This window comes from Sminthopsis crassicaudata, chromosome 5 (genome assembly GCF_048593235.1).
Source record: "Sminthopsis crassicaudata isolate SCR6 chromosome 5, ASM4859323v1, whole genome shotgun sequence".
Taxonomy (NCBI): Eukaryota; Metazoa; Chordata; class Mammalia; order Dasyuromorphia; family Dasyuridae; genus Sminthopsis; species Sminthopsis crassicaudata.
This window is the reverse complement of record NC_133621.1, coordinates 287,476,296-287,537,825: the sequence shown is the minus strand read 5'-3', so window position 1 is coordinate 287,537,825 and position 61,530 is coordinate 287,476,296. Positions and strand designations below refer to the sequence as shown.

The 61,530-nt window shown below is 35.8% G+C and overlaps 1 protein-coding gene and 1 long non-coding RNA gene across 3 annotated transcripts; both read right to left on the bottom strand.

Moving 5' to 3' along the window:
- Positions 1–3,279: 3,279 nt before the first annotated feature.
- LOC141544800 (uncharacterized) lies at positions 3,280–7,658 on the bottom strand. The gene is made up of 2 exons (XR_012482812.1): positions 7,467–7,658; positions 3,280–4,048 (listed from the first exon to the last, which is right to left on the bottom strand). It is a non-coding gene; the product is annotated as an uncharacterized LOC141544800 (long non-coding RNA).
- An 822-nt stretch (positions 7,659–8,480) lies between these two features.
- NR1H4 (nuclear receptor subfamily 1 group H member 4) lies at positions 8,481–59,300 on the bottom strand. 2 transcript variants are annotated; one of them, XM_074271344.1, is made up of 9 exons: positions 59,163–59,300; positions 52,920–53,282; positions 41,193–41,345; positions 28,657–28,790; positions 25,987–26,085; positions 25,578–25,677; positions 21,334–21,480; positions 10,224–10,337; positions 8,481–9,102 (listed from the first exon to the last, which is right to left on the bottom strand). In XM_074271344.1, exons 1-9 carry the CDS (start codon positions 59,263–59,265, stop codon positions 8,861–8,863), a joined length of 1,455 nt encoding a protein of 484 aa, XP_074127445.1. In that variant the 5' UTR covers positions 59,266–59,300; the 3' UTR covers positions 8,481–8,860. The 2 variants fall into 2 exon arrangements, with proteins under 2 accessions (XP_074127445.1, XP_074127446.1); XM_074271345.1 differs by having other exon boundaries at positions 41,205–41,345.
- Positions 59,301–61,530: the final 2,230 nt, after the last annotated feature.

Genomic DNA, 61,530 nt, shown 5'->3' with positions numbered 1-61,530 from the left:
CTGATGTTTTATTTTGTCTTTTTTGGGGGGGAGGGGTAACCACAAAGATCAGAGAATGGGGACTTGGGATAAGATATAAGGAACTGAAAAAACATCCAAATGAATCCCATATTTTATACATTAATATCCAAAAGATACTGGCATAAATTATCTCCTCAATTATGAAAGAGACACAATTCTGTTAAGGCAAATGCTATCCTTAAAGACTCCCCCAGATCCACAATTTTGGAGTCATTTTCAACTCTTCATTCTCCTTGATTTTTTACCTCCACATGTTATGGGCCAGAACTCTGTATTTGAAACAAGAATTCTTTCTTACAAGGTGCTAACTCAGTGGAACTGATAAGACAATGGTTATCTAGTTTAGCATGGTGATTAATAGTTCTCCAGTTCAGTATATGTACTTAGTACTTAATATAGTTCCACAAGATTCATACTTCCAGGCTCAGGTAAGGAAACAAGATTGTAAAGCAGAGATTTTGACTTTAACACCTGGGTATTCTTGTGGTGATTATTCTGCTGAAAGGAAGGCTGGTCCAGAGACCTCCAGAAAACCTACAAGAACACTACATCTCCACCCAAATATAATGATTTGCCAGGACTTGCGATTCAGTCTCTGAAGCATCTCTCTTATATCACCTCCATTTACCTTACTTAGCTCAAGCCCTCATCATGCCTTACTCAGAGGCAGCTGGTGATACAACAGATGGACCTCTGGATTTGGAAGACGGGAAGCCTAAGTTCAAACCCAGCCTCAGATACTACCTTAGTGGTATAACTTGGGCAAGTCACTAAAATTTTGCTTGCCAACATAATCAGGCTAACAGAGCACCAACATCCCAAGGTTTTTGTGAGGAAGAAATGAAGTAATCTTTGTAAAAATGCTTAGCACAGTGCCTGTATAGGGTAGGCAAATGCATGTTTCTTTTCTTTTCCAAATCATTTTAATAGCCTTCTCATTAGTCTTCTATTTTCTAGTTTCTGCTCTCTCTATTCTATCTTCTACCTAGTTCCCCAAATGAAATTCCTAAAATAGAGATCTAGACATGCTACTTTACTCCCCAACTCAAGAACCTTGTGACTCCCTCTGATCACTAAGAAAAATACAAATTCTTTCATTTGGCATTTGAAATAGTAGTAGAACTTAAACATTTTGAGGACCATAACTATTTTCTTACTGTATCTACAGAATCTATCATCCAATAAATTCATGTAGAATGGAATGAAATAGGATAAGATGAGATGGATTGGATTGGAACAGAATATATACACATGTAACTCCTATTTCTCCACTAATGAGAAGAGTATCCAATGCCAATTGTCCTTGGGATGGGAGTTACCCACTTATATATTAAATACTATATGCCCCCTACTACCATGCCTTTTTCCATTGACTAATAAAACTCTGGATTTTTCAAGCTAAATTCATGCTTTTAAATATATTTTACTTAGATAGCAAAATCTTCTTTGACTTGCTTTAGGCTAGAATGAGTTAATTCTCTTACTTCTCAAGGTTTCTTGCCACATTCATCAAAGGAAGTCTAGCAGAGGAAAGCTTGAAATGTCAGCACTACAATTAAAAGGCAGTTTCCTAATTTTTAGGCTGGGCCAATCTAGAAAATCTTCCCATACAGGTGTGGGCAAGTTTGCCCCCAAATCTTTGATGCAGAAAGCATCATAAATCATAAAGTATCAATGCTAATTGGTTTTAAGAGTCTGGTCTAATGGCAAGGGATAATGAAGCCTTCCTGACATTGAGTCATGTGCACGAGAAAAACTAAAAAGTCTCAGTCATGGGTTTAATTAAAAACCAACAATAGGAAGTGAAAGTGAAGGTTTGAGGAAATGGATGGTACAGGAATTCTTGATGTTGGTTCCCTATATAATTCTTTGGACTCCAGAGAAAGTGGAAATGATCAGGGGAAGTCAGAATAGGCTGACTATCTATTGGGGTTTCATTGGACCAAAGGAAGTGACAAAATGTGGCATTCATATTTTAAGCATTTCAAATAATCAGTCAACAAACATCTATTAAGTACTGACTGGGAGCCAGCAATAAGGATATTCAAAGACTAAAATGAATCAACACCTGCCTTTAAAGAGCTTCTGTTTTAAGAAGGGATTAGAAATACCCTTCAATACCATTTAATCCAATCCCCTAATTTTACAGTTAAGGACACTGAGGATCAAGGAAGTTCTATAAATTGCTAAAGGTCTTGTAGGTAGCAAGCATCAGCGGCAATATTTGAATCCAGGATACCTGGTTCTAGGGTTCCAATGCTCTATCAACTATTGGATACTCCCTACCTATTATCCATCCAAAACCCAGATACCTACACACATGCTTCCCTTCCTCTTGACTTCCCTCTTACCCCATCTTCCTCAGTCCCCGGCTCACAACCTTTATTCTTCACTCATACTTCCATCACATACTCAAACTTTGCCAAATCTTGTGATTTTTACCTTCACAATAGTTCCCAAATTCATCCCCTTCATTTCCCTCACACAGTCACTATCCTAGTACGAACCCATCACCTCACAGTTGGACTGCTACAATAACTTTTTGGTTGATCTCCCTGACTCAAAGTCTCTCCTCTCTCCAATCCATTCTCTACTCAACTACCAAAATGCTTTTCCTAAAACATTCCCATTACTTAATTGTGAAGTCCGGGTTAGCATCCTGGATGCCTTAGAATTGGCTGGAGTCAGGATAAGCAAAAGTCCTTGGTCTTTATTCTTGTTCTTTGTGGAAGTCAAGAGGATGGACGCAGGGTCTTTTCAACCTCACCTCTTCCTCTCCCACTCAGAAGTGACTCTGGCTAATCTTATTGCACCCCCTAGTCCCTCCTATAATTCTCTGTATACACCAAACGATTGGGTTAGCACAGGATAGTGGGAAGGGCCATTTTCTGAGCATATTCTTATAGAATATTGTCCAATCGGTAATTAGCCTTAAGTGCTCAATTGTCATTGACCTAAGAGTTTCAGCCCTTTACATCTGCTTTCTTTTGATTTAGATCACAGTTGGTCACACCATCCCTGACTTCTTAGGAAAGGAGGTGAAAACACTAAAAAGGAGATAATTATGCCCTCCCTGACATCTCAGGAAGGGAGATGAAAAGCATCAAAGGGAAGTGGGGATTGCTGGTGGGTTTCTGGGCTGAAGGGTCTTATTAGAAACAGGTATGCACAAACCCATCAGCATGGGAGGTATTACACAAGCACATAACAATAACACATAGACTAATGTGGTCTCTCCCAACAGCTGTGCAGGCTCAATGTGGTGTAACAAACATGAATTCTACATGCAAGTAGTAATATAACAAACAATATAAATCAACATGGTGTTGTAAAAGATTTCCAGAAGTCCTAAAAAGAGGGTATGTAAACAACAGTCACACATATGCCTCCTTCAGAAGCCAAGAAATAGTCCAAAACCAATCTATTGTCCATTGCTTCACGTATCAGGAAATCCAATGATTCCTGGAAGTTTTTGAAGTCCTGTAACAGTCTTTTTATGTATTAGGGAATCCAATGATTCCTGCAGATTTTGAAATCCTATAACAATCTTATCATGTCTCAGAGAATCCAATGATTCCTGAGAGTTTTCAAGTCCTACAAAAGTCTTATCATGTCTCAGAAAATCCAATGATTCCTGAGGGTTTTCAAGTCTTACAGCAATCTTATCATGTCTCAGAGAATCCAACAATTCCTGAAGGTTTTCAGGTCCTACAACAGTCTTATTATGTCTCAGAAAAATCCAATGATTCCTGAGGGTTTCAAGTCCTACAACAATCTTTTCATGTCTCAGGGATTCCAATGATTCCTGAGGGTTTTGAAGTCCAACAATTTTTGATGTCCATGAGTCAAACACCATAACTGCCAGGCTCTTTTAGTGGTGGGCACAGTCAGCGATGGAACCACATGATGTTTCTTGGATTTCCTTCATTTTAAGGGTCTGCTCCCGTCTCTCTCCAATGGACAAGGCAAATACGGCTCATTGGCACCCATCTGATTCCTTCTCCATCTGTAGAAATACAAGCAAACCCTCTCCCCCAAGCAGTTAATCTTTCTGGTCCCTTCCATTCACCACTTTCTGGGTCTCTCCACATCACCTGGCAATTATCTAAAGATAGTGGAGCTGCTCGAACTGGACACTGCCCTTCCAGTGGGTTATAAAACCTGTCTGCCGGAGCCAGTGCATCTTTGTCAAAAATTTAAAAATTAATGGTATAGAGAACTAAATTTAGAAGTTCTCTAGGGTTACTGATGGCTCCCCCTTTCTTTGTTTTTGGAGGAGTGTCTTAATGTCTCTGTTTCTTCTCTATACTATTGCCTGACCTTGAGGATTAAAAGGTATGTCAATGGTGTGTAAAATCTTATACTGTGCACAAAATGTTTAGAAGTATATGCATTATCTGTTTTTATTGCTAGTGGCACACCCATAATTGCAAATACTTGTATAAGGAATTCAATGACCACTCGAGCTGTCTCTTTTGCTGCTGGTATTGCAAAGGTGAATCCTGAAAAGGTGTCTACCACAACAGGGATAAAATACAGATGACCAAAAGATTTATCATGGGTCACATCCATTTGCCAAATTTCATTGGGTCTCAAACCATGAGGGTTCTTCCCTGGAGGGAGTGTAGAAGAGTGGAAAGGAAGGTAAGCTGGACAGGCTTTTACTATGCTCCTAGCTTCCTCTCTTGTTATTCCAAATCGTAAACATAAAGTTCAAGCAGCCTGATGATATTTAGAATGAGATTCTTGGGCTTCTTGAAATAAAGGAATATTGGCCAACATAGTTAGAAGGCTATCTGCCTTTGAATTACCATCAAAAATAGGACCTGGAAGTCCACTATGAGAGTGGACATGCAAAATATAAATCTTACCTGGATGCTTTCTCACTTGCTCTTGAAGTTCCTTAAAAAGCTAATATATATTAGAGGCTATGATTTTTATTTAGGCTGTGGCAATTCTTTGTACCACAGCTACTGAATAGGCTGAATCAGATATTATATTTATATCTCCTGGATAATAAGTACGAGCTAGAATGATTGCATGCAAGTCATTCTGTTGAGTGGACTGAAAAGGAGTTCTGACTACTCTCTTTATGGTTAAGTCACAAGAGTATACAATGCAAATATTATGTTTGGATGCCTCTGTAAAGATAGTTGGTCCTTTAAGAAGAACTTTAGAAACCTTTTCTTCAAGAATCCATCGTCAATTATGTAATAGTCTGGTTATCTTTAATGGAGACTTGTGTATAAGATTTGGAGCTGTGGCCAATAAAATTTGCTATTCTGGGATGGTTTCACAATATACATTAATTTGTGCATTAGTATAAAAGGTGTATATCTTGTCAGGTCTTATCCCAGATAATTGTACCGCTTGCTTAATGGCCTTTAATAAAATTCTAGCCACAAGCATTGGGTAAGGAGTAAGGCTTTATTCTGGTTGTGCTGGGAGGTTCACCTACTCTATCGCACTTGATGAAGGACTGCTGGGGGTGCCTCTTGTGTAGCAAAAACTGATATTTCCAAGGGTTTTTGAGTGACTCTTTCAACCACATTGGATAAAGCCAGTTCAACTTCTCTCAAAGCCTCTTGAACTTCTTTTGAAAGCTGGTGTGGTGAATTTAAAGCACTGTCTCCCCTTAAAATGTCACATAATGGTTGCAATTGATAGGTAGTCAAGCCTACCACATACCACATATCTCCTATCAATTTCTGGAAGTCATTTAAGGTGTTTAGCTTCTCTGTTCTTAAGGAGAGTTTCTGTACTGTAAGCACCTTAGGATATACTTCATATCCTAAATATTGAAAAGGAGCATGTCTTTGAATTTTTTCTGGAGCTATGTGCAATTTGTAGTTCCTTAGTGTTTCTATGGTCTTTTGTAGACATGCATCTAACATTTGTTCCTCAGGTGCACATCCCAATATATCATCTATGTAATGTAATAACATTACTTTTGGAAATGCTTTTCTTACTGGCGTAAGAGCAGAAGCAACATACATTTGACACATAGTAGGGTTGTTTTTCATTCCCTGTGGCAAAACTGTCCATTCATATCTTTTATAAGGCTCGGCTAAGTTAACGATGGGCACTGAAAAGGCAAATCTTTTCATATCCTCCTTATCTTGAGGGATAAAATAGAAACAATCCTTAATGTCTATAACCCAAAGAGGCCATTCTTTAGGCAATTGAGTTGGAGATGGAAGTCCAGGCTGAAGAGTTCCTATAGTTTCCATCTGTTCATTTACCTTTCTTAAATCAGTCAACATCTTCTATTTTCCATATTTCTTTCTTACAACAAATACTGGGGAATTCCAAGGACTTAGAGAAGGTTGTAAGTGTCCTTGGTCAAGTTGCTCCTGTACTACATCTAATAAGGCCTGAATTTTATTGCTACCTAAGGGCCACTTTTCTATCCAGACTGGTGTATCAGTTTTCCATTGGATAGGAACAGGTGAAAGTGGTGGCAGGCCTTCAACAGCAGCCCTACCTAAAAAATCCAAGTATTCATTTGTAATCCTAGTTGTTGTAAAATCTCTCTTCCCCACAGATTGATGGGGATTTTTTCAACTATAAAAGGAGTAAAAACTCCTGTTTTGCCTTCAAAAGTCCATCTCAAAGGTGTAGCACTAACTTTAGCTGCCATTGATCCTCCTACGCCACAGATGTAGGTGTCTGCCTTAATCTTTGGCCAGTGACTGGGCCAGTTGGCACCTCTTATGACTGTTGAATCATAGGATACATTTGTATTCTCAAATCAGCTGTATTCTGCCCTTCTTCTGTGGCTTTAAGTAGTGTCTTTTGTAATCTAGTCATTGGAGGGGGTGCTGGTGGTATCACTGCCCCTCCCACTACTTCTCTTCCCTCCATCCTGGAAGGTGAAGGACTTGCTCCATAGGCAGAGTTGAAGCTGCCTTGTGAGATGGAGAATCACCACACCTTTCAACATCACTTAAGTCCTCATGCCCTGTGGTGATATTGCCATTAATCTGACCTTTGTCTTCCTTTTTCCTCATACTACCTCATCTGACTCTTTCTAAAACTTTTTCTTTTTTTTTAATAACTTGCAGGATTCTTTAAGGCTAATTGTATTATGTTGTATGTATAGAATGTTTCCTTGGAAATTGAATCAGGACCTTTATCATTGTAGCATTCACATAACTGATCTCCTACTAGTTTCCAATTATCTGCCCCTATATCTTCTTCCTTTAAGAACCAAGGGGACATGCATTCTAATGTACCCAAGAGTCCAGTGATCTGCTCCCAAGTTACAAGTAAGCCTTGTCCCTTGATCAACTTAAGTATGCTTTCTATAGTGCCTCTTCGGGGTGGGAGTGGGAGTGGGGGTGGGGTGGAGGAAAATCTTTTCCTAATATCTGCCCCATTTCAACTAGAAAAAGTTACTAGCCCTTAACAAAGTAAGTTCCCTGTTTGTCTATTAAAATACTCACCCTATTTCCTGGTCAATGGGGACTTCTTCAGTGAAATTAGGGTCCTTGTTCCACACGCTGGGCACCAAATGTGAAGTCTGGGTTAGCACCTTGGATACCTTTGTATCAGCCAGAGTCAGGATAAGCAAAAGTCCTTGGTCTTTATACTTGGTCTTTAGGGGGAGAAGTGAAGGGTTTGGACACACACCTCCCTTCTCCTCGTCCACTGCTAAAGTGACTCTGGCTAGTCTTACTCCACCCCCTAGTCCCTCCTACAATTATCTATATACAACAAAAGATCGAGCCAACACAGAATAGTGAGGAGGGACATTTTCCAAGTATAAGAGTATTGACCAATAGGTAATTAGCCTTAAGTATTAGGTTGTCTGATTCCAGTGCATCTATTCAGAGTTTTAGCCCTTTACACTTAATGAACTGTAATGGCTCCCTATTACCTCTAGGTATAATATAAAATCTTTTTTCTGATTTCACAACTTGACTTCTTTCTACCTTTTTAGTCTTCTTATACTTTATTACCCTTCATATACTTGATAATATAGTAACAATGACCTTGCTTAGACATGGCATTCCATTCCCTGATATTTTACTATCTATCTATAATGTTTTCTTTCCTAACTTTTACCTTTAGACTTTCCTTTCAGATTCAATTCAAATCCCACCTTCTCCAAGGGACCTTTCCTGGTAGTCTTGCAATTCATTTCTTGCCCTTGCCCCATAGTGCCATCTTTTAAAATAATCCTTTTTTTTTTTTTTTTTTACATTGTATATATCTTAAATATATGTTGTTATTTATATGTTGTCTCTTCCATTAGATTGTAAGCTCCCTAGGGGAGGATTGCTTTTGCTTTTCTTTATACAATGCTTGACAGACTGTGGACAAATACTCACTGATTAACTAGCTTTCCCTCTTCATTATCCATAGGCACACCCACACATAAAACAACTTTTCACCATCCAAGAAAGAGTGTGTTTAGTGTTTTGGAATCCCAAGAAAAGCTCATGTTGACATTGTTCATTAGATGATTACAGTGTGTTTGGTCATATACCTTTAATAAAAATCTATGTAGTACAGGGAAGTGAAGGTACAAAACAAATGCTTTTCCCATTGCAACAAATAAAATTGAAACAACAATTATGTGAAATTTCCCAAACTGGACAAACTTGTCTCAAAAAATGAGTCTCTCTTATAAGTGGACCATCATCCCCAAAGAGCGTTTTTACGAGGAGATCTTCTCCTATGAATGGTTAATTACTCCATAAATACTGAACAAAATGGCAGTGTGAAATCTAAGTACAAATGCAATAAAGAAGTCATAAAACTAATTTATATTCCTATGAAAATAAATTGTGATCCACTCCCTACCATCAGACTCCCCTCCACCCCACCATGAAGTTTAACATTGAACATCCCAGATTTCACAGAGGAGTGGAGTAAACTTGTGATCATTTACTCTCCAGGACATCAGCATCTCAGCATGATGATGATTAAATGTTCTTAGCTCTGTGAGACGTCCCAGAAGGCAGGCAAAGTGCTGGGGGTTTTCAGGCTGATACATCTTGCACAATTTTTGTAGGACTTCCAACAATGGTTCTTGAAGTCTCTCCACAGAGTCTCTGTCCTTTATGTATTGTCTGTCTAGTATGAGATGGGAAATAAAGAAAGTTGGTGAGATAGAAGTAATCATTTGGACAGAAGCAGGAAGGTATCTACTTTTTGAAAATGGAACATGGAGCAGCTGTAATGGAAAACTCATTATCACAACTAAAATACTCATAAGATGAATAAGAAGGACTAGTTCAGAGTGGTTAAGGTAATAAATAAGAGAGGGGTTTGATACCAAGGCTTCCTGATTCCAACTGTAACACTATGTACTCCACCATCTTGATTCTCCTGGCTAATTGACATCTTCTGGATTCTTATTCTAAAATGTATTTGAATAATATCACTTTCTACATTCATTATTTCAAGGATTTGAAAAAGATAGTAGAGAATAAATTATTAACTTTTCCTTCACAAAACTATAGAATCAGAAGAAATCTTAGAAATCAGCCAGTCTTTGGGGCAGCTAGGTGGCACAGTGGATATAATATTGGCCCTGAAGTTAGGAGGATCTCAGTTGAAATCCAGCCTCATACACTTAACTCTTAGGAGCTATATTTGCACACTGACAGAGAAATGAGGAAGAATGAAATATATACATTTGAACTCATCACATCTAGATATTCTTCACAACTAAATTCAGACAATTCTAATAGTTGGTAACTTTCTTCTCTAATATTAAGTCCAAAATTTCCACTTTAAAACTTCTACCCATTGTTATTCACTCTACTCTTGAAAGGTGAACAGAATTAGTTTTATCACTGTTATAATACCTGATAGGTCTTCAAAACAGCCTTCATGTCCCCTTTGATCTTAACTTCTCCCAAAGTAGCATCCCCATTTCCTTTGATTATTCTCAAGACCCTGCTCCCCTACTCAGGACTCTTTTCAACTTATCAAAATCCTTTTTAAACTGTGATACCCTGGGGCAGCTAGGTGGTGCAGTGGATAGAGCACCAGCCTTGAATTCAGGAGGACCCAAGTTCAGATCTGGTCTCAGACACTTAACACTTCCTAGCTGTGTGACCCTGGGCAAGTCACTTAACCCCAGCCTCAGGGAAAAAAAAATAAAAATAAAAGATAAACTGTGGTACCCTACAATGAACACGCCCTTGGTCCAAAGCTAATTAAGATATGGAATGTCATTTTGTTATTACCTGGTGATAAAATGACAATTGCTGTGAGCAAAGCATATTCTTCTTGGGTCATTTTCAATTCTCCGATGCTTTTATAAAAATTAAACATAGGAGTTATATATTCATCTGATATGCCTGTGTGGAAAGAAAGTCATATCTTTAAAAAATACATATTGAAAGATCTGAACACCTCAAAAGGCATAACTGCGTACGTATATACAGAGAAGCGTATCTATCCATTGTCCCCGAGGCAGACAAAAGGCAATCTAAGATAAGGAAAGTCAGCCAGCAGACTCATTGATTTGCTTCATTATTATATAGTCTAGTCATTTATATAACTTTGCCTTCATTTCAGGCATGCTGGATAATGAATTTTAATCAGTTGCATTTCCACAAGAACTATGAAATTCTCTCATTTTATAGCTGGAATTCCCTGAATGTTTTCATATACTTATTATCTTTAATAACAACATACCATTTATACTTTAAGGTTTGCAAAGTTGCATATATATATACATATATGTATGTATATATATATATATATATATATACATATATATATATATATATATATATGTCATCTTTCTGGACATTTCTGGGTTCAGTTACCCTGTGAAATAAGTACCATAAAAAATTTTTTTTGACCTAAGATTCATGGGCATAGGGAAATCTTGACCATGGCAGATCAATACCTTCTCTGTGCCTTAGGACAATTATATCAAAAGGAGCTATTACACCATACATAACAATTCCCAAGATTATACATTGACTCTGTAAATCTCACTTTAACACTATGTATGCTCTAATGTATTTTATATATTTCTTAAATAATTTCTAATTACACTTTAATGCAGTTCTGTCCTAATCAGGAACATCATGTGTGAGGTGTGACACCTGACTTGCAGTCTTAAGGGACTAGCCTGATCTAGAAAAAACCAAAGTCTGCCTCATACTGAGTCAATACCAATCAGGAAGTCAGTTCTATGTTTTTATTCACTTCTTCATTCAACAGATATTTTACTATTTGTAGACAAAGGAAAGCAGCCTAATGTCATGGCTTAAAAATAATATCTTAATAATAATTTAAATCTTAATAATACAGCACCTACTTGCCACTATATAAAGTGCTTTAAAAATTTCATTTAAATTTCACAACTCTGGGAGGTAGGTACTCTTCTTATCCTTATTTTTACATTTGAGTAAAGTGAGGCAAAGAGAGATTAAGGAGTTTTCCCAAGGTGACACAGCTAGTAAATGTCTGGGGTTGAATATGAACTCATTGTCCTGATTCTAGGCTCGGCATTCTATCTACGATGTCAACTAACTACCAGGGAATTCATTAATGTTTGTGGAACTGAATTAAGTTTAGAATCATGTTTTGTACATTGTTATAATAATAACAGTTATTCATATGTTACCTTAGATTTTTTTTAAAGCACTTGATATATATTAACTTATTTGAGCTTTACAACAAACTCTGTGAGGTAAATAGATTATTTCTCCTTATCCTATTGCCCAAAATCAGTGTGTGACTTGTAGTAGGTGTTGTTGAATGAATGAATAAATAAACAAGATTGCAATCCATATCTTCTGGATTTTTAAGTTCACTATTCTGTCTCACTGCCTCTTCTAGTAAATTAATTCATTTATTGATTTTTAAATACTTTCATTAGATTGACTAATTGACTAATATATTTCCTTATATAATTCTCCACAATAAATGAAGAACCCCTCTCTGCCAGAATATAAGCACTGAAACAATCATGGCTAAATCAAAAAGGGCTGTGATAGCCAACATCCTCTATTGTCTGTAGTTTAATGATGTTTCTAGGCAATGTATATGCTGGTTGAAACGATGTATGCAGGGATACCGCTTCTGCTGCCCATGGGCTGCTAAGTAAGTTGTGGTAAACAACATCAAATCATTCATTTGTCTATATCCCATGGAAATTAGATGAATATCACATGCTTTGTCTTTTACAAAGATGAATGGCTTGCTATCGATCACCCCGAGATTTGCTAGGGACTGACAAATGGGTTGATAATTGATTCCACTACATTTTTCAGGTACCAAGATAAAGGATTTGCAATTTTCTGGTAAAGTGATTCTTTTTTTTTTTTTTTTTTTTTAATGTCAGAATTGTTTAGACTCCCCTATTCTTTTGCAAAGTCTTTGAAGATGACAACTGCCAACTGGTTCTAAAATAAAAATGTCTTCTAACCAATGACCCAAGAGGAGAGCCAAGTATCTTGGGACATCATTAAGGCCTACTGGTCTGAAATGAACCACTTTTAAAGACTTAAATCTTTCTAATTTTACCTTGGCCTTTTTCTTCAGAGATGGCATCTGACCTGAGTGTTTGATTATAGTTACTTTCAAACTTACATTGGGGAAATGATTATTATTATCAGTTATGATCTCTGTTAAATTTTAAAGGCATACATTGTTGTTAAATCATTTTAGCTGTGTCGAACTCTCTGTGATCCCACCTAGGGTTTTCTTGCCAAGGATATTGGAGAGGGCTGCCATTTCCTTCTCTAGTTCATTATATAGATGTGGAACTGAGGCAAACAAGCTTAAGTGACATGCTCAGGGTCCCACAGCTAGTAAGTGTCTGAGGCTGGATTTGAACTCATGTTCTCCTAATTCCGGGACTGAGACATTTAGCAGTCCCTAAAAATGCACACACAGAATGGTAAAATACAAATCAACAAAGTAAACTCCTTGAGGGCAGATAGCCTGTTTCCTTTTCATCTGTGTATCATCAGCACCTAGTACAGTGTTTGGCATATAGCAGGTAAGTAGTAAATATTCATCGGCTGAATTTTTATGTAAAAGTAAAAGGCCTTTGTTTTTTTGTTTTGTTTTGTTTTAAGCTTGTAAAATGTTATAGGGGTTAGAAAAATAGGTCTGATTTTGAAAAGGTGATCAGCAGAAATAACTTAGAAATTACTTGTAGTCACAATGTCCAAACTAGGATTTTTAAACATTCAAGAATAAAATGAAACCAAAACTTTTACGGGATGTAAAAATCCTGTCACCCCAAAGGGGTCGTGACCACCTTTTTCATATTCTCTAGCTTCTTTCCCTTTCATTTTATGATCTTTTACAGTTTTGCTGTTCTGGTCAACTAGCAGTTTGATCACGAGAGGGCACCATTCTCTAACAAAACAACCAAGAACCTGCTCTAGTTGGGCTAGTATGAATCATTTGTGTGTTCTACTTGTCTGGGAAGCTTTGTTTACTGATTCACAAAAGATTCTTGTTTCTTCAATGGTTTAATCATTAAAAAATCAGAGAACAGATTGTAATTCCTTTGTTTTCTAAAATCAATCTGTTTTAAAGTCGTAAGCTGATTTGGTAAATATGTTTGGGGATTGATCTAAATAGCTTCTCAGTTTAATTAATGATAGAAGAATCAAGCATGCTTTTATTCCTTTTTTAAAAGTGAGACTAAGGCTAAGAAGTGGAGCAGATATTTACAGCTCTAATCGATTTATTTTTTCAACCTGGTCTTATTTGTCCCTTTTTAGGCTCATCACATCAGGGACAGATTTATCACATGAACACCCCAGTGAGTGTCCTTTAGTCAGCCCCACTATAGCTTAGAACTCCGGACCCCAAGTGATCCACCACCACCTGCCTCCACACCAACATGCCTTGCCCGATAGACTTTAAACATCAATATCTATTTTCTGATCTCCTCAAATGACTTAAGAAGTACAAGATTCCTGAGAGGCCACAGGGCACAGTGGATAGAGAGCTAAGCTCTTAGGAAGACCCAGCTTCCAATACAATCCCTGACACTGTTTGAGGGAGGAATTTAACCCTTTAATGCTCCAAAAAACTTTCAAATCTGGATTCAATAACTTTTTTTTTAATATCTAGATAATTACATTTTCATATAATTATATATTCCTTATGTAACTGTAGAATATATATGAATATATAAATTTCTTTTGATATCCTATGCATTTTTAAACATTGTTCCAAGGAGTCCATAGGCTTCATCAGACTTCCAAAAGGAGTTCATGATATAAAAAAGATTAAGAGTCCCTGTTATAAAACCATAAAGTTGCAGAACAGATGCTGATTAGCACTGGTATTCACTGGGAATTTCTTATACAAGTGAAATTACAGATCTACTCCAAACTTAATAACTCAGAGTCTCCTTCCTTACCTGTGGGAAAGGGTGGAGGAAGAGAGGAGTAATGATAATAGTAGCACTTATCTCCTTACTTAGGATTGTTATGAAGGAGGTTAGAGAGTTACATTTGGAATCATTCAACTTGAGTTTGAATCTTGACTCTGCCATTTATCATCTGTGTGACCCTGAAGCATTTGAACAAGATGGTGCTAAGTTCTCTTCTAGCTTTTAGTCTATGATTTCAGAATATACATTTGTGATCTTGAGTAAACTACTTAACCTTTGGGTCTCAGTTTCCTCATTTATAAGAAGAGAGGGACTGGACGAGCGCAGTAAACTGTGGGTCATGACCCCACATGAGGTCACATAGCTGAATGTGGGACTTGTGCAATTAGATTTATTATCAGTAAATGTTTGATTTATATACCTATTGTATAAACCTATATATCTGAAGCCGCATAAAAAATTTTCAGGTGAAAAGAGGTCACAAGTGGAAAGTTGTGGTATTTTATGTGGTTAAATAAGGAAAAAAGCCACATGCAATCTTAAAACCAAAATCTTCATTTTCCATCAGCTGCTCTGCTTGGAACATCCTGCTTCCCCTAGGATAAGATCATCACTTGAAATCTCATCATCTTGGTGAATGAGTCAGCTTTGATTCCTATTTTCTCCTTAGCATTCTCTTACTGGAAGACTGGAGGGCAGAGCATTGTACCTTTCTAAACCCTCCCTTTATAGATGGGTCAGACTAATTTCTAGCTAATTTCATTTACCATTAGTAGTTCTGCTTGGTTCTCACTCTGCAACCTTCATGCTTCCTGCCAAGTGTCTTCAAGTAACATCCCCTCTGACTTCTTCCCCTTTCTCTTTGTATTCTTTGCCCATTAAACTGTAAGCCCCTTGAGGGCAAGAACTTTCTTTTTCTTATTTGTAGCCCTAATTCTTAGCCAAGTGCCTGACACATAGTAGATATTTAATAAATTTTATTGACAAATATTGTTTAAAAAGTAGAACTTCCAAGCACTAGTAAGACTGATTAGATGCAGATGTCTTTCGTGTCTGAAAAACTGAACAAAACCAAGCAGGTATGTATATATTTGTCTATGTATACATGCATGTATAGAACATAGACAGATGTGTAAAAGCATGTAGTGAATAGTTGTTTGTGTGTTGTTTCCTTTTTTTCCATAAGAAAGTGAGATCAGGGGCAGCTGGGTGGTGCAGTGGATAGAGCACCAGCCCTGAATTCAGGAGGACCTGAATTCAGGAGTTCAAATTTGATCTCAGACACTTAACACTTCCTAGCTGTGTGACCCTGGGCAAGTCACTTAACCCCAGCCGCAGGGGGGGGGGGGAAAGTGAGATCTTTGAGGGATGTGACTGATTTTGCCTTACTTTGTATCCCTAGGGCTTAGTAAGTGCCTGACACATAGTAACCACTTAATAATTACTTGTTGACTAACTTACTCTACTATCCCATGATCCAAGGACACACAGGTTGAGAACTACAGAACTAGAAAGGATTCAAATCAGGTCCGCTACCTCCAAATCAACTTCTCTTTCTACTTAATTGCATTCTGATATAATGTTATTAACCTAGTAGCATTTATTTTATCTGGATATCATGATGTAAAGAGAGATGACAAAATCAGGCACTTGTCAAACTCTTAGTTGCATTCTGACTACATTAAAATATAATTCAGAAGTGTGTAACAAAATAAATGAAAATGTAATACAGCAGAGATAATGTTCATTTGTGGTTTTCTAAGTCAATATGCAGCCTTTTCCACTTTATATGAAGCTGATAACACTGATGTAGAGCAAACTGTAGGTTGCACCCCCATATGGGGTCACATAACTGAATATGTCATAAAATTATTGTATTATTATTATCAGTAAATGTTTGATTTGTACACCTATTTTATATACCTGTGTACAGAGGATCACATAAAAATTTCTTGGCTGAAAAGCATCTTGAGTAGAAAAAGTTTAAGAAGCCCTGAAGTAGAGGATTTCCTGTGGAGAAGGACCCTCACCAACTGTGTTTTATAGGGTTAGAGTGTTGCTGATTCCAGGGTTAGTCTTTGACCCATTCTGAGGGTCCTTTCAGATCCAGATCCATTATCTCATGTTCAGTAGATGCACATAATATTAAATATACTTAAATATGTATTAACATGTAATGTAAAGTAAGTTTTACATAGCCTACATACTACATTAAACACTTTCCCTTGGAATTCTATATAACTTCACCTGTACTATTACTTGGGTATTCATCTAGTTACATTGTTAACTATATTGCTTCTATATTCCAAGCTCTATGAAGATAGGGACTATCCCTCCATAATATTTCTCCATCTCAAGGCATTCTTCTTTGTTCCCCCCATACCTGTGCTCACCCCCCTCATCTCTGTCTCCTGTTTTTCTGGTTTGCTTCAAATCCCAACTAAAATCCTATTTTTTACAAGATGCCTCTTAATGCGACTGCCTTCTCCCTTGTGACAATTTCCAGTTTTATCCTGTTTGTATATGGTTTGTTCATAGATGGTTACATCGTTACCTCCATCCATCAGCCTGTGAGCTCCTCGGGAGCAAGCATTGATCTCTGCCTTTCTTTGTAACTCTTAGTTACTTAGCACTTAGTACTTACTGTGCCTCACACACAGTAGGCACTTAATGTTTGTTGCCTGATTATTTCTATTTTTGCATTGCTGACAGAACTGTGCTTTGTGCAATGTAGGTGAGTGTTTGTTGACTAAATATCTTTCCCCATTACTCTCTAGATTATTGAGTTTGTAGTTTCCTTAAAGGAAAAAAAAATCTTTTATTTTTTCCATTTATTAATCTTCCCAGCAATGAATTATTGTACTCTTAGTAAACATTTAGTGTTAAATTGACTTGTTCATTAGGAAGATAAAATTAGGGGAGAATGGATTAGAAGAATAAGAGAATACCCATACTGGGATGTTCAAGAAAGTATTCAACTGATCACTGAATAAATAATATATTTGGATATAACCTAAATATTTAACTATAACAAATATTTCTATGTAAATGAAGTATTTATATATAAATACAAAACTGGAAGATCCCTTTAAAGGTCATGCAGTACAGCCTTTAACTTTTAAAGAGGAGACCCAGAGAGGGAAAGTACCAGTAGAATTTGTCTGTGAAAGTAGCCAGCAGGAAGAATATAATAATTTACCTCACAACATTTCAGGTGACTCTTCTTGATTTTGATTCCATGCATATAAGCCATGCATCCCCCAAGATAAATTCTTCATCAGAAATCTTGGATCTAGAATTATATCCAAGGACCGTCTGTTTTAATTCTCATATCCCTTACAATATCCTGCACTGGTGGAGATCTAACCTCCACTCACTCCTAGACTTCCAGTCATGGAATTTATTTCCCAAGCTATCCCCTTCCATTTTTTCCCCTTTTTAGACACCTTTCTTTTCCTACCTTTAGGAAGTGTTTTCTTTCATCAAAGTACCAAATCTGTCTCTCTGAAACTTCCCCCCTTTATTCCCATTTCTCACCCTGTGGGGCCAAGAAACTCCAAATATCAGCCCTTCAAAAACATGAGGAGAGTTAACATCACTGATCTGCTTCCTCATTACTTACTCTCTCATATTCTTTTACTTAGTCTTAGTATCATTTTTAAATTGCTGAGTGTTAGTAATCTTTTCTGTTCGATTTTTCTTGATCAATAGTCAATGAACATTTATCAAGTGCTAATAATGTGCCAGACACTGCCCTAACCATTGGAGCTATGAGTAAGAAAAAAGAAAGTTATTCCCTGCCCTAAGGAGCTTATAATCTAATAGCAGAAGAAAAGGAAGTTGAAAAGATGAGGATAGAGCTATAATGTTCATGGATGAAACCAAGCAGAGCAGCTGGTGGAAAGTGAAGAGGTGGCTAGAAATTCTGAGCCCCTTATAAAGGAAACCTTTGGGAGTTCATTGCTCTGCTTTCCAGCCTTCAATCAAAGCAAGAGAGGCAACTGAGGGTACTGAAGATATATGGAGTACCAAAACTGAAGGACTCCCTGTGATGATGAGATTTCTGGTGAAGAACTTATCTTGGGGGATAATTTTTATTCATGGAGTCAAAACCAAGAAGAGTTAATTGAAATATTGTAAGGTAAACTATTATATTTTTAGAAGTCCATTTGAAAATCCTTTGCAACCTAACTATTATATTTCTTTCATCTTTTTAACCATCCAAAGAAAGATTGACCAGTAATTGGAGTTCCAGACTTAGAATCAGAAAGACATAGATTCAACTCTTCTCTCAGACATTTCTCAGCTAAATGACAACAATTGAGTTTTGATCCTCAGTTTTCTTATTTGTAAAATTGGAATAATAATAGCATATACCTCATAGAGCAGGGTAATTGTGAAGATCAAAAGAGGTAGCATATGTAAAGTGTGCTTTGCAAACCACATATATCATAAACTATTATTCTTTGTAAATTAGCCTTATTATATACACCAAACTCTTATATGAATATCTCTATTTTCATTTGAAAGTAAGCGGTTGTTTTAAAATTCTCTTAGAATTATTGTAATTAAAAATTGTGGACACCTTACAATTCATGCAATATAAGTTCTAAAGCACAATTAACATAAAATCTGGGCTCCCCATTAATTAAATGTGAGGCTGTAGACAATCTTTGTATCCGTAATTGTTTTGTGGTTTTTTTGTGGGGTTTTTGGTCATAAAAAGTGTATGAAAGGATATGAACACAGAAAGAAATTTCATATTACTTTATATAAAGAGTCCTGTGGGCGTAAACAAGGCAGCTATGAGCCATGATGCTACTCAAGCTGAAATGAACAATGGAAAATAAAAATGAGGTGCATTAACATATGAATCAAGTGATTTTGAAAGGTCATCTTCCCGGATCTGGGTTAGGTTTTGTTTTGGTTTTCATTGTTAGTGTTCTAAAATTTCAACTTAGAAAATAAAATCCATAAATATTAATAAATGGAAGTGAGCATCATGACAGATAAAATAACAAAGCACCATGGGCTTCTTTTTGTCCTTGTATATGACTGGGATTTGGACAATATATCTTATCACGAGCTGGTAGCAGGTTTATTTGTATAGTTCCTAACATGAAGCTTTCTTCAGGAACTGCTTTGCTTGAGTCCTTTGAATAACTGAATTATAACCATTCTTCCCACCCACTCCCCTTTCAATTTATCCAGAATAGCCAGCCCCATAGTTATTAATTATTCCCAGTAATTGGAATTCCACCTTCCTAATCATTAAATTTTTGCATTACCTTTTGATTTTCTCTTCTTCAACTTTGCCTAATAAATTTTTATTGATTTTGAATTTATCTGTAGAGAGAAGTTGTAAAGGAATAGAAACTTTTGTATCATAAACAATAGGGACAAAAGGATAAGAAGCATAGTGGTCAGTCCAGTCAGTAAGCATTTAAATGAGGCTTACTACATACCAGACACTGTGCTAAGCATTTGGGTACAAAGAAAGGCCAAAACATGGTGTCTGCTTCCAGGGTACCAACATTCTAATGGATGGAGGGAAAAGAAACAAGGATATCATACAATATGCACATTTATTCACAAATTATACTATAATAAAGAAAAATCACTCTGAAAACCTTGAGAACTTTGGTCAATACAATGGCTAGCTATGATTCACAGGAGCTATGTTAAAGCCTGCTACCTCTCCCTTGACAGAAAAGTGATAGACTGTATCCTTCTACAGAATGAGACTTTTTAGAAATATTCAAGATAAGAATTTGTTTTCCAGGACTATGTATATTTGTTAGAAGAATTTTGTTGTATTTTTTTTTCTAATAGAGGTATAAGAGAACAAGTAGGAAATGAGGGAAAGATAGCCCAAAAGGAAAAGAGAGAAAAGAGTGACATATTTTTTTTTTTATTCAGAGAAAAGAAGGGAAGGAAGGCCAGAAAGAAACACAGTTCTTTTATTTTCTCTATTGATTTCTGTATTCATGAAGAAAATCACTTTAACCTCCCCAAATTTCAGAGGGCCCATTAGGAAAAAACAAACAAACAAACAAACAAAAAACAGAATTGCTATGACTAGAGAATTCATCATGGCCCAATGTTGATGAATCTTTTCATAATTTGTTAAGCTAGTCCCAGGATGACAGTCTCATCATGTAACTGTCCTTGAACCTTGCAAGCATGGCCAAGTACTTGGAACAGCGATTAGAAAACAGTAGGTACTTAATAAATGTTTGTTGAGTGATTGATAGAATCTATCAGAGCTTCTGTTTTTCTGGAATAGCCTTTGAGAACTTGGGACCATCTATACCACAATGAAGCATTGGAGGAAGACCTCATGATGGAGATAAAATTAACACTTGCCCTTATCTTGCCCATGAGTATTTATTGGAATGATACATGTGGCAGTGGTTAGAAAGGTTCCACACTAGAGTCAGAAAGACCTAATTCAAATCCTGTCTCAGATATTTATTAGATATGTGACAGCCTTTCTCAGTTTTAGTTTCCTCATCTTTGAAATGGGGGTAATAATAGTATCTACTTTATAGGATCATTATGAGACTCAAACAAGAAAGCATATATAAAGCTTCTTTGCAAACCTTAAATGCTATGGAAAGGCTAGCAATGATATGGGTGATGATATTTTAAGCAATGTTCCTTTTTTTAAGGTCACTTACTAATAGTATTTATCAAGTTTATAATTATACTAAGTAGGATAAAGTCCTGACAAAGCAGAAATTTCACTTGAAAAACAGTTCTGAAAATTCAATTTGTCATCCTGTCATCACTGGCACAGATTTGCCAGGTTACTTGTTTCCCAAATGTCATATTGGCATCTGGGTTTTGTTGGTACTCCTACTTGTGTTGATCAATGCTATTCCCATACAAGTACTTAGGACTATATTTCAAATGGCTGCCTTTACATATATATATAATAACCGCATAGACTTTTAGCCATCAACCAAAGCACCTACCGCTCTTGCGAATTCTCTCTTCTAACAGATCAGTATGCCCCACAGGAAGTTTCTTGTTGAAAATCTCTGCTGAACGGAGGAACATGGCTTCAACTGCAGACCCCTTCAGCAAGGCAATCTGATCTTCATGGTCTAAAGTTTGGAATCCTGGAGAAAGAATGAGATTGAATTTTTTTCTCTCAGTACATGGCAAACAGTAGATGCTTAATAAACTTATTGATTCATAATAATATCTATAATATCTAAATTTTATTTTAGCAAAAAGGCAACTATGTGGCTTAGTGAATAAAGTAGGTCTGAAGTCAGAAGATTCATATAAGTTCAAATCTGACTCAGACACTTACTAGGTGAGTGATCCTAGGCAAGCCACTTATCCTTATTTGCCTCAGTTCCTTATCTCTAAAATGAACTGAAGAGAGAAATGGTAAACTAATATTTCTGCTGAGAAAATCCCTAATGGGTTCACTAAGAGTTGAACATGACTGAAATGCTTGAACAACAAAAAATAATTCTACAATTCTACTATATGCCAGGCACTGAACCAAATGCTTTCTATTTATTATCTCATTAGAGCCTTACAACAATCCTGCAATAGAGGTGCTATTATCATTCTCATTTTACAAATCAGAAAGATGAAGCACATAGAGATAAAAGTGACCATAAATATCTGATGGTGAATTTGGACTCGGATCTTCCTGACTGTAAGTGCAGTGCTCTATTAATTGTGCTTTTGGCCTAGATTCAAGGCCTTCTACTTTATGGACCCAAACTATCTTTATTCACAATGCTACTTTTCTTATACTCTCAATAATCCCTTAAAATGACACTTTACATATTCCTCTGAATTTATTCTTCCTTTTCTGTTGTTTTTTTTATATCATTCATTTTTTATACCATTTTATATCATTTTAATACCATTTTATACCATTTTTACCAAGTTAAAACTAACTTTCCATCTTGCCCTTGCTAAAATTTGAGCCAATAACGATAATAACCAAGAAAGGGGAGAGATTACATGGCTTTTGGGGTTCCTTGCCACCAACCAGGTGAGGTCTCTTCCTTTCCAGACTTCTTGTAGTATTTTCGATCTCCCTCCTGTACTGAGATTCTCTTGATGTTATAATTGTTATTTCCATGTTTTAATTCTACTATTACATTGTCAATTCTTTTAGGGATATGTCTTATTTTCCACTGTCCCTTAGCACTCTTCATAGAATGTTGAATTACTTAGCCTCCTTGCCTCAAATTTCTCCCTCCTCCATCTCATCTTTTCCACCAAAATGCAGGTTTAATCATGTCACTCCCCTATTAAATAAACTCTAGATTCTCTATTGTTTCAAAATCCAATATAAGCTTTGTTTTCTAAAAGCCCATCCACAACTTGGTTGTGGCAACCAAGAAATGGTAAATCATTTTAGTATCTTTGCTAAGAAAGTCCCAAATGTGGTCATAGAGAGTGACATGACAGAACAACAAAACTATGCCTTGGTGTATTTCTAATTGTAACAGATTTTTGTTTTTCATTCTCTAGTTGGAATAATAACCAAGAAAGTATTTTACTCTTGAAATGAATTAAAAGAGTCATAGTATCCACTCCCAATGGAGAGTCAAGAGTCCTAAGGCATCCCTTCCTCGACAGATGACATATCAAGTTCTAAATTTAGCTCTGGATGCCAAATCTGAAGACACCAAAGATCTGCCAAGTGTCAAGAGGAAGATAGCCAGGATAGCAAAGAGCCTACGATTCATGCCATGAAAGGAGCCTGATTCTAATGCTGCAGATAAAATGACTCCCATGCTGTCATGGAAGAAGGATTATATTTGCTTGGTTGTAAAGAAAAGCTAGGAGTGATGTAAGCAGCAAAAAAAAAGTATACTTCAGCTTGATAGAAGGAACAATTTCTTAAAAATTGGAGCTGTCCAAAATTAGGATGGATTTCCTTGAAAGGCAGGGTTTCTACCTCATTGGAGCAAAGATTGGATGACCATAGAATACAAACATTTATTAAGTACTTACTAGGTGGCAGGCATTACAAACATTACAAATATATAGAAAAGCAGAAACATGGTCCCTGTCATCAATGAGATCTTTCTTTAATGAAGGACTCAGCACTGACACAACTGTATACTTACAAGTATACCATACACTTAGAAAATAAGGAGATAATCTCAGAGAGAAGGCACTAGATCAGAGGTCCAGGTAGGAGAAGGAAGCTGGGAAATACCTGTTGCAGCAGGTAAGGTCTAAAATGTGTCTTGAAGGCAATCAAGGAAGGGATGAGAAGGTTGTTATATGTCCGGTATATTGTGTAAAGGGTACTTTTTCTAAGTATGGATTAGACTAGATGACTTCTGTGAAATTTCTCTGTAGTTTGATATGTCAATCTGCTTTTTTGCAGTTTCCAAAACTGCTGCTAGTTTTGAGAGATTTTTATTTGTATTTTATTTATTTATTTATTTTTGCTGAGGCAATTGGGGTTATGTGACTTGCCCAGGGTCACACAGCTAGGAATGTTAAGGGTCCTATGTACTTTAAGCATTTCATAATATTAATCTAAGAATTGCCATTAGAGTCAGGAAGTCCAGAGTTCAAATATAGCCCCAGACAAATACCAGCTGTGTGATCCTGAATAAGTCAATTAATTTTTGTTTTGTCTTAATTTCTTTAACTGTAAAATTGGGGGAAAGCACCTCCCAGAGTTTTGTGAGAATAAAATGATGGTGGGTACTTAATATACTCTACTTCCCTCCCCCCACCCCACTCCCCAGCCACTTCCTTCCCCTTTATTAATCTGTCAAAGAGATCCATGACACAAAAAAAGATTAAGAGCCTCCTGAATCCTAAAAGCAGGCTTCTGAATACTGGGTAGACCTTGATTAGAGAATTAGTGAATCGATATAGATAAGAGACCCTGGTATGAGAAGTTTGCTTTGATGCAATCTGTGTTGAGAAGGGAGGCCACCTCAATGAGGTCACTGTATTGTGATGGTTGAAGTATTTTACATGTAGAATGCTTAATCTGATCAACTATTTCTTGATTCTAAAGCAATGAGCTATCCAGGTTCCAGCTTTTTCTAGGTACCCTTCCAGAAATTGCTAAAAGAAATGTCCACATCCTCCCTTCAATCCCCCGTTCATCACTTACAACTTTCATGAATATGTAATCTTGTTTTTTGATCATGAGGGATTGTCTTCAACTCAATTAGCATATAACAAATTAAATTCATCTTTCAGAGTTAATAAAGAAATGAAAGAATGTTCACGTTTCAATGATAAGTGAGCACTTTCTCCCCACATCTTATGAATTTTGCCCAAGCCCACGTAGATCCTAAAAGCTAGATGCAATGAAATTAATAAAATAACATCACAGGCCAAGAGAGAAAAAAAGGCAGATTAATATGTCTAACAAAAAGTCTATGTAAAAAAAATAGCTCTGCCTGCCAGCTGGAAATATTTCAAATAGTGGTGGTATAAAAGTTTTGTCTCTTATACAGCAGACAAAGTGATATCCCAAGGCACAGATCCAACCATGTCACTCCTTTGTCCCCAAATTACCAATGGCTCCCTATTGCCCCTAGGACCAAATATGAATCCCTCTCTTTGACATTTAGAGCCCTTCACAACTTGGCTTCAGAGTACCTTGCCAGGTTCATTACCTAGTAGTTCAAGCACTCTACCTAGACTTCAAGCCAATTGGCCTTTTTTAATTATTCATCATATACTACATTCTTTTTCCCACCTCCACGCCCTTTCTCCTAATGACCTCTGGAAAGATTATGGAATGTTCTTTCACCTCCCCTCAACCTCTCAGTGAGATGCTTCAGACCTGAGCTCCCACACCACCTCACTCTTTGAGGAATTCAATTTGTGAAAGCCCACAAATGCAGTATTCCCACATGAAATAACTCTGTATCTCTTTTATATACATGTATTTCTTTGTCCATGTAGTTATTGTTCCACTAAAATAATATAAAATAGTGGAAGGCTGAAACTATTATGATTTCTTTCTATACACCCTCAGCCCATAATCTAGCCCAATGCTTCTTAAATTCTGGGTCACAACCTCATAAAGGGTCACATCATAACTGAATGTGGAGCGTGTGAAAAATTTGGCAACAGTAAAAGATCAATTATTCCACCAAGATTTAATTATATTATCAAGCTTCATTTTAATGGTCAAGCTTCATTTTTTCCATATATGAATGTATTTATAAGTACTTGAGGAAACCAATGGGTGACATACCTGGTAATTTTTTTGTGAATTCCACAAGGACCTGCACGTGACTGGTAGCCATTTCAGTTAGGATGAGAAAATTCTCTTCTGCACTGAATTCCTCTTTTAACTAAATATTAAGAATAAGGGAAGCAAATTACAAAAGTCAAAATAAACAGTTGGGATGATATAAAAAATAAAGAAGAAAAATTAAATCAAGTTAAAAAAAAATCTCATCTCCAATTTTAAAATGCTGTTTCTTAGATTCTAACCTAAAACTATGTCAAGCTAATACTGATATTAGGTTAATATGTATGATTTCTTGCTGGTCTACTGTGAAATTTTGCTAATTAGATCTTATTATCTAATTTTGATTTGTCATATTAGATAAATTCAACTGCCAAAGGTTGCTGGCCCAATTTTCAGAAATTTTACTCACAATTTTATTAGTTATTTCTTGAGGCATCCTCTGCTTTCTGTAGGCATCCATAATATAATGCAGAAGGTTCTGTTGGTCTGGAGTAAGTTCTATTTTCTCCTATACTGGCAAGAAAAAAAAATTCACAAGGTTCAGTTTTCAGTTTCTAAGTGTCAGGTCATAAGAGAGGACAATCTTTTGGTCTTCATATATATTAATAGATGGGTGTTTATTAAAAAAAGAAAAAGAACGGGGGTGTGAGTTCTGATATATTGTGCCAACGGACATTTGTTATACTAATTTGGGCAAGTTATACAACTTTAGAATGACTTACTTTCCCATCTATAAAATGGGGTTCCCACTTATAATCCATGGTCAAACTGAGGGGTATCATAAGAATAAATTATATGGGTCAAAGGATATGAATAGGCACTTTGAAAAGAAGAAATCAAAACTATCAACAGTTATATGAACAAAATATTCTAGACTACTATTGATTAGAGAAATGCAAACTAAAACAACTCTAAGCTATCACCTCACACCTATCTGATTGGGTTATGTGAAAGACAAGGCAAATGACAAATGCTGGAAGGAATATGGAAAAACAGGGATATTAATGTACTGTTGATTGAGTTATGAAGTGATATAATTATTCTGGAATATCATTTGGAATCATGCCCAAAGGATAATAAAACTACATTTTCAATTGTCTAAGCAATAATAATAAGTCTGTATACCAAAGATATCAAAAAAAAAAAAAAAAAGAAAGAAAGAAAGAAAAAGAAAAAGAAAAAGACCCATATAATTAAAATTAGTTAGAGATTTTTGTGGTGGTTAAGAATTGGAAACTGTGGGGATGCCCATTAGTTGAAGAATGACTAAACAAATTGTAGTCTATGACTGTGTTGAAATACAATTGTGTTATAAGAAATGAGGAAGGGATGAAAAGACTTATATGAACTGATGCAAAGCAAAGTGATCAGAATCAGGAGAATATTAAACACAGCAACAGTGACATTATAAGGATGATTAACTCTGAAGGACTTAATTATTCTAATTGAATTGGTAGAACAAATTTCCTTTCCAGGAATTCCATCCACCATTAAGTTGGTGAAAATGAGCAAACAAAAAGTATTACTAAGTAATTCGAGAAAGCAATGATTTTTAATGTCAAATTTTTATTAATACTCTGGGAAAATCCTTAAATAGTAAAAAGCTATATTATTACCCTAGTTGTTCCCTTGTTTTACTTTATTGTGAAATGTAAGCTCCTTGAGGATAGGAACTGAATCATTTTTTATCTTTATATTCATGGCACAATGCCTGTCATATTGTAATTACTTAATAAATGCCTGTTGATTTGTTGATTTGGATTTACCTATCTATTAAATATTATATCTTTCAGTAGGATATGGGCTCCTTGAGGGCAGGAACCATTTTTGATACTGTACCCAAAGCACTGATCCTTGTTCTTGGCACATAGTTAATACTTATTAATTGATTGACATTTTCTTCTTCAGGTACTTGTTGTATCCCTCAGAAGAAGGTAAACTCAAGGGCAGTGACTTTTTCATTGTTAGCACTCTATTGCTAGTGTTTGGTACCTTATAGATGCTTAATAAATGTTTGGTGAATTAAATTGAATTTGGTGTGTGAATAATCATTACATTTTATGACACAGAACTATGATGAATATTGGAAATGCTAAGAATTGTCATCATTGCCTTATTTTTTCATTGAATTACCAAAAACCCACCCTAAAACAACCAGTTTTTATAATTGGCAAACCAGCTGGATCAATCAACAAAACAGGTTTGCCTAGATTTTCTTCAATGGTTCAGGAAGGCAGCTTGATGTAGAAGATGATATAATCAATCTTGGGTCAGATATACTGGGTTCAAATCTTAGTTCTTACTATCTCTTCTGGTCTTTGACAAGTAACTTGACCATATCAGGCCTCTAAAATGGGTTTTTACATTAAAAAATAAGTTTTTATTGCCTTTCTTAGCTCCTGAATTATACAAAAATTGGTAGAAGGCCAGATATGTCTTTTGAGCCATGCAGTGGTTGTTCGAGTTATTTCAGCCATGTCCAACTCTATATGAGCCCATTTTAGGACTTTCTTAGCAAAGATACTGGAGTGCTTTAACATTTCCTTTTACAGATAAGGAAAGTGAGGCAAAAACGGTTAAGTGACTTGCCCAGGGTCACATAGCTAGTAAATATCTGAGTTTAGGTTTGAACTCAGGAAGATGAATTCTCCTGACTCTACATCTGGCATTCTGTTCACTATGCAACCTAATTGCTAGGTCCATTTATGTATTACTTTTGTCTATCCCACATCTCTGCCAATTTAATTTCCTTTCCAAATGCCCTAAAAGAAATTGAGCAGTTTGAGTAATTTTTATTGTATCCAAATTGTATTGCGTGTAAAATTGTGTTATATATGATAAAATTGTGTATTATATATAAAATTTTATTGTATACAATTCTATTGTATCCAACCTAGTCATTAGTTATATTCCACACATAACAGGAGTATGATAAAAGGCTATGATGTAAATCAAAAAAGCATTTTCATCTAACCCCTACAGGAAAGGAATCTCATATTGACAAGTAATGAGTTGGAATGAAGCAAAGGAACAACCATGAAAATAAGCATCCCCTGAAATCATGATTAAATTTGATTACCCTGTATGACTTGGTTGTCGATGTCACCTGTCTCAGGTCAGACCCTTCATTGTCTTCATTGGCTGACCGATCAGAAGACGGCTTCACATTTTTTCTCAGTCGTTTAGATTTACATTGGATTTCAGTTAGCAAGCCTGAAATATTTTTAAAAAATACATGGACTTATAGACTTTATTAGTCACAGAAGATGCTGTTGGGAAGAGTCATGGATGATCATCCATCATCAGAATGGACTGTTTTATTCCAATTATTTCAACCTTATGACATGGAGGTTGAAAGACGAATGAATGAAACGAATACAGAAAGAAAATGAATTGCTGAAAGAAAATAAATCAGCTGGTTAAAAAGATTAAAAACTGAAACCAATTCAATTCAACAACTTTTATTAAGCACCTACTATGTGCACCTATTATGTGCAAGCCTCTGGTTGATGCAAAGACCAAAAAACAAAACCACACTTGCCCTCAACTAGCTTGTAACACACAAGGGATTATAATATGTAATAATGATAATAGTTAACATTTATGTATAAAATTATTCATTTTCTCATCACCACAAACTCGATGAAGTGGTACAATTGGTCTCTCCATTTTTTAATAAGGAAATTGCATCTTAACTAGTTTCCCAGCTAATAAGCATCAGAAATAAAATTTGAATCTAGATCCTTTTTCCCTCTAGAATCTCAGAGATTCTTAACCTGGAGTCTGTGAATTTGTTTTTAAATAATAGTTTGATAAGAGGATTCCAGTATAAACTGGTATTTTTTTTTTGTAATTCTGTGTCTTTTATTTTATCCTTTTAAAAGCTAGAGATCATCTGATGCTGCCAAAGTGACACAAAAGGGGATGAGAAATCCAGCACTGAACCAACCTGCAGATAGTCATTGCAAAGGATACATTTTCTAAAAATTCATACAAACCAATTTTCAGGTGAGTGGATTAATAACCAGAGGGATACAGTTATTGCTTAATAAATAGCATGGGTTAAGTGACTTGCCTAGGGTCATACAGCTAGTAAATGACTGAGGTCAAATTTGAACTCAGAACAAAGAATTTTCCTGACTCCAGACCCAATGCTCTATCTATCCATTATGGAGCCATCTATTTATATAGACCATTCCAAAATACATCTCTGCCACAATAAATATTTTTCTGCACATATTTATTTTCACCATGATCATGGTTTCTAGAAGAAAAAAAAACCTCCCCAAATCATATTGAAATAAGTACTGGACTGGAGTTAAAATCATCAAAATTTAACTGGGTTTTAGATTGGCTGCTATTAGAATGTATGTTCCTTGAGAATAGGAACCGTATTTTTGTTTTATTTTATCCCTACCCAGAATGGCTGGCACCTAGTCAGTGGTTAATGAATTCACTAACTGGCTGAATGTTGTGTTTGCTAAAGTTATTTGTTTCCTTCTCCTGTCCCCATAAGAGACCAATGAAATCTGTTTGGTATGAAGCAATACTCTGTGGTTTCCAAATTCTGAATGATGAATTGACCTGGATGTAATCTGGTGAGGGAAGGGGGAAGTGACATTGATGAATAACTGGAGGCTTTTAGAGAAATGGATTTTTAAAAAATCATTGGGAACAACTGAGTATGGGGTGAGCGTGGTAGGGAGGGAACTTCCCTTGGCCCTTTGTCCCGGGCTGAGTGCCAAGATTAAAGGTAGTCTACTTTAGGGAAATTCCATAAACAAAATCTATGAAAGCCTCCAAGTCACAGGTGGGTGGTTGCAAAGAAACAGGTCTCCATGACGACCTTGGAGTTCAGATAGGAAGGACCAAAGTTTTTCAGTGACCAAAAAAAGCAGGAAAGCAAGCAGTGGCCAGGGCTTAGAAACTATAAAGGCCTATCTGAACCTTGTACAAAGTACAAAGACTTAGTAGATACAGACTTCCAGTTTTACCCCCTCCCTCTGGGGTTTCTAATGCTTTCTTGAGATTTATCAAAGTTTCAAGATTCTTCCCCCTTTTCCCCCAACATACACACACACACACACACACACACACACACACACACACACACACACACACTATTGGGGATATGGAGATAGTGGAGATAAACAATAGAAAATTCATATCTCTTACACATCTAATTTGAACATTGGAAAATTGAGCAGCAGGCAGCTAGGTGGTTCAATCAGAATCAGAATACTGCAGGCAAATAAATAGTGCAATGGACAAAACACTGGACCTTGAATCAGAAGACCTAAATTCAAATACATTTTTACTGTGTGATCCTGAGCAAGTTGTTTAACCCTGTTTGCCTCAGTTTCCCCAGGCACAAAGTGTGCTGGAACTCAATATCTTTGTCAAGAAGAGTTACATATAACTGAAATGATTAAACAACAAAGATAATTTGAAAAGCCACAAAACATGTTCCTTAAAGAACAGATTTAAGTTATTCAAAGTGGGGCAGAGGATAGAATGATGAAACTAGAGGCAAATTCAGTGAGTCCATCTCTCATGTTACATGTAGGAAACTGAGGATTAGGAATGTGTAAATAACATGTAGTAAAAGGCACAATCAGGATTTGACCTCATGTCTTCTTACATACTGCCTTTTAAATGCTGTTAGTTAGCAAGACCTGGGGTGGAATCCTGCTTCTGACACTTTTAGCTAAGTAAAAGCCAGTCCTTTAAGATCAATCTGTATTTAGGGCTTATAATATCTGCAGGATTCCTCTTACAGGGTTGTTGTGAGGTTCAACTGAGATGACGACTACAAAGTACTTTATAAACCTCATAACATCATGTAAATGGCAGGTGTTACTGCCATGACAAAGAAACTCAATCCAAGAAGATGGGATCTGGATGTATACTCTATGATCCATGACCCAAGTTTCCTAGCCATTCTACAGATACTCCATCTGTCAACCCTGGGCATTTTCTCCAGTCTGGGACAGTCATCCTCTTCTACTCTCACTACTGACCTCCCTGGCTTCTTTTAAGTCCTAACTAAAATCTAGTATTCTACAGGAAGTCTTCCCCAACAACTCTTAATTCTAGTGCCTCCACTTTGTTCATTAATTCCAAATTATCCTGTATATGGCTTGCTTTGTACTTATGTATTTATTGATTGTCCCCTCATCTTAGATGGTAAACTCCTTGAGAGCAGGAACTGAGTTTTGCCTCTCTCTGTATCCCCAGTATTTACACAGTACTTTGTATACAGCAGACACTTAATAAATGTCTATTGATCAATTGATTGATGATGCCATATCTGTAATTATTTAGTTACTTCTAGTTGTAGTTCAAACTCTCCTTCTACTGTTAGAAACTCATTTCTGTACTCTGTCATCTGCTGAACTACTGAGATCAGTATTAGGAAGAAAAGCCAGGAACAGAAATGCCAAGGAAGTCTTTGGTATTGCAAATGGACATAGACATTATCAATGCCCTTGAAGAACCAATTCTGATTCTTGGATACTACAAAATAAACCAAAAAGAGGTTAATTGATCTGGCAATAATGAAGTCCAAAGCAAAACTCAAAATGGTTGATAATCCTTAATAATTCAGTTCTGTATAGTTATAAATGCTTTAATGCATCAGTGTAGCTCACCAAATCACTTTTTCAATTTATGTGACATTTTCCCATGTGAAATTGAGTTTAGATGCCAAGCCAACTTATTTCCTAATTTTCTCTACTCTGCTATTTACTAATCTGTGTGACCTTAGGAAAATCAATTCCTCTCTTTGAATTCTCATCTCATCTCGAAAACGAATAGTTTGGATTAGATCACCAATCAGGTCTCTTTTGAATCTAAAACTCATGAAAAAAAAAGTTGTAGATTGTGAGAATAAAGATGTGATGTTCATGTAGGTTCTGGGCATCTATCTACTACTATTGTTTTCTTGATGTCAGAAATATAAAGCTGTGCTCTCTTTAGCCACATTTGATTGTTTTTTTTTTTTTATTAATTTTATAATTATAACTTTTTTTTTGACAGTACATATGCATGGGTAATTTTTTACAACTCCACTTTGTTCATTAATTCCAAATTATCCTGTATTCTGGATTTGAACTCAGATTCTCCTGATTTTAGAGTCTGTGCTCTATCTTCTGCACCATCTAGTTACCTCTATCTTAATTTTTTTTATATCTTGCATTCACTTCTGTTCTGAATTTTCTCCTCCACCCCCTCCCCTAGATGTCAGACAGTCTTATACATGTTAAATATGTTTTAGTATATCCTAGATACGTTTGACTGTTTTGATGAAAGGGATCTAAGAAATCTTTTAGTCCAGCCTTTCCATTTTATAAATGACTAAACCAAGATTCAGAAAAGTTACATGATTTGTCTGAGGTTAAATGTGTGGGCAAAGCTTTGATTCAAAACTAGGTCATCTGGTTCCAAATTCAACATCCTTTCCACTTAATCATGTATCATAATAAAGCAATGTGGTCATATTTGTGTAACCTGACAAAAGAAATATAAAACAAAATTTCAGACTATTTAAATTCTTGGTATAGAGTGGAACTGGTCAGAAAAAAATTAATAAAATGATCATTCTCCATCTGCTAAACAAAAAGTATTATTCATTCATTGGAAAATAATCATTTAAGTGTTCATTATATGTGGAAAATCCAAGATTCAGTCTTGGGAAGATATAAAAAAAATTAAGATAGAGGTAACTAGATGGTGCAGAAGATAGAGCACAGACTCTAAAATCAGGAGAATCTGAGTTCAAATCCAGCTTCAGACACTTGATAATTACTAGCTATGTGCTCTTGGGCATTTAACCCCAATTGCCTTGGAAAATAATAATAATAATAATAATAATAATAATAATAATAATAATATATAATTGTTAGATCTCAGTTTCCTCATCCATCAGGAGTTCTTATCATCTTTGGGTCATGGATCTCTAGGGTAGTCTGGTGAAACTTATAGACCTCTTCTCATGAGAATGACTTGTTCACACTTGATACCAGCAACATCAGAGTCAGGATTTGAACTCAGGTTATATGACTTCAGAGCCAACATTCTTTTAGTTGTTTTTTATATAGATATGAAAAGCATACATCATTCATAAATTAGATATTTACAGTCCTACTCCCTGCTATAGCTTAACTCATAAATTAAGGAAAATCAAGATTTAAGTTAGAAATTAGTAAAAATAAAGATTTAGTATTTTTTTCCTCATTCAATTTCATGGAGTCCTTGAAAGCTATCCATGTATCTGTAAATGATTTCAAAGGTTTCTCTTTAAGTTCAAAAAATGTTATGATCTGAATGAATAAAAATTGATATTTTAAAACACTTTCAGATTTTGAAAATTTTATATATATATATATATATACATACATATATACACATGTGTGTATAAGTATTTATATACATATACATGCACACACACACACCCTTTGGGCCTTTCAATAATCCTGTGAAGTATGTGCTATTATTACTCCCATTTCATAGATGTAGAATAGGAGAGTGAGGGAAATCAGATGACTTGGCCAGATAAAACACAGCAAACAGAATTTGAACTCAAGTTTTCCTATTATCAAGCTTATACATGTATCCATTCAGTCTTATCCCCATGCATCACCTGGGATCTTCAGCTAACATTAGTCCTTTCTTCTAAAGGATTCCAATACTTTTTATCTATCTAATCTAATCTTCCTCTTTAATATTCTTATGAAATTAATATGGTTTTCCACTTTACAGATGGAAAGACAGTCCAAGTGACTGTCACATAGTCATGGTCTCTAAGACAGATGTAGGACTCAAACCAGGACTCTTGAATACCAGATTAAAGAAACACTCATCCCAAAGCATGCTGGGGTATTGGGGTAAGAGGGGAAAGAAGGAAGGAGAGATGGACTCAATGGCATTGTTCAGCTGTGGATAAGTAGAAATTTCCTCTGAGATTCTGGAATTACTATAGTAAAGGACACACAATGCCCTGAGTCCAGGAATTCTTCACCAGAGGTCCATGGATGCTCATGGGCTTTGTAAATTGATTTGAGGGGAGTTGTAAACTTGGATAGAAAAAAAATTGTTCATTTTTTTCCCATTTTCTCTGAATTTTTCTTTAAAAAAATTAATTTACTTAAAATTTAAATACAAAATAGAAAAAAGAAAAAAATAGGGGAGAAAAAAAAAAAAAACATTGCCATGTATATTTCCCTAAAGTTTGGAATTCCTATGTAATCCTATGTGTTTTATATTATGCATTTAAAAACATTCTGAGGGGCAGCTAGGTGGTGGAATGAATAGAGGACCAGACTTGGAGTTAGAAAGATCCGAATTCAAATTTAACTTCAGACACTTGACTGGTACTAGCTGCATGAATGTGGGCAAGTCATTTAACTACTATTGTCTTGCAGATAAACAAATGAATGGATGACTAAATAAGTAAACAAATGAATAGATGAATAAATAAATGAGTAGATAAATAGATAAATAAGTAAGTGAAAAATGAAAATATTCCACAAGCTTCACCAGACTTCCAAAATAGGACAAGAAACAAAAAAAAAAATTTAAGATCCTTGATCTAATCCAACTCCTTTCATTTTACAGATGAGGAAACTGAGAATAGCAACATCAGTCAGGATTTGAACTCATGTTAGTGACTTCAGAACCAATATTCTTTCAGCTATATATTTGTAATGTTGGAGAAACTGAGGCACGATAGAGATTACAGACTTTTTATTTTATTTGGGAGGGAGAGATTTACTGGAGGCAGAGCAGAATCCATTCTGCCTCCAGGACTGAATGAGACTATCTCTCCAAGAATCCAGCTTCCCGGAATGTGAGTTCTCAATGACATATATATGACTCTAAGCTCAGGTAGACAAAAGCAGGGACAGAGTCAGAACACTGAGAGCAGGAATTTCCAGGCAGGGACCATCAATCCAATTCTGACAGATTGGGGGGTAGGACCATAAATTCTTACAAACTGGGAATTAAGGAAGTGTCCAGCTTAGAGCCAGGAAGTCTGGACTTAGAAGTATAAACAATCCCATTAGGTATCTGAGATAGGACATCTGGAGTCTTATCTTCTAGAATGTCAGATCTCCACAGCCCTAATTATCTCAGTTCTAATGGGCAGAAAAGGAGGGTTTCAACCAGGGAAAGTGAGGCAGAATACTTCAGGGAAACTGAGGCATAACCATTTAGGGAAATGGAGGCAGGACAATTTAGGGAAATTGAGGCAGGACAATTAGTGAAACTGAGGCAGGTCCATTAGGGAAACTGAGGCAGGACCATTAGGGAAACTGAAGCAGGACGATAAAAGGGAACTATGGTACAACATATTGTATAGTACGAAAAGCATACATCATTCATAAATTAGGCATCTACAGGTCCTACTGTCTTGCTATAGCCTAAAGGAAGTATATATACTTGGACATCTCTAATTCCCCTCTCAGTAGTTCTTAATGTTTTGTATGTCTTCAGTCCCTTTGATAGCCTAAGGATTCCTCAGAACTACATTATTAAATGTATAAAATAAAGTACATACAATCACAAAGGCAAATGATCGCAATGAAATACAGTTATTAAAATGTTCTTAAAAACAGAGTCACACAGGTTAAGATTCTTAAGCAAACCCACCCTGAGAATCAATTTCTTTTGTTTAAAAATTAATCCAGGGCTCTGGATTGCCTGCTGTCTCTTTCCAAGAACTCCCAAGTGTTTCTGGCTTCAGTGACCAGTTTCAAGCTCCCAGATCTTAACATCTCAAAAAGGCTTGGCATTTAGTAATATTTAGTTTTAAATTTTAGTTTGTTTTTCTATTTCTACTCAAATCAATAAAGGCTGTATTGCAGAATAATATGTATTGATAATATAACTGGAGATCAGATAAGAATAAGGGAAGAATAATAGAAATCTCCAACAATAAAAAGTATGAGGCAGCTAGGTGGTGCAGTGGATAGAGCACCAGCCCTGAAGTCAGGCAGATCTGAGTTCAAATTTGATCTCAGACACTTAACACTTCCTGGCTGTGTGACCCTGGGAAAGTCACTGGCACAGAAAAGGATAGATATAAAAATAGTGATTTATCCTCAAGAGGTTCTATGGGTTATTGGTAAAAAGGAAATTTGTAAAGTTAATTACAAATACAGCATTTTTAACGGAAAAAAAAATCAAATCAGATAATTTTTATTATTTTTGACTCCTATTTAGTAGAAACTCTGTTCTAATAAATATTAAGCATTAATCAATGTTAAGAACACATGAATTCATCCAAGATGGAACTCCTAGTGTGGAAATTACAAACCCAGACACAGATGATAGTTTCTCTATAATTCGTCATTTTAGTTGTGAAGATTCTCATTCATCACTGATAAATAAAATAAATAATAAGAATGTCAATTTTTCTCTCTCTTTTTCTTTTCTCTTCTCTCTCTTTCTCTCTCCCTTTTCCTCTCTCTCCCTTTTCCTCTCTCTCTCTCCATCCTTCCTTCCCTTCCTTCTCCCTCTCTGTCTCTATGTCTCTGTCTCTGTGTCTGTGTGTGTCTGTCTCTCTGTCTTGCACTCTCTCTCTCTCTCTCTCTCTCTCTCTCTCTCTCTCTCTCTCTCTCTCTCTCTCTGTCTCTGTCTCTCTCTTTCTAATGACAATACCAGCTATACCATTTGTCCCCTAGAACTGTTTGGGGGCACTGAAAGATTGTTTTGTTCAGTGTCACACAGTATGTAACAGAGGAAGCCAATTGATTCTTGGAATCAGGAAGTACTGAGTTCAAATATGACTAATTTACAAGTGGTGTGACTTTAGAAAAGTCACTTCATCTCTATATGCCTCAGTTTGCTCAACTATAAAATGGGGATAATCGTCCTACCTTCCAGGAGTGCTGAAAGAACCAAACAAGGTACAATGTGTAAAATTCTCAGTACAGTGCCTGCTCCATAATAAGCACTTCATACATGTTTGTTTCTTCCCTCCTCAGAATTTGACCCTCTACTCTCCACCTTATTCCAAGAGGGAGGAGAGAAAAGTTCCTTTAATCTTCAGATACATAAAACAAACAATTAAATAATGATCATTTAATCTTAGCAAAAGGTGACAAAATAATAATAATAACTAGCCCTCCTATAATGCTTAAAGGTTTGCAAATATTATCTCATTTGATCCTCACAACAGCCTTAGAAAATGGGTGCTATTATTATCCCCATTTTATGATGGAAATTGAAACAGGAAGTTTTTAAGTGACGTGCCTAGGATCACACAGCTCAGTTCTTCCTGTTTCCAGATCTAATTTTCTGTCCACATGGATAGCTGCTAAATAAATAAAATTAAAGTTTTTTTTAATCACCAGATAGAAAATGTTATTGAGATTACAATTAAATGTGAAAATAGCCACAAAGTGAAGGTTTAAAATTCCTTCCTAAGGATTTAGCCATTTGAGTATATCATAGTATATCATATTAAAAAAATAACCTAGCCATAAAAATTTTATAGGACTCCTCTCTCCATTTTTACTTTATGGGAAAATCCCCTATTACTCTCACAACATAAGAATCCAAACTCTAGGTTAAATGGTTGTCCAGAGAATATCTTATTTGAAAGGTTTTCTTTGCCCATCAAGGGGAATTTGGATCAATAAATAATAAGGGCCATTCCTCCTTTGCATCCCTAAACATATTTGGTGCTATGCCTAGGGTCTTTGTGCCAGGGTTCAAACTCACTCATGTTTAAGAGATGAGCTACCCGAGATCCCTAGCCCTGCAGTCCCTGTTTCCATTGCAAGACCAGATTCAAATATCAGCACCTCTGATGGATCTTTTGTTCTCCAGATGCCAAGATGAGAAAACGATCATCAGCTTTAAAAGTTTCATGGGGCTGCAGTTGGGATCATTTACATTGACCTCTTTTTTTTTTTCCCATAGGGCTCAGTTGTTTCCTCCTGAGATGTCAATGTGACTTCCCACTATTGTACCCTGTGCACAGTAAGCTGAGGGTCACCTTCCTGAATCTATTATTCCCTATGACAGTTATTCGGATGACATTTGTTTGTCTATTTACATTTTCAGCAGGAATAGAGACTATCTCGGAATCTGGATGCTTTCTAAAATTTACAGACTGGAAAATTAATTATAGACGAGTATGCATTCCAAATAGGGATGAGATTACTGTGCCCCCACAAAGCTGGCAGTTAATACAGCATCTCTATCAGATTGATGGACGAAATTATATTAAAAACTCAGCGTGGATTAATTTCCGGTGTGAAACTCTGCCAATTGGTGCAATGTTATACTTCAGCAGGTAGAGTTCCCCTTAAAAGGAATTCGTTTAAAACTCCAGACAATTCACTATTAGCTCTGAAGGAAGTGAGGTATAATAGATAGAAAGTTGGACTTGTGAGTCAATAAGACAAAAGTTCATAGTCTACCTCTGACATTTACTCCCTGTGTGCTTCTGGACAAATAACTCACTTTCTATGAACTATAGACAAATTAGATAATGTTTCCAAATTGCTTTGTAAACTTTACAGCATAATATAAATAGGAGGAGCAAATAAGATAATAATTGTAAAGCACTTAGCTTAGTATATGGCATATAGTAAGTGCTATATAAGTATTAATTCATTATTATTATATCGATCAATCAACAATCACTTATTATGTATCTGGAAGTAGATTAAAAGCCAGAGATAAAAAGAAAGGCAAAAGATCTTTTGAAGAGTTGACATTCCAATAGGGAAGACAATATACAAAAAAAAAAAAAAAAAGTTATATCTCTATGATATATACAATGTGTTAGCTATTCTTATTAAAGTACACAAACATTTTATATTTTATATTAAGCAATAAGTCAGAAACCTCTAACTTCAGCTAATTGAAATCTATAATTTTGTTAATGCAGATCATAGAGCATAGAATTAGAGTTGGAAGGGATGATAGAGGTATCAACCAGCACATTTTACAGAAAACTGAGGCATGGAGTGATTAAGTAAATGGCAAAACTAGAATTTGAACCTGTAAAGTTCTTTGAGTCTATTGGCAGAATTCTTTCCAATTGTGGTACCTTGGAGGCAGGAATATCTGAATTAAGTTCCTCTCCTGACACATATAGGCTGTGTTTTCCTGGGGAAAATCACAGAAAATCTTGGTGTTCTATTAGAACTTCTTAAGCTTTTTTTTTTTTTTTTTTTTAACCCATGACTCCTTTTTGTCTAAAAAAAGGTATATAGGTATATAAATAAAAGTATATAAGGTATATAGGTATTTAAATAAAGGTATATAAGGTATATGGGTATATACAGTATATAAGAGACATACAAATCAAACTTACTGATAATAAATTATAATTTTGTGATCCCACATTTAGTTATGAGACCCCATATAGGGTCATCAACCATAGTTTAAGAAGCTAGGCTTTAGATGACTTTCTTCTTTCCTTCCTTCCTTCCTTCCTTCCTTCCTTCCTTCCTTCCTTCCTTCCTTCCTTCTTTCTTCTTTCTTTTCTTCTTTCTTAGGGTCATCAACCACAGTTTAAGAAGTTAGGCTTTAGATGATTTTCTTCCTTCCTTCCTTCCTTCCTTCCTTCCTTCCTTCCTTCCTTCCTTCCTTCCTTCCTTCCTTCCTTCCTTCCTTCTTTCTTCCTTCCTTTCTCCCTCCCTCCCTCCCTCCCTCCCTTCCTCCCTTCCTCCCTTCCTTCCTTCCTTCCTTCCTTCCTTCCTTCCTTCCTTCCTTCCTTCCTTCCTTCCTTCCTCCCTCCCTCCCTCCCTCCCCCCTCTCTCTCCCCCCCTCTCTCTTTCTCTCTTTCTTTCTTTCTTTCTTTCTTTCTTTCTTTCTTTCTTTCTTTCTTTCTTTCTTTCTTTCTTTCTTTCTCTCTCTCTCTCTTTCTTTCTTTCTTTCTTTCTTTCTTTCTTTCTTTCTTTCTTTCTTTCTTTCTTTCTTTCTTTCTTTCTTTCTTTCTTTCTTTCTTTCTTTCTTTCTTTCTTTCTTTCTTTCACCAAAGCAATTGGGATTAAGTGACTTGCCCAAGGTCACACAGCTAGGAAGCATTAAGTGTCTGAGGCCAAATTTGAACGCAGGTCCTCCTGAATTCAGGGTTGGTGCTCTATCCACTGCATCAACTAGCTGCCCCTGAGATGATTTTCTAAGACTGATCTACAAAGGTGTCAACCCAAATTGATAGGAGTGCCCTTATCTTATGCCCACCTACTTAGATCATAGCAATGGCAGTCAAACCCCACTTTTCCACTCCCTGACAGACTACTGGAATAATCCAGGTGTGAGGTTGGGTGAGTTGCACCAGGATGGCGGCTCTCCTGGAACAGAGAAGGGGGAACACAAGAGATGTTTTCATCTAATAACTAGATTCTGCATGTATAAAAATAACAAAAACACTTCCTAATTACTTGCTGGAATACGAAGGAGTTGCTTGTCTACAATCTAGAATGTAAATAATGTAAACTCCCAAAGGCAAGAACAGGTTTTCTTCTTTCTTTACATCTCTGGTACCGGCACATAGTAGATACTCAATGTGTGTTGAATTGAATTGGGAAATAAAAAAGAGGAATGGCTTTCACATGGTGATGGGCAGTGTAACTGATTATGTAAGGTAAATACCTGTATACATACATTCAGCCAACATCCCCATCTGCTTGCATTTCCTCAGTCGGCATTCCTGACATTTCCTTCTCATGTACATGTCCATTTCGCAGTTCCCACCGTTCTTACACTTGTACACGGCATTTTTGGTTATACTCCTCCGAAAGAAACCTGTGAAAACAATAGGGGATGGTGTTAAATGGTGTTTTTGCTTTAGCAGCAGAAATTACACTGGGGAGGAAGATGAAGCCCATGATAATTTGCACATCAGCCCCAAGAAAACTGCTTGTTGCATTAGAAAATTGTCAGAAGTTGGAAGCGGAATTTTAATATAGGGAGGAAGTAGAGCAGATGATCACAAAAGTTCTTGCCAATTCTTAGAGTTTGTGATTATTAACAAAAAGTTTCAAATGTTTATTGTTATACTGTTAGCTATTATAATATTATACTGTTAATTATTGATTTTCTAAGTTGGTCAGTTATTCCATGAACATTTTGGTGTCAAATATATGCTAAGTTATACTGGAAAATATAAAAATGAACAAAAAGAAAGCATTTGTTTCAGGCATTGGAGACACAGAAAAAAAAAAATGGTTCCTGATCTTCAAAGAGTTATAATGTACTGGAGGGAGCAACCTGCATAAATAAGTGAATGGGAGAAAAGGAAGGAAGGAAGGAAGGAAGGAAGGAAGGAAGGAAGGAAGGAAGGAAGGAAGGAAGGAAGGAAGGAAGGAAGGAAGGAAGGAAGGAAGGAAGGAAGGAAGGAAGGAAGGAAGGAAGGAAGACTTGGCTCTTCCTAATTCTAGGTCCAGCACTCTATTCCTATGCCACCTAATGCTATATCAACATAAACTACTATTATATTGAAGCAAGGAAGTGGCTCAGTGAGCAGAGTGCACTTGTAATCAAAAAGACCCCTTCAAATAATTCCTCACTGAAAGAATCCAAGCAAATCACTTAACCTCAGAATCCTCATCTGTAAAATGGATCATAATAGAACTTGCCTCCTGAGACTCTCATGAGAATCAAATGAGATAACATGTAAAAAGTTAGCAAACCTCAAAGCACCATTCAAATGCTCTTAGCATCACTATGAACAACTAGTTCTCATAGCAGCTAACGCACTAGACTCAGAGTAGGAAGATGTGAGTTCAAATCCTGCCTCAGAAACCCACTAGCTGTGTGGTCCTAGACATGTAATTTAACTTCTGGCTGCCTCAGTTTCTTCATCAATAAAATGAGCTCAATAACAATACCTCTTTCCTAGGGTTTCTGTGAAGCCCATGTATGTAAATCTTGCAACTCTTTTTTCGATGTCAGCAGGCTATGCTGAGTGGTCTTTTGCCAGTCATTCATGTCATGCAATTGATTCCAAAGTTCTCAGGGAGACTTTGAGAGTATCCCCATCTCAGTTATAAACTTCCTTAAGGCAAGACCTTATTTATTCCAAGCCCCTAACCTCCACAGAACTAAGTACACTAACAGTTGCTTGTTAAAAATTTGCTGATTATTTTGATAAGATGGAAAAAATCTTAGAAACCATCTGTTTTTAACCCTTTTAGTTTACAGATTAATCAGTTTCTATTTCTTAAGTATCTAATACTTAAGTACCTGCTACACCAGACCATACAGATAAAAAGTACAAAGAATGAAACAATGATTCCCAAGATGGTAATTGTATCGAGCTGTCGTCTCTAGAAGCTGCCGGATCACTCTCTGGGAAGAGATCTGCTGTGTCTTCTACTCAAATCTCTCCGACAGATTCTTCTTCCTGTAGTGAACCGTTGTCTCCATGTAGTTGCTGTTAACTCTTGTCCTTAGAAGTGACTTCCCTTCCTGCAGAGAGCCCCGTCAAGCCTGATGCAATGCAGAGTCTTTCTCTTGAATCCTGGCTCTGAATCTCCTCCAGCTCTTATCCTTCTCCAGGCCGATCTGCTCTCTGGGCCCAGTGCTATCTCTTTTATCCTCCCAGAGAATGGGCGTGGGATAATGCAAGGGCTTCTGGGAAGAACCACCCCAGCCAATGAGCTTGCCCCCTCTATCAAGTCAACCTGAGTTCTCACCTTGTAATTGTCCAGAAAACCTGAATTCTCACCTTGTCACTATCCAGACAACCCGAGTTCTCACTTAGTAATCCTAACAGGTAATAACTCAAGAGTTGGGAGGAATCTCAAATACCATCTAATCCAACCTCATCATTTTTGTGATTGTTGTATCATTTCAGTCTTGTCTGACTCTTCATGACCTCAGTTGTTTTGTTTTGTTTTGTTTTGTTTTTTGGCAAAACTACTGGAATGCTTTGCCATTTCCTTATCCAGATCATTTTACAGATGAGGAAACTGAGGTAAACAGAATTAAGTGACTTGTTTAAGATCACACAGGTCTTAATGGCCAAACCAAGATTTAAAGTCAGTTTTTGTGACTTTAGAGCCTCCTTCCCTCCATTTTCCCACTGATAAACATTGTTCATTTGTTGGCTGGTTTTCTGGTATGGCCATTGAAATATTCATATAAAGCTATTAGACTTGTCTAATTCTGTCATGATCTCAAAGGCTTTCTTGACAACTTGATCTTTAGCAATACATCTTTTGCCAAGGATCATGGCTAGGGTCCATCAGAAATGGAGCATGAATTAATGTCTTCCTTGTTCTAAGGATAGCTTTTAATCTGCTATACTGAGCTGATTCCCATGTCTCTAACATTTAAGGCTTTATGGGTAAAATAGCATATATTTAATTATAAAGGGACTGGCCTTTGTGATTTCATTGTACAAGAAACTCCTGGGAGAGGGAATTACCACTACATGTGCAAATTACCACCTTCTGTGTACCAAGATGAGTTAACCAGGGTTCCATAGCCTATGAACATCAGAAGCAGCACTTGAACTCAAGACTTCCAGGCACCCATTCGCTATGTCTCCATTTATTCTATAGCCTAAACATATATAGTTCAGATTTAACATGCTGTTGTTTAGTCATCTCAGTCACACCCAACTCTTTGTAATCCCTTTTTTGGATTTTCCAATCCATTTTACAGATGAGAGATAATAATAATTAAGGGATTTCCTGACTCTATCTGATTACTGACCTAGCCTTTAATTGCAAAACAATTACAATGGACAGTGTCTAAGGACCTTCCTGAATTGATATCCAACAATGACAAAAGTAGGGTGAAGAAAAACTTCAAAAGATTCTAAAACTTGGATCCATATAATGACCAATTACATTTACAGAAGTTATATAGGAAAGAATGTTACTCAAATCACTGAAGAGAAATGATGAAAGAAATGTACATTGGATTTGGTCACTATATGGATTTGCGTGACTACAATTTTCTTATTATAATTTTTTTCTTTTGTTTTAAACTGGGAGAGGGGTTTAGGAACCTGTGGGAGGAAGGAATAATTGTATTGCCAAGAAAAGAAAAGGTGCATTGAAATGCACACACACATACACACACCACATACATGTATGTATATCTATCTATAGCTAGATATAGAAATACACACATATATGTGTGTATATATACACACACATGTATATATATATATATTTTATATTTTTATATTTTAGAGAATAATTTAAAAAGAAGGACAGACAATCAGGTCAGTTTTGAAAGTAACAGTTTGAATTGTTTATAGATACATATATGCATATAAATATCATATATGTATTTAAAGCAAAAAGTATGGAAAAGAGATTTGTTATTTTATAAGCAACCTCCTTTTGGTGTTTTACTTTGTATAAGGAAATTTTTTTTGAAGGACTATTTATTTATTTTTTTTTAATCTCTAAACCATAAGAATGGATATCCACTGTTACAAATGAAAATGTGACCACAAAGACCAGAGGGTCTTTATGATTGCCCATTTGTTCCTTTAAAAATGGCTTTTAAAAATGATACAATAATTGTGGATGACTCTGACATCCAAAGGAATGTGACTGACACTGACCTATTCTGAAATTCAGTTCCTCACAAAAGTGTTCAGTCATTTCCAGATATGACTTTTGGGTTGACATCTGAAACCTGAATTCATATTCATTTGGTCATCAGCAGGTTTCTACTCCCTATACAGATAATAAACATGAGGTAGAGAGGGGAGGATGGAATTATTGATTTAATGGGATGCCAAATAAATAGATGTAGGCAGCCATTGTTGCTTGGTGTTATGCCTGGATTTTGAAGTTATTACTTTTTAAAAAAAATCTATAAAATCCTTCAACTGTCATTGCTACAAACACTTAGAGGAACTGCTAATGGGAATGGAGATGAAGAATTAAAATTCTCCCAATATGAAAAAAAGTAAATAAGAAGTCAGTAAGAAAAGGGAATTACCAAAAGTCAATCCAAAGGAAGGAGAAATCACTGCATTAAAGACTTTCCATTTCCTCTGTGGCTTAAAACAACAATAGCATGGGATTTAGTAGTTTATTTTGTTTCTCCAAAGAACTAGAAACTGAGCATGTGCCTATTGACTGGGGAATGACTGGACCAATTCTAGTAAATAAGTGTAATGGGATGATGCATTGTAATAAAAGATAAATATGAGGAAATTAGAAAACTTGGGAAGATTTGTGTGAACCTAAACAGAGTTACATAAGAAAAATCAGAAGAATGAAATTGACAGCAATGAAAATGAATTCACTAAAAGTAAGGAAGTTTGAGCTCTGTGTTAAGGAAAAGTCAAGAATGGCTCTAAAAATTAAATAATCATAGCATCCTCCTTTCAGCAGACAGAAAGAGAACTGCTTAGGCTCAGACGTTCATTTTAGTGGGGATTCTTCCTCAACTGTTATAATTTGTGACAAAGGAGGGTTCAGTTTTTAAATGAGGTGATGGAAAAGGTAAATTTATGCTTTTTACAAATAACTGTGACATAAAAAACAAAAAAATCAACCAATTAAACTTTTATTTTTTAAGCATGAACTTTAAATATTTGATAGACTAGCCTATGTGTAAGTATTCATAGAATCAAATTCATTTCAAGTCTAGTAAGACCAGAAGCCCATTTTATTTAAAGACCTGAGAGCTCAACCTGAGCTAATTCCCTTTTTTTTTTTTAATAGAGGAGCAAAATAAAGCTCAGAAAAATGAAGAGAATTGTGCAGGCTCATGAAATTGATAGCAAAGAAAGTGAGTTCACTATAGCAAGGAAGCTTGAACTCTGTGTTAATGAAAAGTCAACAATGGCTCAAAAAATAAATAACAATAGTTTTTTTCTTTTCAGTAAATGGGAGGAGAATTGAACATTGGGTAGAACATTGTTTACATTGCCATGCATGTTCATTGTAGAGGGGATTCTTGCTCAACTGGAAAAGCCAGAATTTTTGTCTCCTAGCTGTAAATTGCAATACTTTTTGTCTGCCCTATATGATTTTCCATTCATCAGAACTTAACTGCCCTCTCTACCAATTTGACTTTAATCTCTTCCAGGTGATAGCTAAACTTATATAAATTATTATGCTCTTTTCCCTAGAGTGTAATTCTTTCAAGGGATCATTTATAGGCGCTGACTCTGCTGCATGGCAGCTAGGTGGTGCTGCAGTGGATAGAGACAGGACTCAGGGCAGGAGGACCTGATTTCCGATGTTACCTCAGACATTTAAAAGCTGTGTGACTCTGGACACGTCATTTAATCCCTGTTTGACTCAGTTTCCTTATTTGTAAAATGAGCTGGAAAAAGTCCAAATGGGATCAATGAAGAGTTGGATACATTAGAAATGAGTGAACAACATTATGCTAGGCTCTAACAATTGGTATATCAATCACTCAACAAGTATTTGTTAAGAACCTTAGGTTTCTGTGCAAGAATCTGGGGATATAAATATCAATAGATTATCCAACTAACTGGCACTTGTTAAGCCCCTACTGTATGCCAGACATTGTCCTGTCCTCTGTGGATATACATACAAATATTCAATTGACAATATTTTAAGAACCTATACTATGTGTCCAGAGCCATGGTAGACTCTGGAGATATAAAAGCAAAGAATGAAATAATCCTTGCTCCCTGCGACTTTGTAAACTCTTTAATGGCAGAGCATGTTTATTCCCAGTACAGAGCAGCACTCCTGAACATAGAAGGCATTTAATACATTTTTGTTGGTTATATGAATGAACGAGTAAATTGTACAAAAAAAACAAAGTAAAGGATATACATACAGAGACAGACAGTCAGAAAATTAGATGAGAGATCCTATAGAAAGAGTGAGAGGTATCCAACAGACTTAGCTCCAATTCCAATAGTAACCTTGTAATATCTTGACATCTAGAGGAATCTTCTTAACCACATGGAGGGCTCGCCTTCCTTTTTCTTAATAAAGGCCAGAATTAAGTACTTTAAAAATATCTTGAGCAATCCATTTAAAAAAAAATTTTAATGCAAATACAAGTTCAAAAACTCCTAAAATAAAGTCACTTGTTTTCCAGAGATGATTGATATGGTTTTACACAACTTGGTCACTGGTATTTCTAAAGATTATTTACTTAACATAACCTTGGTGCTTAAATATTTTGCTATGTCAGTTATCTATTTTTATAGAAATCATTGGTAATCAGCCAAAAAAAAAGTGACATGAACTTTAACAGGATTTTCTGTGATATACTTACCAACCTCCTGGCCTAGATCCTAGCATTTGTTCCCCACTACACTGCCACCCTCTGGAACATCTATGATACTTGCTGTTTGCATTACTATTTTATTAGCAAAATTAATAATAGCAATAAAAACAACACAATAATGACTCATTTACATAGAATACTTTAAGGTTTGCTAAAAAGCTTTCCTTATAATGGTCAGGTTAGGTTCTCAAGATATTACTGACCCATTTTACAGATGAGGATTTTTAAGCTCAGGAAATATAACTAACTAGCCCAAGGTCATAGACAGAAGGATCATAAAATGACCTTAGATTTAGAGCTGGAAATGACCTTAGAAATCATTGAATTCAACTTCTTCATTTTACAGATGAGGGGAAAGGAGCTAAAAAAAGGAAATAACTTATCCAGCATCACTCATTTAGCCAGTATCTGAGGCAGAATTTGAGCCTGGCCTCTGATTTAAGACATGTCTTATATCCCCAAGTAGCTTCTTAAGGGCAGGAACAGTGACTACCTTAATGTGTACCTCAAAAATGTCCAATAAATATTTATTGAATGAATGAGAAATGACAATGGCTAACATTTATATATCATCTTAAAGTTTGTAAAGCACTTTACAGATATTATTTTATTTAATTCTCACAATAACCCTGGGAGGTAGATATTATTGCTTTACATATTATATTTGAGGAAAAAATGGGTTAAAGGACTTGTCCAGGGTCATACATTTAGTGTTGGAGGACAGATTTAAACTCAGGTCTTCCTGACTCCACACACAAATGACTATATCACTTGTCTGTCTCTAATGAATGAACAAACCTAAAGAATGACTAAAATATAAATATTCACATTAATATATCAAATATTATTTTAAATCTTGATGTCTTCTGCCATAGAGAAGTGATATGAGTATATGACATTGTGAGGGGTAGAAAATCCTATCCAAAAATGACTTCTCTGAGACCTCTTGAAGTAAAAAGCAGAAAAGTTGTTTATTTAACAAATTCTCATGAGAATGAGCAATTCCACCATGAGGAGGGAAAGAAAGAAAGCTCACGGTAGAAGGGCTAAAGAACTAAGGGAAGATATACAGTTTTTATAGGTTTAATTGCAAAAGGATTACATCATGAGTTTGGGGAACATTAAGAGATAGGTGCCCCCCCTTCCCCACCAGTTAATTGAATGTCATCATATATCTCAAAAACTAAACAATTAGTAGCCTAAAACATTGATAGCCTGGACAGACATAAATGTCATCAAAAAATCTAAGCAATTAGTAGCCTAAACATTGAACATACCTATGCAGGTCACAGAGACCTAGAGAAGATAGAATACAGAAAAGGAATTTAACTTTGCTGTAAGTTCTTCACCATATCCTTATTTTATACTTGCTCCACACAATATTATTAAAATCAGTTTTCATCTTAAAAATTACCATTTCTAAAGTGATTTCACACATACAAAGCACTCTAATGACCTTGTGAGGTTGGTTGTTTGCATCATTATCCCAATAGGGGAATAAGGAGTAAAATATAATTTAATTCTAGTAGATAGCCCCCATTGTGAAATATCCCTCCACAGATACTGATCAATCACTTACCTATAATTTAAAATTTTCTATTACTATCTGGGGCACCCATAATCACACAGCCTATATGGAGGAGAAGCATAATTCATATGTTCCCAACTCCAAAGCCTGCTCCTTATCAACTACACCACGCTCCCACAACTAGTGGGCATTAGAGCCAGGATTTTAATCTAGCTCACATGACCTCTCTTCCCAATAAACTTTCCCAGATAACTGGGTTCAGATTTATTTCCTTTGGAAAACTGTTCACACACTATGACATCATACTCAAAGATCACCACGAGCAGGAATTACAGCATCAAGTCTCTCCCCTCTGCAGACCATACTTTCTACAGCTAACCAATAATCTAAAACACAAGCCTGGTCATGTCATACTCCTGCTCAATAAACTCTAGGGATTCCTTCTTGGGCTTAGGATAGAACAGAAACTCATGGCTGGTATTTAAAACCTTTTACAACCTGGTTCCAACCTGTCTTTTCCAACTTACAAAGCATTACTCTAGAAATAGCTACAGGATACCATATTGCATAGTGTACAGGGCCTGGAGTTATGAAAACTTATCTTCTTGAGTTCAAATATGATCTCAAACATTTATTAGCTGAGCTGTATGACCTTGAGTAAGTCAATCAACCCTGCTTGTCTCAATTTCCTTGTATGTAAAATGAGCTGGAAAAAGAAATGGCAAACCACTTTAGTATCTTTGCCAAAAAACAAACAATAACAACAACCCTTAATGGGATCACAAAGAGTTGGACTTGACTGAAAAGACTGAACAACAAAAAAGTCACAGATTGTAAGATCCATCTAAACTAGTCACTTTGGTCCCCTCACATACAGCAGTCTATCTCTCACCAGTGCCTTGAACAGATTCTGCCCCTGTCTCTGCTTCCTAGAATTCCTAGGATCTTTCAAATTCAGCTCAAACAGCACCTCCTAAATAAAACCTTTCTGTATGCCTTGGCTACTAATATCTTTCTCTCAAATTACCTTGTATTTATTTTATATAGACTTATTTATATGTTTAATTATTGCCTCTCTTCATAAAATGTAACCTTATAAAGGGCAAACATCATTTTTGTATTTGCACCACTATCATGTAACTCGACATATGGCGAATCATAGAATTTTAATAAATGCTTTGATGATTAGCTAATTAATTATGAGATTTTTAAGTTAGAAGGAACCATAAAACCTTTTCTGTTTTTTGCTAATTAAGCATATATAATAACTTGTATTTTAAAAAAATGTTTCATGTGTATAAGCTTTGTATTCTCAAGAAGACTGGAAATTTCTCTTCATTTGCAAAAACAGTAGAATCCATTGATGTATTCCTTTAAAGGGCACTCTCTATTTATGTATGTGTATAGACATTTATGTATATAGAAATATATATATATGTATATGTATATATTATATATTTTTGAATAAATGAACTTGAAGAAGCCTAAAATAAAAATATACATCATAGACATAGGCACATAGTAGGTATTTAATTTGGAGGTGATAGTGATAAATCACACCAGTATCTTTTCCAAGAAAATCCCAACATGGGACACCATCTAATTTTATTTTTATTTATATTTTATAAATATAAATATTAAAAAGTGAATAAAAAGAATGTTTCTAACAGTGAATCTTACTAGGTAAGGCAGGAGGTACTCTGGGAGAATTACCCTTGCATCACAACCCACTTAACATTACTTAAGTGAAAATATAGACAAAGTCACTTTATGGGGACCAATCTACCCACCCCTACAACCAAACTTTGGCTTAATTTCCATTAACTGTCCCAACAAGCTTTCTCAGACTATTTTACTGACCACCTTCACTATTATCACTAAGACAAATTCAGTGATGCAAGTGTATACAGGAAGGAAAAGAAAATTTTAGAAGATTAATTTCTTCATGGAATCATTGATCTAAAATTAAAAGGGTTCTCCGAGGCTACCTGGCCAATTTTACTCATTTTACAGAATAGGAAACTGAGGCTGAGGGAAAATCAGTGGTGACTTGCTCAAAGAAACAAAGATAAAAAGTGCCAGAGGACTTAGGATATGAGACAAAGGAGAGTGTCCTTTATACTGTAATGGTTCAATATCACAATGAGGTAAGCAAAAAAGTGGGGCAATGGAGAGAGTCCTAGACCTGGAATCACAAAGTCCTGAGTTCAAATCTTCTCTCAGACCTTCTATCTTTGTGACCCTTAGAAAATAATTTAACCTCTTTCTGTTGAACATATAAAATGGGAATAATATAGCGACTATCACCCAGAGTTGTCAGGAGGATCAAATGAGATAACATTTGTAAGGTCTTTTGCTACAAAAATGCTTTCTGACTTTTAGAAAGGAGTCTTTGACCTCAAAGTCTGTAGAAAAAGACCCAAACCTCTGATGTTTTCTTCCCCAGTGGAAAGGATTTAATAACAATTGTTTGGCATATATGGGGAAAAACAAAAACAAAAGGGTAAAGAATAATTACTGCCCACAACAGAGTGTAACGTTAGATGGAGCTAGCCTAGAGTACACATATTCATTCAGTGCCTCTGGATGCAAACACTGTGATAATAAGGATTCGAAGAAAGAAAGACAGAAGCCAGTTCTTGCCCTCAAGGAGGTTACACTCTAAAGAAGAAGACAGCATGTTCAAACAAGATATTCATAGGATAAAGACTATATTTGCTCTGAGAGAGAGATGTACAGCCTGGAGTTTCAGCTGGTACCCACAGAAATGTTAAGGTATCTAGAGGAAGATCTTTATCTAACATGATAAGTATATCATCCATGGAGGATCTCTGGGAAGAATGAAGACATAGAGTAAGAAGGAATGGATGGGTTTACAAACCATACCAAACTAAAGCTGTGAAGTCTCTAGTCTTAAAATAAAGTAAGATAAGTTCAGTGACTCACTTATGGGCATAGAAAAAACAACAACAACAACAACAACAACAACAACAGAGCACTGTTTGTGACCCTATTTGAGATTTTCTTAACAAAGATACTAAAGGGTCTCCTCCTGCTCATTTTATCAGTAAGAAAACTGAGGTAAATAGGATTAAGTGACTTACCCAGAATCACACAATTAGTAAGTACATAAGATTGGATTTGAACTCAAGAAGATGTCTCCCCAGCTCCAAACTCAGCACTCTATCCACTGTGACTTTTAATTTCTCCAAACTAGGTTATGATCAGGAATGAATATGATATTTTTTAAACAACAATAAAAAATAAAATGATTAAAAAGACAATATGATTTGGATAGCTTATATATAACTTCTCTAAAAAAAAATCAATTGTAAATACTTTTTACTTGTATATGATACTGACATAGATGCCTTCTTTGTCCTGTATTCGTGAGCCTTTAATAAGAAAAAATAATCATTATACATAATTTAACGTATCCTAGAAATATCTTCCATGGGTTTGCAAAAGATTATTCTCATGATCATAGGGTGTGAGAGAAAAATAGTGAGGAGAGGGTAGAAAATCAGGCCAGGGTTCTAACAGGACTAACAATGTGAAATGTCAATGTGGAGAAATAGTCAACCAAAATATCCTACCTTTGCATCCCTCACAAGTTAGTGCATTATAATGGTATCCAGAAGCTTTGTCTCCACACACAACACACAACTCCTCTCCTTTCATTCTCCCTGCAGATGAGACCATCCGGGGCTTCTTGGTCATTGGGATGTCCACAATCTCAGACTCCCTTGTGTAGATAGTCTCTGAGGGTACTCGCCGGAGTTCATACATTCCAGGGGAGTACCATTCCTCTGTCTGCTGGGGGTAGAAGCCCAGATTGGGATAATAGGGTGAGGAGGAAATCTGTGGCTGAACTTGGGAAAATTGGATGTTTCCATACTGTGTATAAGGCAAGACATCAGCATCAGGTCCCAGGTGCCCTGATTGTTCTGGAAGCACACCTAAATGAGAGAACAGCATAAATGTAAGATTAATCACACACTACAAGGCAAACGAATCCTTTATCTATCGATGAACAGAATTTAAATGATTTTAAATTATCTGATTATTAAAATATATTCAGTTAAGGAAATGTTTGACCAGACTTTGGAAAATTAATTGTTTTGAATTTTTACCAGGCACTTGAGTTAAAAGGCAATAATGATGACCACAATGATAATGATGATAACAACAACAATAATAAAATTTAAGGTTTGCCAAGAACTTTACATAGAAATGATTTCACTGAATTTTAACAACAACCCTAAGAGGTAGATCTTATTAAAAGGATGTGAGAGTTCATAGTTTGAAAGAATTCAAAGAGATTCTCTAATAGACACAAAACACTTTATTTAGGACATAGCGGTTGGGCTAGTCTCCAAAGAGAGTCTAGAATTAGAAAGAGTTTGAGGAGAGTCTTATATTCTGAAAATTTGGGGCTTCGGTTTGCAAACTAACCTAAAAACTTGTAGAGTGTAAAAGAGAGATAAGGAAGCAATCAGAATGTCTTTTTATCAAGCTAGGGAGACAGGGTGTCTTTTAGCAAGATCAATCAGATATAGGTTTTTTTGGCAGAAACAAATTAGAAGCAACCAGGAAGGGATTTTATTGTTCCACATTCCCATGGACAAGTCCTTCAGGTCATAAGTTGGATTGAACAATTGAACAACAAAACTGAGCATTGGAAATGCAAAGAAAGGTTACACAGATAGAAAATGGCAGAACCAGGCTTGAACTTGAGTCTGTGGACTTCACATTTAGTTCTCATTTCATTTCACCATGTTGTCAAGTGGGGAATGTATAAAGGGAAGTGGGAAAGGTTGTAAGGTGGGGAAGGTGGATCATATTAGGAGAAATCTCTTGTAATAGGTGACACACCATGTACATGAGTGAAAGATAGGGAAGGCAGAAGGGAAGGGATAAGAGAAGGAGATATAGATAAACATACATACACATGCACATCCAGTGTTCCAAAAGATCTTATTGAAGTTTTAAGCTATTTAAGTTTAAAATAGCACTAAGACTTCTGGGATATATGATATGATATTTTTATATATGTAAGTATACTTGTAACGATATATATATTTGTGCTTGTATATGTATATCCATTATATTAACACTTTGTATGTACATACACACACATACATATATACATATTGCATCTTTAAGCCATTAAAGTTTAAAATGGCATTAAGATTTCTGGGATAGATAGATACTATCATTTTATGTTATTACCTATGTAATTATACATGTAAATATATATGTGTGTGCACATGCATATGTATATACATATTTGTATACATTTTATTAATACCGTGTGTATGCACACATATAAACCCTTCTAAAAGGGTTTTGCTGTTTTTTAGGCTATTGATATAGCATTAAGATTACTGGGATTATTGTATTGTATATTATTATATCATATCATGTTGTTATGTTTAAGTATACATGTAGCGATACATGTATGCACACATGTGTGTATATACATGTGTACACATACACACACAGAAGGTTGTTCCAAAAGGGTCTTACTGCAGTTTTAAGGTGGTCATTATTCACATTTAAAAGAGCATTAAGATTTTTGGTGCATCATATAAATATAAATACATAAATGCAATATTATATAATTATACATATATATATAACAATATGTATGTAACTGTACATATGTATAGACATTCATTTCATGGGGGTGTTTAAAACTCAAATGAAAGAGTCAATAGAATATTTCATAAAATTTAAAATACTGTCATTTATTTACTTGCTTTGTTATTTTTTATTTAACTATGTTTCCATCAGGACAAAGAGCTTCTCATGAGCCACTTTCAAAAACAAGAGTCTCAGAGGACATGTAGCCAACAGTTGCCTGGAGGGTTCAGAGAATGAACCTGCTTATTATTCTGCTCTCCAGACTAATTGGCTTTTTCAGGGTCTGCTTTACCAGGGCATGCAGGGGAGTTGTATTTGTTGAAGGTTAGATCCAACCACCATATACCTCCCAAGCTAGAAAAGCTGCAAGGTCAGACCTGGTGAGCCAGGACTCCTGAATGTTAGTTGGACAATTGGTATCTCATTTCATTCTAATCCTAAAGCTGAAGTGTTGGACTGACCTCCATATGGACTGCTCCAGATCAGAGGGGAAGGCTTTAGTGTTTGAGGTGATCAAGAAAAGCCTAATATCATTAAATACAAAAACACGCGATAAAACTATGACAAATATAAGTTCTGCTTTTTAAAATTTTGGTAAATTATGTCTATTATAGCACAGATGTGCTCTATATCACTGTCATTCCTTTGCTCAAGGATTTTCAGTGGCTCGGGTCTTCCTGATTCCACATCCAATCTTCCATCTGCTGTGCCATTATGCTACCTTTGATTTGGTCTAAAATGAAATTTTAAGCTTAGCAATATGTCATGGGGTATAACCCTACTGTGGAGCTTCATTTTTGTAGAAAACAAAGTCTTTGCAAGATGGCTCTGGACATGGTTCAGTGAAGGGACAAGATAGTAAAAGGAAGAACAGAGAGGTGAGTTCTAAGCAGAACCATTACTGGATGCAAAAGTAACCATATTTTAAGAGATGTAAAAAAATAGGGGAAAAGAGAGAAAAAGAAAGAGGAGAAAAAATAAAGCATGAGAAAGAAAAAGAAAAAAAGGGCAAAGAGTGAAGAGACAGAAAGAAGGAACTAAGGATGAAGAATAGTTAGGGATATCAAATCCCAGCATTTGAAGGAATGATGGGGATTTTATGCATCTTTTCTACCACTGAATAAGATACTAGACTCCCATTGGGTCCTTATCACATACTTTTAATGTAATAATATTCAGATAATTCATCTCTACAAATGGATCCTTCATATTCATCTGTTTGGCTTTCCACTCAATGTGGTACCTTAGGGAAATGGCAGCAACCTGCCACTGGAAACCATTTCCCCTCTCCTCCCCCTTCAACCTCCCCCCACCCCAATGAGTTATAGATGAGTAGGAGAATTTGACTCCCTCTCAGACAGCAGAAGCCAATGGAGATTTCTTCCTGAGTAATCCGATGGAACTTTGGAGAGTGTTGTCTTATAGATACTTCTGCTCAAGATTATTCCTAGTTGCAGGATCTCCCCACAATTTATTAGATGGTTATTGGACAGTGTAGAATTGGAATTCTGGTGGCATTAATGGGTATCCCTCATTTAACTCCAACACATTTCTTTCCAGTCTTGCTATTTTCTTCACATCCTTTTACTTTCTGGTCTAACCATCCTCCTAGCTGTCCCCAAATTTAGTCATTAAATCCTAACATTATTTTCATTAACAACAAAACAAAACAAAACAAAACACACACACCTGATTCAGAGCAAGAAGGAATCTTAGAGAGCCTTACACACATACACACGCACCAAACACATACCCTACATAGGAGCATAGAAGCACAGATTGAGAGGTGGAAGGGACCATAGAACCATACTTAAGACCCAAGGAGAAGAACTTTGCCCAAGACACAAAGTAGAACCAAGATGCAACCCAAGAGTTTTGGACACATAGTTTGTGCTCTCTCCGTTGTATCCCCCAGTCCCCAAACCTGGAATATACTTCCTCCCTCTCTATCTCTGCCTTTCAAAATCTTTATGTTCCCTCATGTTTTGACTCAAATGTAACTTCTGGGTAATTTTATTTTCTGTCTCTCCTCCCTCTACTCCAGTTGAAAGCTTTCTTTCCCTCCTCAAATATTTGTAGAGCACTCTGTCTTATTTATCTTATCTCTCTTCATTCTCTACTTCATTTATTTTTATCTGTGTGCATGTTATATCCTCAGCAGAATATAAGAATCTCAGGGAGGTGATATCACCTTTGTCATTGCGTTGCTAACTCAACTCTCTATGATTCTGAATTGGAACCTTCTGCTAGTCTGCCTCAGATAATTCACCTTGGGAGATAGTTACACCAATGAAATAATAGGTCTTAAATTTTTTTTTTAATTTCTAACTCTAAGCAGAATACATTTCAAAAAAGAAGATGCCTTATAAAATACATTAAAATGGATTGAATACAAAATCTTATAGATGATGTTTTTGTGTTTAAGAAAACAAAAACAAATCCAAGATGACTACTGTGCCTTATTCTATCTAGATTCAGAGTTAGAGACTTTATTCCTTAAAATTTTCTTCCTTTTTAAAATCCTCAATCACAATTTCCCAATTAAAAATGCAACTTTAACAATATTATTTATATTTTCTATACCTTTTGTTTTTACACAAAGCTCATCCTCCTCATCTCAAACCTCCCCTTACAATAATGAAAAACAGTTGATCAATCATGTCTGCAGATTAGGCAACATTCTGTACTTATCATCCTCCTTTCTACAGAGGGAAACCCGTTTCATCATAAATTTTGACTTTTTTATATAAATAGCTAAAATATCATTCAACATCCCAGAAATCCAAATGTCCAATGCCTGAGAGCTTTTCTCGAGTAGATTCTTAGTCTTCCTCTTTTTGTGAAATTCTCTAGTCTTGCTTAACATTCCATCCCCCAGTTCCCAATTCTAAATAATACTGTGATTCACTGTTGATATTAAGTTGAATGAAAATGATGTGCCACAAAATCTCTGATGTAAAACTTGTTCAGAATTTTCTTTGTCAAGGAAAATGATTGCTCCTCAAATTTCATCTCCAAATGAAAGGCAATCTAGTGTCTCTGCTACGATTACAAATATAGTCTGTGCCATTGATCAGGGAGCCTATATAGAACATGCACAACCTTAATATGTTTAAAATGTTATAGACCTGACTGAGAATCCAGCTGGATGGTGAGCTCCTGGTGTTTGCTTTGATCTTCATATCCACAGTATGAAGTAGAATAACTTATTTTTAATAATTTAATTTGTTTTTTAAAATAATTTTAATAATTTAATAAATTTTAATAAAAATAAATTAAATAATTTAACAAATAAAAATCCCTTTAATTAAGTGATACAACTGGATTAGACACCCACACCTGGATAACAGCTCACTAGTGTTTATTTTTGAACTTATTTGAATACACTATTCAATGCTTTAAACTTCAGGTGATAAAATAAATGTGTTGGAATGACCATCCACGTTTCCAAAGGACTCAAGATGAAACATGCTACCCATCTCTAGAAAGAAAATGTAAAGTGACATTTCTTTTGGACGTGGCCTTGCTGGGATTTATTTTGCTTAATTATACGTATTTGTAAGGGGTTTCATTTTTTTTTTTTTTTTTTTTTTTTTTTTGCTTTCTCAGTGTTAGAGGGGAGTAGGTGGGAAAGAGAGAATGCAAACCTAAACATAAAATAAAATTCAATTTAAAGTAGGGGTATGTGTGTTAAAGCTAAATTCAATTTAGCAAAATTTTGAAAAGCCCTCTGTCTAAAGTCCTATTTTATATTTGTAGTAAAGGTTTTCTTTTTCTTCTTTTGGTGGGGAAGAGTAGTATAGAAAGGGAGAGAAAATTAATGCTTTTTAATTGAAAAAAAATTAAGCAAGGACTGTGCCAGATTGGAGACTGACAGTCCCCAGTGTGTCTATACTAAACTCTCTCCCACCTATGATTCATAAGAGTTAGATCAGGCGATAGCAAACCACCATTGTATCATTGCCAAGAAAATGCCAGCTGGGTCATGGCTGAAATGACTGAACAGCAATAACCGAAAGGATCCAGAGGATCATCTGGTCCAAACTTATCATCTTAATCGATGAGAAAATATCAAGACTCAGAGAGATGAAGAAAACAAAGTCACAAAGTAAGCCAAAGAGTTGTTAGTGACAATCTCTTGCTTCAGTCCACTGAAGGCAGATGAGCGAACAAGACACATGGCAGCATCCTACCTTTTGTAGTCTTCAGACCAAACATTTCCCCAATTCCAGAACTTGGACTGTCCCGGGAACTGTCGTGAACTAGGGTTTCCAGACCCTGAAACTGCATTACCATTCTTTAGTCTATTCACAGCAATTGAAAAACTGAAAACTGGAACTTCCTTTGAGACTTGGTAAGGAGTAACAGAGGCCAGAGGTTATGTGGCTTACTGATTAACTTCCTTACAGGGCAGAAAATTTGTAACTATTTGTGGGGCATGTTTCTGGTGCCAGAGTGCCCCATTAGCCAGAAATCTTTCACTTGGGTGGCAGATATCTCTAAGTGGAACATTTTCAGAGATTGTTTTTTCCATGTGGTGACTCTGGTCACCATAAAAGAAACAAGATATAGGGTCAGCCCACCATGTGATCTGTGTTCTTGTTCTTCCTAGAAGATATAATATATCAGATGATGAGATTTTATGACAGTCTTGGAATCATGCTAGAATCTGAGTTACTGATTGAATAGGAAATGTCTTTTCACACTATATTCCATTTTCACATGGACCATCTCCACTTAAAACATATGCTCTTCCAGCTACACAGTAGGGCTGCAAATGTCAGAGTAACACAGAACTCAATTATTTCAAATTGCAAGTGACCCCAAGATGCAACACAGAGGTGTGTGATAGGTATAAATGGGTCCCAGCCTAGCTCCATTATGAACTTGTTCATAAGGGTATCAGGGATATTAGCCAGAAGATGTTGGGTTAGAAAAAAAAAATGGGCTGGTCATAGGATGATCACTGATAAACTGGTACCCATGAAAAGTAATAAAAGAAAGATGTAGAGGAAGGCCATCCTGGCTTTTTGAGAAGATGGGGATTAGAACCACCCAGGATGAGGAAATCTCCACTAGTAAAGGGAATATCAGCATTGATAAGCTAAAGTACCTTTTACTTGACTTTTGTTTGTTTTGGGAGGCAGTTGGAATTAAGCGACTTACCCAAGTCCACACAGCTAGTGTCATGTGTTTGAGATCAAATTTGAACTCAGATTCACATTTTTTAGAAAAAGAAGGAGAAAGAATTAAGAGAAGGAGAAGGAGGAAAAAGAGGAGGAAGGAAAGAAAGAGAAAGAGGAGAATAAGAAGGAGGAAGAAGAAAAGAAACTGACATTTATACAGTGTTTTAAAGTTTATAACACACTTAACAAATATTTTCTCATTTTAATTCCACAACAAGCCTAATGTTATTCTCATAAGGGGATATTATCCCCATTTTACAGATTAGGATACTGAGTCTGACAGTAGCTAGATGACTTGCTTAGGTTTGCACAGCTCATAAATGCCTAAGACTAAATTTAAAGTCAGGTTTTTCTGACTTCTGGCATAGAACTCTCTTCAGTGCCTCCAAGACTCGACCTCAAATGCTCTAAGGAGAGCTTTTTATTTGATTCTGGAGCAGGAATTTTTAACCTGAGTCCATAAACTTTTTTTTTTTCTTACATATAGTTTGGTAGATTAATTTCAATTTACAATTAGTTCCTCTGTAATCTTAAGTAACTTATTTTGCCTATTTGTATATTTAAATACATGATTATGAGAAGGCATTTACAGATTTCGCCATGCTAACAAAAGTGCTTAGGAGTCTCTGCATTAGAGTATTTCACAAATCAAAATAATATAAGCATATATGGTACCTTTGGAACTTTATTAAAAAAAAAAATCTGGAGAGGATACTTTTGATTTTCTAGTGAATTCCTGAGGGATGATTCTTCTGGAGCAGGAAAATAAGATACTGATAAAATAATCAGTATATTCAGCCAATGAGCATTTATTTAGTGCTTATTTTGTGCCAAGCCCTGTGCTAAGCGCTGGGGATACAAAGAAAGGCACAATACCCTTAATTATCTCAAAGTGTTGCAACCATCTGATAACAGTCAAATAATTTAGTATTTTCATTTAAATTTTTAATTAGTTTTTTTTTTTTTAAATAACAAAATCTATCCCTGCTCTCAAGGAGTTTGTGTGTGTGTGTGTGTGTGTGTGTGTGTGTGTGTGTGTGTGTGTGTATAGAAAAAATGTTAGAGTATGCAGGAGTCTTAGAACTCTATCTTATCTGCCTTTTTTATTTTACAAATGAGTAAACTGAATCTCATAGATTATAGAATTATTTAATCAGAGCTAGAAAAGACCACAGAGGCCATTTAGTCCAACCTCTTTATTTTACAGGTCTAAGAGGTTATATGATTTGTCCAAAGTGGCACAGAACATTTAATAAATTTAATAAATACTTATTGGCTGATAGCTACTACATAGCAAAACTAATATTCAAACCCTGGTCCTCTGATTTCAAATGCCATTTTCTTTCCCCTGCATCAGGTCACCTCTAAGTCAGGG

What these genes read in the sequence shown, in the direction of transcription:
- NR1H4 (XM_074271344.1), bottom strand. Translation starts at nt 59,265, where the DNA reads ATGGTAATGCAGTTTCAGGGTCTGGAAACCCTAGTTCACGACAGTTCC. An exon ending in GGCTGAATGTATGTATACAG is followed by an intron (nt 28,791 to 41,192) that starts GTATTTACCTTA and finishes AAAATATTTCAG; the next exon opens with GCTTGCTAACTGAAATCCAA. An exon ending in ATTCACAAAAAAATTACCAG is followed by an intron (nt 21,481 to 25,577) that starts GTATGTCACCCA and finishes TTCTTTCTCCAG; the next exon opens with GATTCCAAACTTTAGACCAT.